The following is a 67,093-nucleotide window of genomic DNA, read 5'->3' on the forward strand; positions in this document are numbered from 1 at the left end:
GTGATTGTTGTGGGGATAATAACAACATATTTTATAAACCCCTCTGAGTGGGTGTTAAGTTGTCCTGAAGGGCGGTATATAAATTGAATATTGTTATTATTAAGTACTATTAATTTCACAGACAACTTGTTTTACAGGCACAAAGAACACAACTTTTATTTTAATAACAACAACCCAATCATATAAACATAACACAGGAACACCCTAAAAAACAGCTCTCTTCATTCACATAACAGACCATCATTTTTTGCTGAGGTAATTCTAAAAGTAGTAACGTTTCTCCCCCTCCAAACCAAAACCACACCGGGCTCTCCTCCCTCTTCATATTCTCGCCTCTGCACACTTCACAAATAGAAAAGCTTGTTGGCTAGCTCCAGGCTTGGCTCTTGGTGGATGCTCTGACCTACCAGGAAAGTCAGTTTGTTGGCATACTGGCAAGGAGCTGGCACTCGGATTAGGCCCTGGCATTGAAAAAGGAGAAGGAGATCAGCCAGGCTCAGCCAGGAATGTCTACTGTAAGCATCTTCCAACATTCTCAAAACATATGAAATGATAAACTGTTTATTCTTCAACCACCAATAATCCAGCACAAATTATTTACTTTTGGATTAATAAAATGTAACCAAGAAATAGCCATTTCTTGCAAAATTGCAGATTTTGCAAGGTAATGGAAATGCAGTTCTTCTGAATTCTTTTATTCAGGTATTTTTAAAATCTTTTATGGGATTACTATGAAAGAGTTGTTACTTTTACAGCAGACAGAATCCCAGAAATCAGCATAAACATAACCTAGGACAAACTGATTAGCAGACAAATCTGAAAATGGGACATTATTTATGTCTGCACTGCCAATGAGCTCTCAGAGTTCTTGAGGCAGCATATGAACAATTTTAAAAATGCAATCGGAACAATAAAACAGAGTAACACAACATCAGAACAAGCAAATCACCAACAAAATCCATAAATCAGAGTTTAGCTAAAAAGAAAAGATAACAATACACAGTGATCAGTGCTGTCTCCCTTCCGGTCCTTTCCACCCTCTCATTTTTTCTAAAGCATCATAATGCTAAGGCCCCCTCAGACAATGTCACAAAGCCATTGCTCGTAATTGTGGGCCTCTAACAGACGAGATGTCACTGGCCGTTTCCAGATGGCTTACCTGAAGCCGCTCCATGCCGTAACATTGTGGATCGTGCCGGGGAAAACGCGAAATATCACGTTTTCTCGTGCGAGTTTTGTGCGACGTCGCACAAAACTCGCGCGAGAAAATGCCCACCTGAAACTACTGCCAACCTGAAACTATTTTTCTGAAATATTTTTATTATGTTCATTCTAATTGTTAGCTGCCTGGGTGGTCCTGATTGGGCAAAGAAGTCGGATACAAATATTGTAAATAAATCATAAATAAAATGTCACACTGGAAATTTAGCTCAAGATTTAGAACACCAGTCCTATATATGGTTGCTTATATGCTTTGATTGGATTAGTGTCATAAACTGTACAGGCCCAATCTAATAGATGAGGAAAACTTAGGCTGATTCCGCACACATTGGATAATGCACTTTCAATGCACTTTATCAATCATTTGAGGTGAATTTTTTGTTCCACACACGAACATATCTGTTCCAAATTACCTATAAAGAGGATTGGAAGTGCATTATCCAACGTATGCAGAATCAGCCTTAGTTATAGTAGGAACAATGAGTAGTTTCCTTTCCTAACATCATGCAGGGCAAAGATGTCCATTAACTTAACAATGACTGGATGCAACTCTTTTACTTACAGGCCAGTTGTAGTACAGGTGGCACATCTTGTATGTGAGACGTTGCATATGCTCCGGCTTTAACCCATTGTCATCGTACACCACGTTATAATGTGTGGGGTTAACAGTACCCTGGCGAGCAAGCTGGCTAATCAAGAAGAAGTCATACCTGAAGTGAAAGGTTATAATTAGTAGCAGGTAAAGGTGTTAGAACACATTGTTATTAGCAACAGTGATAAAGTCTATTAACATAGATATTTATGATAAGTATCAGTTCCATTAATAAGCCTGATTTCACTCTCTTGATGCCTCCCGTTGGTCTGGCATTTACTCCAATATAGGCTTACCATTCGGGCCGAGTGGCCTCTGTGTCAATAATGGTCCCAACTGGAGGATTTTGTAGGCTCCTGTTGGCCTCAGTAAAAAAGCGGAGCAGGCATTTCTTCCTGACAACTATCACAGATAGTTTGGGCCTTTGGGAAAGAGGGAAAAATTAAAACTAGGAAAGCGATTGCAGATTTCATCACATGACCAGCACTATGAGCAAGCGCAATTCTTGGCCCCAACGAGCATGCCTGTTTCATATAATTTGGTGTATGGATGGTGGCTCCAAGAGGGTGACATCACCACAAAGTGCAGTTCTGCAGATGCAACCCTGCCCAATCTCCTACCCATCTTTAGGAAATAGTACTGCTCCTCCTTGTACAAATGGTACTTTCTTTTGGGGAGCCAACTATATTTAGCGTTATCTAATCTACTACATTTTCATCCCAACTATCTTTCATTGAGGTCAAGGCACAGAACATTGTTCTTATGCCCTCCATTTTATCCTCAGAACAACCCTGCAGGTCAGGCAGAGAGAATGTAACAGACCCAAGGTCACCAAATGAGATTTAAGACTGAATAGGGATTTGACATTAATTTGAGCCTCCTGCCCCAATCCTAACCCAACACTCTAACCGTTACACAACACCAGCTCTTTATGTCTGCACCAATATGTTCATTCACCATGGTTAGCTCCAAAACGCAATTTACCTCATGGTTAAAAACCAGTTTACAAAACATGGTTCGAGCCATCCATGGTTCATGAAAACACTGGTGCCAACAAATTGCTAAACGTGTTTAGCTTTGAACATGAGAAGGTAGGGGAATTAACCTGCAACAGTAGAAGGGGAAGAAGCAAGTGAGCCTATGGGGTGTCCTCTATCAGTTAACCATGGTTACAACACTGGGCAGCACTGCATCTACACTGGGAGCAGGTGTCAACTTCCCCACTGGCACCATTCTGATCTGTCTGCCTGGGAAAACAGACAGCAGATCACAGAATCTATTACCTGTGATCACCACTGCATTCATTAAGGATACTAAGCATCTGTGGGACTTCATAGTCCACCACCATCTTTAGGTCGCCATCTCCAACACCGTCGCGGTACACGATTATGCGTGCAGGTAACTGCCCGTTACAATTCTGCCACTTATTTAGGGCGCCTACAAAATTCCAAGAGGGATTATGCAGAGTGAAGTCATTTAAGAGGTCCCAATGGGGGTGATGACTGCAGGAATAATTTTATCACATGTGGATCTTCCGTCCCTGCTGAAAGGTGTTTTTCGCACATAAATGAAAGCAACAAACTGGACTGCTGGCAACCATATGGGAGAGAGCTGCTTAACTGCAATTCGAAACAAGCAAATACCACTTGGGAAAAATTTCCCCATTATACTAAGATCCAGAGGAGTTAGCCGTGTTAGTCTGTAGTAGCAAAATAGTAAAGAGTCCAGTAGCACCTTGAAGACTAACCAACTTTACTGCAGCATAAGCTTTCGAGATCCATAGTTCTCTTCGTCAGATGCATCTTAAAAGTGCTAAAGGCCTCTTTACTATTTTCCCATTATACTAAGTAAAGCTAGGGGCCTACAGTACCTCTCTTTCCCACCCGGAACTCAAGGTTTCAGAATTAACCATGGTGTACACATTCATCACACTATGCCCTCTATTAAAACCCATTCTGCAGTCTTCTATAGCATTCTGAAAGCCACAACTTAATGACAAGAGTATCTGTTTGCATGCAGAATGTCCCAGGTTAAATCTCGGCTCTCTTCCATTAATGGATCTCAATGAATAGGTGTTAGGAAAGATCCTTCTCTGCCTGAGGCTCTTGCAAGCTGCTGCCAATCAAGCACAGACAATACCGAGTTAAAAGAATTAGAACTGACTCAATATGGCAGTTTTTTAATGTTCAACCAAGATGGCCAGATGCAACAGACGAGAGCACCAGTCCTCTACAACTTATGACTCATCTCAAATATATCCTACCAGCTGTGGGTCTGTGTATTTTCCCCATTGTTGCTGCAGTTGCTGATACAACGCAGTGGCAATGGAGCTTCCACAGATCTTTCCTGCAGTGAAAGGGCTACAGATTTACGTTTTTTCAAGAAAGAAACCAAGGCGTTCTGGGAACCTGTTATAATATATTGTCGAAGGCTTTCACGGCCGGAGAACAATGGTTGTTGTGGGTTTTCCGGGCTGTATTGCCATGGTCTTGGCATTGTAGTTCCTGACGTTTCGCCAGCAGCTGTGGCTGGCATCTTCAGAGGTGTAGCACCAAAAGACAGAGATCTCTCAATGTCATGGTCTTTTGGTGTCTCTGTCTTTTGGTGCTACACCTCTGAAGATGCCAGCCACAGCTGCTGGCAAAACGTCAGGAACTACAATGCCAAGACCACAGCTATACAGCCTGGAAAATCCACAACAACCATACTGTTATAATGTTTGAGGCTGTAACGATACATGAATTGCTGATTTAAACAAAAAAAAAAATCCTCCAAGGGCAGGGGATTGCCACCATGGGGGACCAGCACAGGGAAAATGGTGCCAGTGGAGGCAGGGCCAGAGAAAACTGGACTTTGCCACTCACACTGCAGCCACCTTGGCTTTGTAGTGATCTTTCCCAAAACACAGAAGCAAAACAGGTTTGGGAAAGATCACACAAAAAATGGGGAGGTGCACAGCGGCATCATTTTGCCAAAAGCACACAAAATGGGGCAAACTACCTGTGGGTAAGTGATCTCTGTTTCGACTTTAGGCAGATGTTTCAGGCTTTGTTACTTTAACCTGAGCACCCTTGGTTGAAGTGATACTTAAGATTGTTAAAACATTGTTTCACTTACGTCCTTGGGGAAGCTTGTAATGCAAGGCCCTAGCAGAGAAGTCCTGAGAAGCCAAGAAAGGCATTCTAAAGCTGTTACCAGTATCAGATGCATCAAGCAATCACACTTTTGAGGTCTTTTTTAGAAATACTATACTGTAAGGTTCCATTGTGTGGCTCTGGAGTGGCACGGACAGCAAAGGACTGTGGCGTGCCAAAAAACACGGCAGGGCAGACTGCATATATACTGCTGTAGGCTCTAGTGATGCTATCTCATATGGAAGTTAACACATTACATTGCCAAACACACCTTTCATGAACACACAGCCAGTTCACATAAATGCGGGGGGCAGCAGATCGTAAGGGCCCAGCATGGCCCTGTGATCATATGACTCAGAAAACTACGTGCGAGGAACCCTGAACCCCATTCTCCCCTTGCAGCACTTGAAGCTGCACTGAGCATTTTCTAAGGTGAGTCCTCCATGTACATGGATTTCAGGTGGGTAGTCGTGTCGGTCTGCAGTAGATGAACATGGTTTGAGTCCAGTAGCACCTTGAAGACCAACAAGATATGCTTTTGAGAGTTAAAGCTCCCTTTGTCAGAAGACAGCTTGACTCAAAAGCTTATACCCTGGAAAATCTTGGGTCTTCAAGGTCCTACTGGACTCAAACTTTGCTCAACCCCCACGTACGAGCGACTGTGAGTCAAGTCGGAGAATTCCCAGACGAAGTGTCACTTGTATTGTTTAGCTAGGCCCTAAGTGAGAATTAGAAGAGGGGAAATGCCATATCACAAACAAAGATCCTCCCTGCAAATGCCTCCCCCTGCCCCATTCTTCTTTGCAGCTACGTTTCTTCTGGTTTCCAAATCTGGAGGAAAACGGTCTAGGGAAAGAGGATAGCAGGGAGAATCAGCATACACAGGTAGAGTTAAGCATTCCTCCTCCCCTGTAAATCTCCCCTCCATTAGCATCACAGACTTTTGTCCTGCCAAAAAAGGATGGCTGCCATTGGGAGAAAGAGCCCAGAATAAAATCCTCACCATCAAAGCATCTTGCACTAATTTATAATGTTATCTCTACCTTTCATGCCAATTTTCAAACAATCCGCTACGTTCACGCTTGAGTTATGCTTCTGCAGCATGCAGTGAGAGAACCACCTGGGCATTAAAGGAAAAGAAGTTAGTTTCCAGATTACACTGTTTTAAGGCTCGGAGCCTAAACTCTATCGTGCAGGCACTTCTACTTGCAGAAGAGGGGAAGGACAACTTTTGCCACTTCCATCCTCTCACTGCAGTACCCCCCAAATTCCATGGTATTCCTAGAAACCCACCGACCTATGGCACCACAGTATTGGGGGTCAGCGAAAACTGCAGTGAGGGGGAGGTGGAAACGTCACTGATTATACAACACAGTTCTGATCAGGCTTCACAGGATCCAAGCACAAGAGTGCATGCTTAAGATACTCAATGGTCTAAAAAAAAAAAAAAAGGGCCTCCATTGCTGATCTTGCATATGTTCTTATAGTCATCTGAAGACACCACCAAAGAGCAAGGCAAAGCAAGGATGCCGGTGACTGACCTTTTTAATAATCTTTGCCTTGTTCAGTCACAAATAGATAGTTACATTTATGTTCTATTGTTCTTTGATGGAACACAAGGTAATGTTCATTAATTTCCCTGGTGGTCACTGACCAGAACCTAACCAGCTCAGCTTCGGCAAGCTTGCTGCATCGTGTGCCTTACAACCATATCTTGGTGGAAAGCATGGTCAAGTCATGGCTGACTTATGGCGACCCTTCGTGACGTTTTCAAGTCAAGAGATGAACAGGTGCTTTGCCATTGCCTGCCTCTGTGTAGCAACCCTGGACTTCATTCATGCTCTCCCATCTAAGTGCTAATTATTGTTCAGCTTCTGTGATCTAACAAAATCAGGCTCCCCTGGGCCATCTGGGTCAGGGAAACCCTATCTCAGAACATCAACATACCTCTGAATTTATAGATCCAACCCCACTTACACACTGAAAGGAGTGCCTTAAAGTGATAATGTTGAGCTGTGTCTTGTGAATTGGGTATGTTCAAGTGTACAGTCTATATTTTGTTGGTGTTTGTATGGCTTATGGCTTCGGCCGAATAGCAATAAAGAATTGAAAGGAGTGCCAATTGATGGATGAGGCAACCCAAAATGTGGGACCACACCTTTGTGTACAACAGAGGTTACAAGCAAATGCCTTCTGAAAATGGCGGCTTTATGAATGAAGACTCTTACCTAGTAAGCGTGAAATTAGTGCTAGCCACAAATCCAACAACTGAACTTCCTTTATTGACTGCATCTTTGTTGATATCAATCCCGACGACCATGAGGGACTTCAGCTGTGAAGCAAAGTAACAAACTGAGATTGCATACAGACAAGGATCTCTCTGGAGCTGGGGCGGCATGCTTGATGTTGTACGTGTAACGGCCGCCATCAGCAAATACCAAAATAATTCATGTAATGTTCTGTCAATGTTATCTGGTAATATTCTCAACAACATGGTCTGGGGTTTCATGGCAAAATTATTATTTAAGATCTTCTGAATCTCAGCGTGTATATCTTTCCAATTTTTTTACTTTTTTCACATGTCCACCACATGTGAAAGAAAGAACCGTCTGCTTCCTTACACTTCCAGCATGACCCTATATATTTCTTATCCATTTTTTCAGCATCTTTTGGTGTAATGTACCATCTAAAAAACATCTTGTACCAATTTTCTCTGAGTGTTTGGCTTGCCATAAATTGTATGCCCCTGATCCATAAATTTTTCCACTGTTGAAATGTTATTTCTTCTCCAAAATTTTGCATCCATTTTAGCATACAAGTTTTAACTTGTTCTGTTTCTGTATCATATTGAAGTAGACGTTTGTAAATTTGGCCCAGAATATGATTCTTTTTCTGCATGATTATCTTCTCAAAATCAGCAAGATCCCTCAGTTGGCCTCTAATCTTTAAGAGCTTCCTTTCATCTGGAGACCGCCTGGAGATATATCAGCCATTGTATTTTCTTTCCTTCACTGCAAATTTCTTGCCATAATTTTATCTTTCCTTGAGAATTTATCATATCTTGGTAAGTCATAAAGTCATTAACTTTTCTCTGCTTCTTATCACAAAAAGCATCAATTCATGACAGTATTGGTGATATTGGAGGGCTTATCCTCATTCTTACCGAATCCCAGATTTGAATCAAGCTGTCTCTTCTCATGACTTTTGTGTTGTGTTGTATCCTTGCTCTTCTCTTCACCCGAAGGTAATTATGCAACCCTTCAGATAAATCAGCCGCTTCTAATTGTATTAATCTGTCCTTTGGGTTTCAAATCCAATCTATAATCCAAACCAAGATGGCTGCTGATGTTTGGCACTGCCAGTCCTCCTCTTCTTTTTTCATCTTGTAGTACCTTAAATCTTACTGTCGTTTTTTTGCCGTTCCAAATAAATTGGTTTATCCGTCTTTGCCTGCTTTGGAGTGTCTTATCTTTTATACTGATTGGTAACATTTGAAATAGAAAATTAATTTTTGGTAAAATACTCATTTTGATTGCAGAAATTCTTCCTAACCAAGACAGTTTTAACTTTGACCACCTTTCAAGATCTTTTTAAATCCTCTTCCATAGTACTTCATAATTGTCTTTAAATAATGCTTCTTTTTATTTCACTGGATTTGCTGCTATTCCACATCCTGGCACTTCCTCATTTTTTTCCTGGTCCTTGCCTGTGTTAAAAACTTTGGGATTATTTTAGTTTTTTATCTATTAACTTTAAATCCTGAAAAATTCCCAAAACTTGCAATATGTAGTGTCTCATGTGGATTCAAAATTGTCAAAACATCATCTGCATAACATTTCAGTTTAAATTCTTCATTATCCATTTTCAAGCCCTTAATTTCAGAGTCTTATCTTAACCTTGAAGCAAAAATTTCCATCGCTAAAATGAATTTGTGGTGACAACGGGCAGCCTTGTCTGCTGCCCTTTTTGATTTGTAATTCTTCTGTTAATACCCCATCGATTAAAATCTTAGCCTTTTGCTTTGTATAAATTCCTTGTATCCAATTCTCAAATTTTGAGCCACAATTTAAGTTCTGTACTACTTTTTTAAGGAAGTCCAAGAAAGGTTGTCAAATAGTTTTTCAGCATCCAAAAAAATAAATGCAGTCTTATGTCCAGGCATGGAACTTTCCAATGTTTTCCCGGCACCTCCAGCAGCCATTTTGTGAAAACTATCCCCTCCCCTTGGAAGCCATTTTATGCTAGCACCATGTTCTCAGAATCCAAAAGTGCCATCAATCACAAGGAATAGCTGACTGGCTCCCCCCATTCTATCATCCCCCAAAGGGCTCTGCTTTCTAAATTCTAAAACCACACCACTACCCCTTGAATCTTGGACCAAAGAACGGTACACTCCTTCTATCTGGGATGGTCGTCCTCTTCCACCGAGCGCGCCGCTTCGGGAGGGATGCACATGGAGCGGTGAGGGAGGAAGGGGACACCCACCTAGCCAGCCAGATCAGCCAAATCAACCCCGGTGATCAATGGGGTGACAGATGTCACAGCCAGATTGCCCTCACATCCTACCCCTTGAATCCTACTTATTGGTAAGCAGACAACAGAATTCTGCTTCTATGGTTCAATGACAGTTGGTTGGACCCAATGCAGAACTGCTACATCTCTACTCAAATTTGTATTTGTCGTGGATTCTCCCAGGAAACCTAGGAATTGTATTTTTCCAAAGAGAATTTCATTAGAGAAGTCCTTCGTTTTTCTTGCAATAGAAAAAAAAACCTTTAAAATTCATTTTGATACCTCAGCTGTCTATACATTAAGGCAGCTCCCCATACTGCAATAAAAGCTTACTGACAAATTATCATCCAAGAAACAATGGCACAGGGAGCCTCTTAAACCTATTGGTTGATATCTGGAAATCCACCCACACAAGGATAGTGGATCTTCCTTGCTTTACCTGCCTCAAAGCAGGGACTATATGAACAAGGAAAAGAAAGCAAAGCCATCTCCTTTTATACTTTTCCGTAAGAGGAGCTTTGTTGATGGAAGAAGCAGGAAGGACAGTGTGTAGTAACAGTATTGCAATATCCCTCGGGTTCTGGGAGCTCAGAACAATGGCTGTCCTCAGGTCTTCACCCACTGATTCCATCCCTTTCTTTTTTATTGCTGAGGGTACCAACTTCTTTCTGGGTAGGAACCAGCGCCATCAAAAAATCTGAAAGGTTATCTCCTGCTAGATGAATGTGTACATCTAGCACTCTTCCATTTGCAACGTTGTTTTAAAGGCTCTGCCTCACTGTTGCATCTCCTGCTTCACTCCTACTAACTAGCACTTTTGTAAATTAGGGATGGCAAGCTCAACTGCTGCACCTCTCTTTTACCACTCTTTGGAAAGTGATACCAGAGATCAGGCTTTGGGCATTCAAACTAAAAGAAAACTGAATAAATGAATTAAAAGCACGCACATGGTATGTACAGCATTGGGCTGAGTAAGGATATAAAGAAAAGGTGAAAATACGTAATCCTCTAAACCCTAAATTCTACACTTATCCTAACCAGTATTAAATTAGTTTCAAGTGAGTAACCGTGTTGGTCTGCAATAGAAGAACAAGTATTTGAGTTCAGGAGCACCTTAAAGACCAACAAAATGTCCAGGCTATGAGCTTTTGAGATTCAAAGCTCCTTTCATCAAACATAAATAGGAATGGAGATCCCTGAGCTCTTAAATCCCAGTAAGAAGGTGGGAGGAAGGGGGTCGAAAGAAAGGAGTCGGACTACAAAATAACTAGAGCAAGGGAGAAATGCTTGGGAGTCAAAAAATGGTCTGTATAGATTTTGTTTCACAAGCTCAATCGTATCGGCCACATTTCTACAATCACCAGTAACATCACTTGTTTAATAGCTCTGGCTCGGATAATCCCATGCACAGCAGTTGTGTACCCAGAGGTGTCATTGTTGTGTACCTATGGAACAATCCTAAACACTCTGTCCAAGGGCTATCCTGACCTTGGAGTAGAAAACTTCATAACATCACTGGGGTAAATTCCACAATCAGAAATTTTAATTAACGCTTGTAAAATCCTGTGCAAGAGAAAACCTCAAGAGAGCAGGTTAAGGTCACACTCTTCAAAACTACAGTTCCTAGGGATCACTGAGAAGAGAAAATATCAAACCAGCTTAACTGTACAACCCTAAGCATGTCTACTCATAAGTAAGTCCCATGAGATCAATGGCGCCTGCTCCCTAGTAAGCATGCTTAGGATTCCAGTTTCAGTCTTTCTGGTACGTGTAGATATCCCCCCAGTATTTTGTAAGTGGGACAGCTTTGGAAGGGAAGGGGAAAGTCATCAATATTACTTACTGGTATATCAACTGCCCAGAGCTCCCCGCCAAGCTTACAGATGATCTGCATTGCAATTTTTGTAGCCACACTCATCAACATGCCCTGCCTGCTTAGGGTACGAGCAAGAACGCACTGGCTGGGTACAGGATGCTCAAGGATCAAGTACTTCTTAATAGAATCATAGCACTCCTTCTGATTCGATGGAAGTATGCAAAGCACCTAAGAAAAGAGCAAATAACTAAAGTATATCCAGTTGCCGGGGTTTACTCACTGTAGAGCAGGAGTACATATGATGCATGACGGGAGCTCATCCACCATGGATAGGGACCCATTAGGGGCTCAATAAATCTCTTTGCTGCTTGCCCAGGATTGCAAGATCAGCGAGGAGGGGCTGTCAAGCATCTGGAGACCACAATATACATGGCTGGTGGGCTGTGCTTTACGGAGCAGTTTATTAACTATGCAGGTCATCTATAGAATGTATATGCAAGTAAAGATTTCTCACTTCTGGAAGACTTCAATCTAATGTCCCAACATGGGGTTATGAAGTCCCAATGCAAGGGGGCTGAACAAATCTGCTTCTTTCCCAGTTAACAGAAGTCCTAATCACATCTCAGTTTACAATCTCAGTTTCCAGGACAGAAATGAGTTCAAGTTTGTCCAAGCAACCATACTAACACATCACAACAAATCTGAATTAGTCCAAAGACTTCTGAGAGCAGGAAGTCTTTGATCATGTGACACGTGCAGGGGGTGGGGCAGGGTGAGAGCCCTACAATAACCCAGGTTCACGATCATCACAAAGCAGCTCCAGTGTATTTGTTCAGAATGTCTGTATACAGCTTTAAGCTGCTCTTTCTCCACTGAGAACTCTGGAACCTGCAATTTTCTACAGGGGGGTGGGGTTTTCCTGCAACCAACTGCAATTCCCAGAATTCTTTGGGGAAAGCTCTAAAAGTGTAACCATCGTAAAACTAACTGAAATACTTTTCATTCCTGTCTGGGCTACATACTTATGCAAAAAAAAAAAATAGCTTAGACCAGGCTAATGCTGTACAATATTGCATATTAAAAGGGCCGAAATCATGTCATTATAGGTTATACAGCATCCTCTAAGCCACAAAAGAGAGGAGGCAGGTTTCCCCTTGGTTAGGAAGGGGGGAATTTCTGAAACCAAAGACAGAATGTTGTATTTGACACAGCAGTTGGAGCAAACAAAACGGATGTTTTCATTTTTAGCTTTTATTGACATAAGAGATTACCACATGCTGAGTGGCTGTGGATCAGACCCTGGTTCTCCCGGGCTGCCAAAAAAGCAAATTACAGGCTATTCAACCAGAGTGGCTGAGAGATGCCCACAATTCTCCAGTACCGGAAAGTCAGGTGATACTAGTGGACCAGCTGAGTGCCTCTATAAAGACTTGGAGGCCTTCAGTCTGGGAATGTTGTTGCTGAGGGAGGCCACCAGGCACATGATCTGTACCAGCCTGCCTGACCATCCCATACCCCCACCCGCTGCAAGGTAGCCTGATTGACTGAAGTCTGCTTTAGTAGGATTGCCAACTCCAGTTTAGGAAATCCCTGGAGATTTGGGGGAAATGCCAGGAGAGGGCAGGGAGCTCAGCAGAGATATGATCCCATAAAGTCTGCCCTCGAAAGCTGCCAGTGCCTTATAATGGCCAATAAAGAAACGCAGAAAATCAGTTGAGACAGCTCAAAAATTTCCACATGAACTGCCATCCAAAGGAAAGACTGACTTTCAACGTTACCTCCCTACACTCTTGAGTATCAGCTGGGAACATGCCTCCCAACAAAGCATATCTGAAAGGTAATGCTCATGAAGTCTCTGTACGTACCAGCTGCATCTCTGGATTTACGTGCTGGCGCAAGGCTCGCACAAGTGCCACAGGGTTTTCTTGTACTTGCAAGCTAAGGACAAAAAAAGAAACTGCAAAATGTTAGAGAACAAGATATCGACACTGTCAGCGGCAGTTTGTGGCACATCACTGCAGTGAACGCAGTGCACCGCTGGATCCCAGGGAGACTTGGAGGACAACATCAAATGCAAGCATTCTGGCCACACTTAACATTCCTTCGGGGGTTCATATACAGGATTATGTTACAGTGCTGGTAAGATTCAGATTCTGGGGACAAGGGGTAGGAAGGAGAGCTGTCCAACACTGGTATCGAGGGGTTTATTGCCTCCAAATGCAGAGATTCCCTTCAATCATTGTGCCGAGCAGCTAATGATGGATCTCAAATTAATCTAATCCCTATTTAAAGCCATTCATTTGGACACCAGAGCAAAGCGCAAAGCTGGAGATGTTGGCAATCAACACTGATAATATTACTTGCTGAATAAATTCACTATAAAAATGGAAGATGAATTCAGACACACCTGTCAATCACTGAGTTTTCTAGTGCAATCAAGAAACTGAACCCAAGCTACTGGCTCTTCACGATCAGTCCTTTACTGATTTAATTCTCACTCTCTCTATATTGATAGAAACGCAGATATGCCACTAAATGTACATGTGGCAGGCAGCAAACCTGGCCCTTAATGCATATTTCCTGCATGATGTCTGTTCCATTTGCAATTTTATTTATTTTTAGATAGCCACTGAACGCCTCTCAGGTGTATACTTAGTAAACATAAAATCTGTGAAGTGGCAGAAGGTTTTTAAAAACGGCAAAGGCTCTGCAGTGTCTCACACTTTGGGATATTCAACGCGAAAGCCCATGGGGCCTCCCACTCTTCTCAAGCAGTTCACGAGATTATGGGCTAACTCTGAATTTTTGTGGCCGAACACCACAAGCCAGTTCTCCAGAGGTGTCACTCCCATGACCTTGGCATTACGCGTATCTCGGAACCAGTCGCCAGCACTCATGGGCATAACCTGTCAGAACGAAAGAGATTAGAGATGTCACTCAGGCTGTAATTTAATTGTGCGAGATTTATGAGCAATTGGGTAACTGGAACTCTAAATGCCATTTCTATCAACTGTCTTCAAAATTCAGTGTGAGAACTCACACTCAAACCAACAATACAGTGGGTAAGAATTGGCTTTTGTTCCTTTTCAAATTGTGAAAATGCACCCAAAGTGATTAATTCCTCCTCCAGGCATGGAATGAGTTATATTATCGAGAAAAAGAATAAATATTACTGAGCTCTAAACTGATAAATTATCTGCTGAGGCAACGTTTATGTTGTTTGACTACTGCTGTTTATCTACAGTGATATTTTCCTTTTTGCCTTCTTTTGCTAACAATATTTAACCTGATTCATTGCAGAGACCCATGTGATTTTTAATGCTGTCATAATGCTTTATCTGACATGACAATGCCAGAGAGGCATATGAAGAGAACTACCAGATTAAATGGCTGTGTGAACAAGGCCAGAGGGAACAGGAAGAAAATGGCACAGAGAAGTAGAAGAAGTCAAGAGAACAAAAGGATTTAGGAGAGCACCAAAACAACAAGAATACTTGCTGAGGTATATATCTGGTAATTTTGTTTGTTTGTTAGCATCCAATGTGCTAACTTTGTGGCAAATGTCAAAACTGGAGAATATTTGGAATAGCTCTATAGGAAACATTAAAAAGCTAGCCTGGTTGAACATGATTTCTCTTGAATGCTCACATAAAATGATAATCCACTGAGAATATATCTTTCCTAAAAGGAAGACTAGGGTTCTCTGTGTGCCATCAAGAAAATAAGGAGTCTGTCTTAAACTTGCCTACACATTACAGTTAAGTACAGAAATTAGAAGCTGTTTTACATTCAAGTTTGTCTTTCTTTGAGGTAAAGACTGTATTATGTCAGCACGGAACAGGCCGCACCAGTTGTCAATTAAAATTTCAGGCATGATTCAAGATGCTGGTTTTGGCCTTTAAAGTCCAGAATGGTTTAGGACTTCCAGGGCCTGCTTAATCTCAATACAACCCCCACCCCCCATGGCTCCCAAACATATCCAGAGGATGTCTTGCTTCCCAAGCCTTTATGTTTACTCTGGAGCAAGGCTTTATCTGTGGTGGCACCACCACCTCTCTGGAAATGTACTGCCCAAGATGACTAGCTGGGCTCAGTTTATTGTACTGTCTTCTTCATAACCCTCTTAACCAGGGCTTTTTTTCTGGGAAAAGAGGTGGTGGAACTCAGTGGGTTGCCCTCAGAGAAAATGGTCACATGGCTGGTGGCCCCGCCCCCTGATCTCCAGACAAAGGGGAGTTGACGCGGAGGGCAATCTCAACTCCCCTCTGTCTGGAGATCAGGGGGCGGGGCCACCAGCCATGTGACCATTTTCAAGAGGTTCCGGAACTCCATTCCCCCGCGTTCCCCCTGAAAAAAAGCCCTGCTCTTAACACATTACGGGGTTTTCTTGCCTTGGACAGTTTTTTGTGCTTTGGTGGTGGTGTGGTTGTCTGAGACTGGCTGCACTGTTTACTGGAGGTCCTCGCTGTCTGACTGAACTGTTTTTTAAATTTTGTAATCTGCCTTCAGTCTCAGTGAGAATGGCAAGCTATAAAAGAAGTAAATTAGATAAAAATAAACCTCTTACTGCATTCAAAGAGCGTTCTAGCTGATACTGTTCTTGAGTAACATTCAGCTGCTACTTCTACTTGTCTCATTCAGTTTGAATTAGAATTTTTTTTAAAAAACTTTCAGATTCTGATTCCTAGTTTTAAAACTTTGTGAGTTACCAGGTGTGCCCAGTTGGGTGGAATGGCCCTGCACAATTTAAACAAATAAAAATGAAACAGGGCTGCAATGTTCATTACTGTTACTTATTAGGCACCATCAATATGCATGGCACTCTGTTGAGCACACAAAGGCAGTTCTCTCCTTGGAGGAATTTACAGTATAAAATTAGATACAGAAAAGACACCAAAGAGACAGGAGGAAGATGGAAATAAGGATTCTTGGTGGAAGGATACGCTTTCATTTCAGTGACAAGGATGACTTCTTTGAATGGCGACTTTGGGAATGGTGACATTGGGATTGTGACAAAGGCTTTTAAGATCAATTAATTAGACAAGAGATTTTAAAACTTCAATTAATTAAAATCTGCCACTTACAAAGAGTCCTTTCGTTTTTAAAAAGATGCTCCTTCATTAATTGGGTATATTATTTCTTTTTTAAAAACCTGTTAATTATAACTTACAAAAACTGTAAGTGGCAGGCAGGGCTCATTTTGAGGGGGAACACGCTGGAACGCAGTTCCGGCAGTTCCCCAAATAGGTCACATGACAGGTGGCCCCACCCACCTGACTCTCAGCTATTTTGGGCCCGTTTCGGCCTGGATTGGGGCCAAAACGGCCTGGATTGGGCCTCTGACGGGTGCTGGATCACTCTCCTGCTCAGAAGCAGCCCGATCCTGACCATTTTGGGCCCTTTTTGGGCCGTTTTCAGCCCCGTTTTGCCATTTTGGGCCCAATTTTGGCCCTGAATAGCCAGGATTGGGTCCAAAACAGCCACGATAGGTGATGTCAGGGGGTGTGGCATATGCAAATCAATCATGCTAATGACACACTTCCGGTGATGGCAAGGGGCGTGGCATATGCTAATGAGTTCCTCCAGCTCCTTTTCTACCAAATGACCCCTGGTGGCAGGCATTATCTTGACAGAGGCGTTCCCCTTTTAAAGAGAAGGAATGCCTCTTCTAATAAGCAAGTGTCTAGTGCAACATGAGTATGCCTTATTTTAAAATACAGAAAGAATGCTTTCCTCTTAAAAACTATTACTATATGCATATTATTTATGCATATTTGACCAATCTATTTAAACCCCTGTAAATAATCAGCTTCTGGTCACCATACAACAGCTCTAAAAAGAAAACTGTAATTGCATCTGGATCACTATGAAGCCAATCCAGGCACATTTCCGCCATTATTCAGCCTTCAGTCTCTCCCCCACCCCCATTTCTGCTTTGGTGGGAAAAAAGCAAACCCCTGCTCTGGCACATGGCCTGCAACTGACCGCAATGCCTGGGACTTACGCACTGGTAACCGACATGTTCAGGCACACACCCTCAAATGGCAACGTCGGATTCTTACCACATCATGCATTAGGATTTTTTCGGTTGTTACTACGCGGCCAGTGAGAGAAACTTGACACCCCAGCTGCAGTCCCCAGGTCTCCAACTCTAAGCGAGCGTCTTTGTTTCTGCAAGGAAGCATTTGACTCCAACGTTATCTTTTTACTTCTATTTATGCTCCCCCTTTTTACCAAGGAGAACCCTAAGTGGCCTACATCGTTCGCCTCTCCTCCATTTTATGCATTTTTCAGCGTAAGTGAAGTAAGAGCCAATTCTATACTATGTTTCTCCCTAATTTCTGCCATCAGAAATTTTAAAAAGTAACGGAGGGGTTCAGTGGTAGGACTGTGATACGGGAGAACCAGGTTCGAATCCACACACCGCCATGAAAGATCACTAGACTGTGTGCCAGTCACTGTCTTTCCACCTAACCTACCTCACAAAATGACAATGAGACTTAAAAATGGAGGAAGGGAGAACCATTTAGTCAGTCACTTTGGATCCCCACTAGGGAGCGAAGAGGGTTATAAATAAATACAATTTTTTAAAAACTGAAATGTGGTGTTAGTGGTGATCAATACTGCATTGAAGCGGACAGGCCTACCCAGTTGGCCTTATATTTCTAGGCAGCGAGCCAAAGGCAAGGGCTGACTACGAATCTGTTTTGCCTAGTAAGCCCATCCAAAACCAGTGGCTCTCTGCTGCGCTGCCTTCATCAAAAAAAGTCCACCTAACCAGGGTTGCTGGGTCATACATGCGGCTAGATCACTTAAATCCTTTCATCAATTCTGAGACAAATGCAGCTGAAAGCCAAACTATAAGAGATGAATTACACGAGGTCGCTCACGTGAAGGGAGTCACAATGTTAGCCGGGAAGCTGAGTTTTAAAAGGCAGATTGGAAGGCTCGGTCAATTTCCCCTCTCTACAGAGCCAGCAAAGATCACTCCTCAGAGGGTTTGCTTATTTCCTCTTTGCCTCCTAGAAGGGGAGGTGAAACTGAGAGCAAAGCTACAAGTGACTTTCTTCACGTGGAGAACACTAGATTTTTCTCGCAAGATTACCTGGGAAGTGAAGTCCGAGTGGTCCTTCCCCCCTCTCTGTTAGAATTGCTGCCTGAAGAGGCACAAGAGGGCTTCGTTTGGGGGCGGCCAGCTGCTACTTTCTCCCAGGGTGTCCTGCGGGCTGCCTGCTCCCAGGGAGCTGCTCTGGAGAAAGCCACGGCATTGGTGAAGCTCCAGCCACAGTGACAATGGAAGGATCTGCTGCAGATTCTTCCGCTGTCACTGTGGCTGAAGCTTCACCGATGCTGACGCTTCCAGCGAATCACGGAAAGTGGAAAAGTGATCAGGAAGGGATATATATTAGACTTTGCCAAGATACTGCCATAGGTTAAGGCCTTGCTTGTTAAAAGTGCCTTGTATACTGGGCCATTGCCAGTATCTCAGGCGTAGAGGATTGACGATAGAGGACTGACGGACTGACAGTTGTTATCTGGACTTTCTCCTGCAGTGACCGGCCTAAAGGCAAATTATCGACAGCACTTGAGTGTGTGTAGATCAAAAGGAAGCCTTGGCAAGCTGGGTACCCCCTGCGTCCCTTAAAGCTTGTCTTGGCCCTCCAAACTTGCTGGGTACTGTGTGAAACAGGATGCTGGACTAGAAGGGACCACTGCTATGATCTGGCAGGGGTCTTTACATGTAGATAATCCTGCACTAACAGTGACCTCCTAAGAAGCGTTTCATGCTCCTAAGGCCATCAATGTCAGCTGAATTAGAAGGGTGCCACACTGCTTTAGGATGGCACTGTAAAACTCAAAATATGCTGCGAAGAAAATGTACGTTGAACTCATTCACAAACCCTTGCTTTCCCCACCCCACGCTCTGCTGTGTTCACTGATCTAACACATTGTGCGGGAGCCGAGAAACTAACGCTGTTTAGCTGAGTCGACACTGCCATACGAGGACACAAACTCAGCGACTAGTCTGACACAAAAAGAGGAAAGCAGCCATCATTAATTAAATAAGCATTAATTAACAAATCAATCTCCATGGAGTTATTATTAAAACGTGGGTTTCAAAACAGGAAGTAAATAAGCTCTATCCGCTCAGAAAGTTTGTTCCTTCTGACGGCAGCTCGGTGAAACCATCCATGTGCTTCTCAGGCCGTTTAACGGGGGGGGGGGGGGATATTCTTTGTATTCAAAAATAACTCTGCCTAATAACTGGTTACAGTACTTTAACTCCATCTAGGGGCTGAAGACACAGAACAATCCTTCCAAGCCTCTCATGCAGTTATTAGGACACTGCCGACTAATGTGCATTCATTAATCCAGGAAGGACAGGATCTGTGTGTTCTTTTCTCCTTCTCTCCTATTTTGACCACACGAAGATCAGGGCTCCTTTAAAAATTCTGTAAAAGGATTTCATTTAACATCCATAACGGGGAGAAAAAAGGGCATAAGGGCAGGAAATAAAAAGGGGGAGAAAACTCAAGAAGATGCACAGAATAAATATCTCTCTCAATGCAATTTGCGTCCCAGAGCTTCATTGAGGTGAGATACATTATGGAAGACTGTGGAAACGTACATATGCCTTGTAGCAGATACTTTGTTACTTTTGAGGCTTTTCCTTAAAACATTTGTGCAGTTGATTAGCATTTGAAGTTTGCAAAACAGTAGATGTGTTAGTCTGTTGTAGCAAAACAAAAGTCCAGTGGAACAACAATGTAATTGCATTTTGTAAGGGCTTCTGCAGGAGACCATTGCAAGGCATTAAGATACCAGCTTGGGAAACTGTGATGTTGTATTGACGAAGGTGAGCTACAACTCAGCAGGTTCTGAGTTCAAGTTATGCCTCTGCCATCAATCTTGCTTTTCTTTTTGTTCCAGCAGAACACTGGCTTCTTGGTACAATCTCATTTTGAAATAATCCCCCTCCCCACCCAATTTGTACCCGTGAGTGTTCAACTGCTAAATGAAACACTTGAAGCTTCTAATGAAGTGGGCTTTGGTCCAAATTGTTGCACCAATAAATGAGTCTTGAAGGTGTCACAAGAGCATTGCTTTCGCTGCAACAGACTAGAACTGTTACCCCCTCTAGAACTTAACATTCTGGAAAGCTCTGCTCGAAGCCACGTAAACACAGCAAAAACGCAAGTCAGATAAAAAGATCTCGAAGAAACAAGTTTTATGCAAAATTACCTCTGAATGTCGTCAGCAAGTCTAGACAGCCTCTGTTGTCTGCTTTCCGGGGTCAAGTGAGTTTCCTGAGCTAAATCTTTCATCAAACGGAAATCTGAAGTTGCGCGGCTGCTCAAACCTAAAGAATGATTTGAGGGTTATTTAATGAGCTGGAAAATTAATTTCTGTGGGGTGTGGGGAAAAAACTGATAAAGAACATTGAAGATAGTTTGACTGACGGGGATGTGGAAGAGACAGAGACCACAACACTTCCCGTCCTCCAGCAGTGATTGCCGCCATGTGATACCATCTTCAGCACTACCCAGCAATAATGTGTAATTGAAATGACTTAGATCCGATCTACATATTTGGCATAATTGCATGCTGTCATGTCAGAAGAGGACAGAGTACTGCATGCTTATATGCATTGCTCTCTAATTCTGTAATCCTAGTCCTACTGCATTGTTCACAGTTTCTCTTATATGGATTGCGTGCATTGTTTTATATCCTGCAATCTGCCTTGAATCGCAGCAAAAAAGGCAGACTATAGACAAACTAAATAAAATCAAGTAAATAAATATGCCCATTTGAACTACCTGTATTATAATCCTATAAAACAGTGCGGATGGGAGACATTTCCCCACTTCTGCTGCTCCACGTGGAGGTATTATGTGCACATACGGCACCGGGAAGGAGAAAACTCTCCTCCCCCGCACTGTTTTTGCACAGGGGAAAATGCTTGGGAGAAAGGCAGGAGCGTTCCCTCCCCCGGGAACAGCTTTCCAAGCTCATTTGCATGCTTTTTTAAAAAGCCAGTCCCTGATGTGATGTGTGTCTGCAGAGCACGGGCTGTCTCCATGCAGAACTTGTAAAAGAAGTAACGTGTAGAGTGACTGTGAGACACTGCATTTTGGGACATTGCTCTAAGGGAAAACAAATACCCAGCCGCTCAACAGGATCCCAGAAAGTGATGGATGTGGCATGCATCTGTGTAGAGCACAAAGGGATGCACTCCCCCCTTTGTAATTCCTGAGACCTCCTTTCACACAAGCCACCAGTCACAACACTACAAAAGCAAGTTACCTGGCAGTGGAAGGAAAGGACTAAGGGCCAAAATACACGATACACGTGACACGAGTTGGGTCAGACATGCGACTGAGAAAATTCACCTTCAAAATGTTCAGTTTCTCTGCTCGGCTTGCGAGTGCTGCAAAAGAGGAGGGGGAGACGCTTCAGGCTTCCCTCTCTGCCAGTGAGGAAGGGGTCTTCTTTGACACATCCTCAGGGTTCCAGAAAACTGAATACTTTGAAGGTGAGTTTCCCCAGTCATAAGTGCGACTAAAAGTTGGGTTGGACATCCATGACTTGACTCGTGTTACATATATCATGTACTTTGGCCGTAAGAGCAGAAGTGCATGTGATTGCAGCCACAGGGAAGCGGCCAAAAACACCCTCCTGCCTGGAAAGGTTGGGAGCAGTCAAGCCGTTGAAAACAAACAGGTTGCTGTGTTTAAATTCATAACCATAATGCAGTGCATCAGTTTTAACAGGCCAGATCTCTGAAGGTAACAGCTGTTTACCTGTCAGGTAACAGAGCTCAGGAACCAGGAGGACCACACGGGGCTCAATAGTGCTGCTGCCATGCTTATTCTTCAACTGGCTAACGAGCATTGGTTGCTCTAGGTCACTCAAGACTACATCATATTGCTGGCCAAGGGAAAGACAAAGGAAAAATAAGCAAGCTACATTCGTAAAAACGTTCCTAGTATTTGTACAAACATAGTTGAGAGTAACACACGTGAAACCCCGTAGAAGTTAAGGGGAGGCAGCACATCCAATGATTTCATAGGCATTATCCCCATGTAAGGCGGGCTGGTGTGGTTCTCCCCATACTGCAAATGGGACAGTAAGGTGTGGATTGCCTACACCACCCTGTGAGTTTGCAGGAGAGACAAGGTTTCAACTGGCAACGTCATCCATAAAAGCTCACTTCCTTAGTCACTACATTACACCCTCTCCTTGGGGGACAGTACATTACATGCTCTCGCTTCTATGGAAAGCAGGAGGCCTCTGGAGATAGTGAAAGGAGGGTGGGTGTTTCTAGGCTATAGGGGCTACAGCACAACTGCTATTGCCCCTGCACTTTTGCAAAGAAGCAACGAGGAAAAGGAGGCAAGTGGGAGAGCAGGAGCAAGTGGTTCGGGAAGAATTGCACATGCAGGTTGCCAACTTCAACTTGGGGAATTCCTGGAGTTTTGGGGGTGCTGATTGGGGAGACCAGAGCCTGGGGACATTAGGAAGCTCAGTGCGAACGTGATGTCACTCTAGGACTTCCGTTTCTCTTAACTTTATAGGACACCACCCTCTGAAACTGCCATTCCTTCAGAGGAACTGGTCTCTGTAGTTCGGAGATTAGCTGAGAATCCGAGAGAACTCCATGTCCCACCTTGAGGTTGGTAACTGAATGCTAGTGGCCACTGCTGCTACCCCCCCCTTCATGCTGCTTGATGCTGCAGCCATGAGGAAAGCCTGTTTTTGCACATCCACCCCATGCGGAAGCAGCTTGTGCAGGGCAGTGACTAGGCCCGCTGAAACTCATCATTGTCAAATGGAAGCTTGGAGTGCACTCAAAAATACTCCTTGGACTCTTCTGGGGGTGTCCATCTTCTTTATAGAGCAATCCCTGAAAAGCTTCTAAGGAAATCCAGAATTCTTCTGAATACAGCAGGAAAACTATGGAGAGCCAGTCACATTCTTAAGCCCATATCCATTCAGCATTCCTATTCCTTCGGACACTTCATCGCTTTCCCAATTTTGAGCTGAACAGTAAAGAACAGAGTGTTTTCCCAGCACCGCTAAGTCTTCTTTACCTGCTTGTAGTAATCTTCATAAGAGATCTGAGTGCCGTCACGTTTCTGGAACGTATGCTTTGGATTCACGGACCACTCAATGTCATCAACTCGGTAGGTTTTGTTGTTGTATCTGGGGGGAGGGGGAAAATGAAAAAGCTGGATACACTCTTGAATTAATTACAGGCCCAGGCAGACAGAGTGGACTTGTCTCTCGTCATTCAATTATGTCAGAACTAGCAGTAGGGCTCATTTTGAGGGGGAATGCACAGGAACGCAGTTCCGGCAGTTCCCCAAAGAGGTCACATGTCAGGTGGCCCCACCCACCTGACTCTTGGCCATTTTAGGCCCATTTCGGCCTGGATTGGGGCCGAAATGGCCCAGATCAGGCCTCTGATGGGTGGTGGAGCACTCTCCCGCTCATCAGTGGCCCGATTCTGGCCATTTTGGGCCCCCTTTCAGCCATTTTCAGCCCCTTTTTGCCATTTTGGGCCCAATTTCAGCCCTGAATGGCCAGGATTGGGTCCAAAACAGCCAGGATAAGTGATGTCAGGGGGTGTGGCATATGCAAATCAGTTACACTAATGACACACTTCTGGTGATGGCAAGAGGCGTAACATATGCTAATGAGTTATGCTAATGAGTTATGCTACTGAGTTCCTCCAGCTTTTTCTCTATGAAATGACCCGACTAGCAGACTAATAAAAAACCTGCATATCAATCAATCAATCAACATGGGTGCCACACAAACCCATGCAAGATGGCGGATCTCCTCCCAAGATATAAATATTTCAGATAAAAAATTTATATAAGAACATGCGACAGCATCAACAAGTCTTGCCTCACCAGCACACGCATTCACAAGGCCACCACAATCCCTCCCTCTCATTACCTGGTCAGAACAATGAGCCCCAAGAGTTCCTTTTCGCACGTCTCTGCAAAACGTGCCGCGTCCACACTGTTATATATACTGGTCATGAACTCCAGCACATTCTCATTGCGTAGGATTTTATGGCTCACATCCGCACAGAGCATCACTCTGTTCTCAAAGTGCCCAACGGATACAGCAAAGCCTGGCCAAATGGTCAGCCTGAAACAAAGAAGGTATTTTATTTTTTAAAAAGGTCTGGTTTAGCAAAAGAATTTCATGTCTCAGCTGCATTCAGACCATCAAGTGGGAGAAAATCCTCTTTTCTGATCCAGATGATGAATGATTGACAGGCCCTGGATTAGGAAGAGAAGTTTCCTCTTCCTCCCCCCGTCCCAACTGAAAAATCATAACCAGTAAAGGTGGGCCCAGATCAGGAGCCCCCAACATAGTTTGAGTCTAGATTTGCTGGGCAAAAGGTAGAGGGACATGTGGCCCAGCTCCACCTTTTCAAGCAGATGTTCCCCATTATGGAAGGTGATGGAAGTTCATGAAAGCCTCCTGCACCAGCCATTCTGTGGTTGGCTCCACTTCCCTCTGGCAGCCATTTTGTGTCCACAGTCTCAAAAAGGTTGGGGACCTCTGGTCAAGCTGGTGGTTTTGTTTTTACAAAGCACAAGTGTTCATCATGGATACATCTAGAGAAAGAGCTATGGCTTAACAGCACAGTGCATGCTTTTCTAGCAGAAAGTTCCAGCTTGAAACTCTGGCATCTCCAAGCGGGACTGGCCTGGGAAGTGAAAATGGGCTGGGGACACGCTAAGTGGTTCTACAAGCCAGTGCTGCATGGATAAAACAGGGTTAACATACCTGTAACTTATGTTCATCGAGTTCTTCTGTGCTGACACACATGGGGACTGCGCAGGCGCAGGCCAGCCGCCGGAGAATTTTCTAGAGCTTCCATGGCTCCGAAGGGGCCGTTTGTCGCGCGCCTCAGCGACCGTTTTCCCGCCCAAACGGTCACGTGATCCTCCAGCGACCAACGGCCCCTTCCCTCAGTTCTCCCTTGCCGCCGCTTGACCAACACACTTCAGCCGTAACACCTTAAAAACACCAATATCCGTTACAGCCATCACAGTAGTGTGCATTGGAGTTCACAGCGGGGTAGGAGGGAGGGTTGTGTGTCAGCACAGAAGAACTCGATGAACATAAGTTACAGGTATGTTAACCCTGTTTTCATCTTCGTTCTTCTGTGCCTCCACACATGGGAGTGTACCAAGCTTCACACAATAAGGAAGGCGGGGGTGAAGTCCAACACAATTTTATTAAGCAAACAAGATCAACAATAAATAGATATGCATATATACATCTATGTAAAAATACTGTGTAAGGACACATAAATATTCAATATTTACATATATACACACCCCCAGGTACATATATACACACTTTCACTCAAGGGTACCCAACAGGTACGCCAAGAAAGTCATTCCAAAACTCCCTCAGGAAAAAAGGGAGTGTAAGACAGCCTTGGCCACAGATACATCCTGCTCCGCATCGACATCAACGGCGTAATGCCTGACAAAGGTGTCTGCAGAGGACCATGTGGCTGCTTTACAAATGTTAACCAGGGGCACCCCCCTGAGGAGTGCCGAAGAGGATGCTTGGGACCGCGTGGAGTGGGCTCTGACATGAAGCGGGCAAGCCACCCCTGCTAGGGAATAGGCCTTGCTAATGGCCGTCACAATCCACCTAGACAGGGTCTGTGAGGAAGCCCTGTTACCCTTGTCCTTGGCCCCAAAACATACAAACAGGTGAGGACTGGAGCGGAATCCCTTCGTCCTATCCAGGTAATAGGCTAGGGCCCTCTTCAAGTCTAGGGAATGGAGGGCCTTTTCCCCCTTAGAGGAGGGTTGAGGAAAGAATGCAGGCAGTGAGATATCCTGCGAGAGGTGGAAGGCGGACACCACCTTAGGCAGGAACCCAAGGCAGGGACGCAGGACCACCTTGTTGGGGTGAAACACAAGAAAGGGAGGGTCAGACCGCAGTGCAGACAGCTCACTGACCCTTCTGGCCGATGTGACGGCCACCAAGAATGCTACCTTATAGGATAGCATATCCAAGGGGCATGTAGCCATCGGTTCAAATGGAGGCAACATGAGACGTGAGAGCACCAAGGACAGCGACCACTGAGGCACTAGCGCTGACACAGGTGGGTAAAGATTGTACATGCCCTTAAGGAACTGGCGGGATTGTGGGTGAGAAAACACCGTAGCACCCTCAACTCGGGTGTGAGCAGCTGATATCGCTGCCAGGTGGACCTTGAGGGAGGAAGCCTTCAAGCCCAGGCCACGCAAGTGGCACAAATACTCGAACACCACCCCCAAGGGACTGTTGTCAGGCACCACTCCTCTGGCAAGTGCCCAGAGCTCAAACCTGCGCCACTTGGCCGCATAAGCGCGCCTAGTGGATGGCCGACGAGCATTCAGGAGGACCCTCTGTACCTCGTCAGTAAAGCCTATCGGGGAGGAACGATCCGCCAAGCCGTTAGATGCAGCTTCCTTGGATCGTGGTGGACCAGGCTCCCGTTTAGGAGAAGGTCTTGCCGAGAGGGCAGACTCACATACGTCCGTTGGGACATCCGCAGGAGCTTCGGGAACCAAACCTGCCGTGGCCAGAAGGGGGCCACTAGGATGCAGTCCGTCCCGTCCTCCTCTATCTTGCACAGGACCCTGGGAATCAAGGGGAACGGAGGAAACATGTAGTGCAAGCCCTGCGTCCACGTAAACTGGAAGGCATCCCCAATAGAGAGGGGGTCGCTCCCTGCCCTGGAACAGAACGTGTGGGCCTTGGTGGTCGCCGCAGTGGCGAACACATCTATCACTGGATGACCCCACATCTGGAAGATCGGCCCAACGCACTCTACGTTCAGTTCCCACTCGTGTTCCAGTAAAGGGACCCTGCTGAGGGCATCTGCCCGGGCATTGTCCGACCCAGCCACGTGTATAGCACGGAGCGACACGCCGTTCTTGATAGCCCACTGCCAAGTGAGTGTGGCTTCCCGGCACAGGGCCATGGACACTGTGCCCCCCTGCTGATTCACGTAGTACATGGCAGTCGTGTTGTCCGTCTGCACCAAGACATGACGATTTCTCAGCAGTGCTGTAAGAGACACAAGTGCGAAACGAATGGCCCTTAGTTCAAGCACATTGATATGGAGGGTCTTTTCCCTGTCAGACCAGACATCTTGCACCGACACATCACCACAGTAAGCCCCCCATCCCAACAGAGAGGCATCAGTGGTAACCGTGATGTCATGGTGTTGATACCCGAAAGGGGTCCCTCTAAACAAGTTGTCGTCAGACAGCCACCAGTCCAAGGAGGAGAGGATGACCCTCGGGATAGAGAATTTGAGGGACGGAGGGTGCAGTAGAGCATCATACCTCCGCACAAACCAGTTCTGTAGAGGGCGCATACGCAGCCTAGCGAAAGGCACCACAGAGGTGGCCGCTGCCATATGCCCTAGTAAGCACTGGATAGTGCGCACAGACTGGAACCGGTTCCTTTTAAACACGGACACTAGACCCCTTAGGGACCGAGCCCTCTCCAAGGGGAGGAGGGCCTTACCCTCCACAGAGTCTAACAGTGCACCAATGTAGGACACCTTGCAATTGGGCACCAGTTTGGATTTCTCCAAGTTCACCAGGAGCCCCAGGCGTTGGCAAGTGCTAAGTACCAAGCCAATGTCCTGCACCAGCCTAGACTCTGATTCAGCCACGATGAGCCAGTCATCGAGGTACGGAAAGATGGTACAGCCTTCTTCCCGTAGGAAGGAAACCACAGGGGCCACACATTTAGTGAACACTCGTGGGGCAGTGGACAGGCCAAAGGGGAGCACCTTATACCGGAAAACCCGTTGCCGGTAAACAAAGCTCAGGTACTTCCTGTGCTCCTTCCGTATGCCCACGTGAAAGTATGCGTCTTTTAAGTCAAGAACCGCAAACCAATCCCCTTGTTTCAGCAAGGCGATCACAGCCGCCAACGTTACCATTTTGAATTTGGTCACCTTGAGGAAGGCATTAAGGCCCCTCAGATCCAAGATGGGACGTAAGCCCCCATCCTTCTTAGGGACCAGGAAGAACCTAGAGAAGAATCCCTTTACAGAGTCCTCATAGGGCAATTCTTCCACAGCACCTTTGGCCAAGAGCGACACGATCTCCGCATCCAGCTCGGCCATAGTGTTATTGACAGCTGTCAGGGGTGAACTGCATCTAGGCAGCTCAACGAACTCCAGCCCGTATCCCAGTTCAACAATAGTTAAGACCCATGAGTCAGATGTTATTGACTCCCACTCAGAGAGGAGTGGACTAAGTCTGTCCGAAAAGTTCGGGGATACGGCTGGCGTGACCCGTCAGTACTGCCTCCCGGTGCCCTGCTGATCCTTCTGCTGGGCCGGTTGTTGTGCCGGACGAGGCTTGAAGGGCCGACGCCTCCTCTGCTGTTGTGCGGGAGGGTAAGGCCGCTGTTGGTAGGCAGGATACTGCTGGTAGCCTGGCCGCTGTTGATGGTATCTGCCCTGGTAATGGTAAGGACCAGATCGGGGAGCGTACCGTGACCTGGAGGAGGGCTTGTCCGCTGGAGCCAGACCCAAAGACCGCGCCGTCTGCCGGTCCTCTTTCTTTTTCTTCAGGGTCTCGTCGGTCGCTTTGGAAAAGAGCGAGTCCCCCTCAAATGGCATGCTCTCCACTCTGGAACGCACCTCTTGGGACAGGGCCGTAGACCGCAACCAGGAGTGGCGCCTGAGGACCACCGCCGAAGCCATTCCTCTAGCAGCAGTGTCAGCAGCGTGGCTCCCAGCGTTCATCTGCTGCTTAGACAGCCGGACAGCCTCTGTTTGCAGCAGGGACACCACAGCCTTCTGCTCAGGAGGGAGGTCTCGTGTATAGGATGCCAACTTCTCCCAGAGGTACAGCTGGTACCCTGCCATGATGGTCTGATAGTTGGCAATCCTCAGACCTAGGGAAGAAACAATGTATTGGCGCCTGCCCATGGCATCCAGTTTCTTGCCCTCCTTATCGGCAGGTACCGAGGAGTGACCCGATCGCCTGGGGTTGAACTCCTCTGTGACCAAGGAGGAAGGTGGAGGGTGTTTCACCAGCGCCGGCCAGGTACCCTGCTTGATCTTGTAGAGCTGCTCAATCCTCTTGGATGTTGGAGGTTGATCGCAGGGCACCTGCCACACCTTCTCCACGATTTCCTCAAGACCCTCGAGCATGGGGAAGCCAACATATGCCGGGTTGTCTCCGTAAATGCGCTTGAGGAGCTTGTCCTTGGTCTGGGGAACCGCCGAGGAGATGTCCATCTCGAGAGCCTTGGCCATCCTCGCCATCTGGTCGGCGTAGATGCGGAGGTCCTCGAATGGCGAGTCCGCAGATGGTACAAGCTCTTCAGCCGGCGATGGTTCGGACCAGGACTCCGACTGGTAGCCGCCAAAGCTCTCCACATCCTCCTCATCGGAACCGAGCTGGGATTCCGGAACCTGGTGCGGAGGGGGAGCCCACGTCGACCTCGATGTCGAAGGCCTCGGTTCCGACACGGAGAAACCTGCAGGTGCCCCTTCCCACTGGCAATGGTATGGCGAGGGGAGGTAGGAGGCCTGTCGATGTCGGGACGCAGTGGACCGGACCGATCGGACACTGTCCCCAGACCGACGTCGCTCACGACCGGCAGCTGGTGGAGACGGACGGGCAGGCGACGGACGGCTCCGACGAGGAGACGGGCTCGGTTCCAGCCTCGGCGACCGAAGAGCAGGCGATGTTCGGATCCGACGGCGCGGGCTCGGCTCCGGTCCCGAAGAGAATTCTGCGGGCACCGTCTCGAAGGCCATCGGATCCGGCACCGGCACGGAGATGTCCTCTGGCTCCGGGGAATCCAGATGAGGGGAAGGCGTGTGAGGAAGCACGATGACCTCTTCCTGGGGAGCGGGATGCGGCGACCGGTGATGTTTGGTCTTCTTCTTCTTCTTCGCCGGTTCCGAAGAAGACCTCGGAACCGACGCGCTCCTCGCCTTCGAAGGGGACCTCGGCCTCGATCTCTTAGGTTTTACCGGAATCGACCCGGTCGTCGGTTCCGATCGGGGACTCGGTAGACGGATCCTCGGTTCCGATGTCGGTCTCGGATCCGACCTGGTGGAAGATGCGCTACGGGGCGGCCGCACCGGTCCCTGCGCTGGAGAGGCCGCTCTCGACGCCGAGGCACTCGGGGGACGCGGTTTCGACCCCGACCTCGCGGAGGCCACTGAGCCAGCTCCGGAATGCCGTTCGGCAGAGGGGCTAGGGCCGGCCTTGGAGGAGGGCAACGGGGCGCCTCCGGACATGACCTTCTGCCACAGGGAGGAGTTAAGACGGGCCTTGCGCTCCTGTCGGGCCTTGCTGGTGAAGCCCTGGCAAATCTTACAGGCCGTTACATTATGGGTCTCCCCCAAACAGAACAGGCACAGTTCATGGCCATCGGTCTTGGCCATTTTAGTGTGGCATTGGAGGCAATGCTTGAAGAGAGCCTTTGAGGCCATCTTCAGGGGCACGCAAAAGGAAGGTCAACAAACAGTCCGAGTCAAATTACCGAGTCCACAACAAAGTCCAAACGAGATCCGAAGAATAGTCGAGGTCACGAAGTCCGAAGTCAAAAGCCAAGCAATCAGTCAGAATAAAGCACGAAGCACAAAAAAGCACAGAGCAACGAAGCTCACGTTCTCTCCAAGCGGCGGCAAGAAGAGAACTGAGGGAAGGGGCCGTTGGTCGCTGGAGGATCACGTGACCGTTTGGGCGGGAAAACGGTCGCTGAGGCGCGCGACAAACGGCCCCTTCGGAGCCATGGAAGCTCTAGAAAATTCTCCGGCGGCTGGCCTGCGCCTGCGCAGTCCCCATGTGTGGAGGCACAGAAGAACGAAGATGAACAATAGGTATTAGCTCACCCAGGTTTCATCTTGAAAATTGGCAGCGTAGTGGGAAAATCAACTGGTAAGCTGACACCAATTACCTATTGCTGATTAAGGGTCTGAGCCCAATCTGAGGGCCAAGCTACAAGTGACAAATGACACTTGAACGGCAAGTGGATTGAGTGGAGCGCAAGTGAACAGGGAGAAATACACTTGCCGTTCAAGTGTCATTCGTCACTTGTAGCTTCGCCCTCAGACTCTGTCAGATTGGCTAGATTTTCCTTATTCCAAGCCAACAACGACCCTCTAGGGTAGTGGCCCACCTGGAAATTTCCCCGCAAGTTAAATGGCCGCTCCTGTCTCCAAGTTACAGGATCTTGGCAAAGACCTTTCTTCCCATGAGTAATTGAAGAGCTGCTGTGCTCCCACAGGTGCCTGTTCAATGAAGCAGGGCTTGGACGGTGCTTTATATTTTAGGGGAAAGTAATAGGGTAGGAGAACCTGGCCCTTGTCATTTTTTTTCTTTTTGACAAATCACAGTGACACACTCCCATCAGAGAGCCCAGAAATAATCAGAGTTGCCAATGATTAATGGATCAAGTTGTAATCCTTACTCAGGGACAGTTCACACATGACAAAGCCCTTTCATTCACCACATACCTCGTCAACCAGATGTGCACTGAGAGTTACATGCTGAAACTCAGGGTGGGTGGGGGAGGGGAAGAGGAGACGTTTAAGCCTTCCCCATCGCACTGTTTTTTCCAAAGTGAAATGGCCCTGTCGAACCTCTATTTGACGACTGGGTAAACTTTACCAGTACTGATAGCTATCCGTTGTTCACTCAACTCAACAAACTTTCATGTAGCCTTTACTAAACGTAAGATTTACCCAACTGGCAAAGAGTGGCTCCTCAGGGACATTTCAGGTCAGGAAAGTGGTGTGGGAGTGAAGGATTAAAACTCCTATCCCTTCAAATTGGGCCCCTCAGCTGCCTGGGAATTAAACTACAAGCATGGAACTCCCACCACATGTCTGGCTGACAGGACATCTGGGGAACACAAGAACTTTGGTAATGCCTGAACTGGCCCTGGGCCTTGCAGCGAGCCCAGCAGGACCGAGAGCACACTTGGGAAAAATTGTCTTACAGTGCCCTGCAAAATCCTAAATATAAATCTCATCATATGTTTGTTTAAGGCAGGGCTACTCACTCAGTGGTTTACGAGCCACCTGTGGCTCTTTGATATGCCACCCGTGGCTGTTCTGAGTATCATTAGCCAATGTGAAAGCTGCCCCATGTTTCAGGAAAGCAGGCCAGGTTCTTGCCCACTGGGGCTTGCAGTTGGCTGGCAGTTGCCACCTTGAAACAAGTGCTGCTTAAGAAAGGGGTAAGCTGTGAGCCTCCAAGAGGGGCAGGCCTCACGCCAGGGTTGGAAGTAAACATGGCTCCTCTTTTGGTTGACAGCAATTGCGAATGCAGCTCTCCACTATTACAGGGAGTACCACTTCGAGTGATGGAGTAACTTGAAAGTTAGAAAATGGATGTCAATGGAATTAGAAAATAAATGCCTATTTGCTCTCAAGACAGAAAATAACTCCCAACGTATCAGTCCACCAATTTGTTCCCTAACTCAAAAAACCTATGCCCAAGGGTTACCCTATCGGCTGGGGAAAATCAGTGCAGTCCAGTGAATCATACAGATGCGGCCAACAGGAGCAAGAACTGGCAAAAAGGAGGGAAGTTGAAAAGCCATGACCCCTCACCCCACCAACCAGCATCTCCAATGGAGGGAAATGAAGGTCAATCCCCCTTTGCTTTGTCAGTCACCCCAGAACTTCAGCACTCATTGGTCTCAGTGCCTAATAAGGCATTCTTCAGCCTTACCATAGTTGGGTAGTGATACTGCATGGACATGCTGCTTATATGCTCTAAAGGAAAATAACTAGTGGGTAGAATCTCCAAGGGTGGGGACAGACCTCCAGTGGCTCCCTTCCTTCACTTACACACCGATTACTTGCCTTGGCTGGTGCCGGGGAAGCATTCCTCACCCCTCCCTTGTTTCCCTACAGCATTGTGGCATTTCCATGCTCCTCCTAGGGTTTCCCCATCTTTACTATCTTTACTTTCTCAGCCCTGCTTTGCTCCAGTGTTTTGGGAAAGGTTGCAGCAAAACCAAGGCGGCACCCACGTGAACGGGAAAGTATCAAGATCTTTTTTCAGTCCCATCTACATCAGTACTGTTTTTCCTGATCCAGTCCTCCCCACCACCACTGGAGGGCTTTTTTTTTTTTTTTTTGCTTTTTCTTAAAATCAGCAGCTGACATTTATAGCATTGTAACCATCAGTCTTTCAGGTTCTCTGAATTCCTTGCTTTGATTTTTTCATTGTGGAGATACGCCTACCCCTTATATCTCTGTGAGCAGAACCACAAGTGACAAAAGGCACAGATTGGACACTTGTCAGCTTCCCTCAAGTTTTGATGGGAAATGTAGGCATCCTGGTCTTGCAGCTTGGCTCTCTGACTGCTGTCCAATGGACTTTTCAACTGTCACTTGTCCAACATTCCGCCAAGCTGCCTACATTTCCCATCAAAACTTGAGGGAAGCTGACAAGTGTCCAACCTGTGCCTTTTGTCACTTGTGGTTCTGCTCTGTAACTAATGCTTAAACTTACTGCAGAAAATAAATACTGCCCTAACATCTGTTAGCAAGACACACAATTCTATAACGAATATGCAGAGGAACCAACTTACTTGTGCTGCGGTATCTCTATCGGATCCGAAGGACTGTAGAAGTTTCGGCCCATTTGGTGCATAGACAACTTTTTCAAAATCCTAAATATTAACATACATTTTATTAAATACACCAAGCAACGGGAATGGGGGTGTCGTTTTCAAAAGTAAATTTACACAGAATACATTTCCCAAAGCTAACGAGGCATTCAAACTAAAAATCAAACCTTGGCAGAAGCTGTTCAGAGCTTTGGAACTGGCAAAAGAATGCAGTTATACTGTTAAAGGGGTCTGTGCACAAAGCAGCAACCAGAAGTAACTTGTCACCTAGTAAGTAGCGTCATTGGAGGGTGGGGGTCATCTTGCAGTGCACATGGCACAAACTGGGTCGAAAAAAGCGGGCTCTAATCTGTGAAAACTTATTCTGGAATACAATTTCGTTAGTACTTAAGGTGCCTCTAGGTGCCTGTTTACGTCTTCTACCCAAATCCCCTGGTGATACAGCAGAGGTACTGAGCCGCTGCTTGACAGCTGTTGTCAACTGGCCGAAAGCAAACAAATTGAAACTGAACCCAGACAAGACGGAGGTGATGCTGATTGGAAAAGCAGAGATCTTGAAGGACCCTGTGCATTTGACCTTTGATGGGGTTCACTTGGCCCTGGCTGACTCAGTTGAGAGACTAGGGGTTATACTAGACCCAATACTACTGCTAGAGAAGTAAATGCAGCTGCAAACAAGGCCTTCTCACAACTCAGTCTAGCCTGAAAGATGGCCCCTGACCTTGACACAGCCGATCTGGCCACCTGGATTCACGACACAGTAACATCAAAACTAGACTATAATGCACTCTATAGACGCAAAGTTAACTCGAAGACTTCAGTTGATGCAGAACGCTGCAGCTCATTTACTCTCAAGAGCTAGATGGAGCATGCACATAGCTCCCATTCTGCAGTCACTTTATTGGCTTCCCATCAGTTACCAGGCTTAATTCAAGGTCATGACTATCACATTCAAAGCCATGGCCTTGGCCCCTCATATCTGTGCGACTGCCTCTCCTCCTATGTTCTGCTACAGCAGCTTCGCTCATCTGAACAGGGTGTTCCGCAGATACCACCCTGCAGTTGGGCAAAATCAACAGCTGCCAATACACATGCATTCTCTGTGGTGGCCCCCACCTTATGGAATGGCCTGACTGAGATGGTTAAGCAAGCTCCTACTCTCCTGGCTTTCCACAAGCTATGCAAAACTGAATTATTCAGGAAGGCTTTCTACCCAGATGACAAGACTATGTCATAAGAAATAGCTCAGAGATATGCCTTGGCAGGGACAAGGACTGAATGCTTCACTACTGGGTGCTGTCTGCTGATGTAGATAGGCACCTACTAGCAAGTTTCCACACTGCTAAACATGCCATAGAAATTAGTTATGCTTTGTTTCAGATAGATTTCATCTCGGTGCTCAGCTTTATGTTTGTTTAAAAAAATTTCTGATATCATTCCCTATTGTATCTGTTTCCTTGAATGTCCTGTTTTTCACTATTATACTTGGCTCCGTGAATGTCACAGCTGTCAATTATATTGTTTTGTCACTTGCACTGTTGTAATCTGCCTTGGCTCTCAATGAGAAAGTTGGACTATAAACAAACAAACAAATAAGCAAACAGACAGATAAATAAATAAATAAAATTACAAATGCAAGTTGAATAAAATCCCAGACCAGACTAATGACTTGTTACTGAAGGTTACAGTCATTAAAAAAAGCACAGAAAGTAGCCGCATTTCCCAAGCAATGATGAAACTGCATTCAGAATTTGTGAAATACAATAGATTGTTTAAGGCCTTTTCCCCATGCAATTGTTTGAGCAACAAAAATATATTTGGAGCATATTATTTATCCTTTTGCTGTGACTGATTTTGAGGATAAACTATTTTATGTGGTTTATACAGTGGCTTTCCTTAAAAGTCAAGCGGGGCCCACTAAAAAGACTCACTTTTTAAAGATGACGTTTAAAAACTGGATGCACACAGGAGAGCTTGGAAGCAGCTGATGGACCAGTGTAATAGTGATCTTGATGGTTTCTCCTCTTCGGGTTTCACAAGACAATTCTGTGACCTAAAAAAAACCCAACAAGTAATTTGCTATTTTATTTCTTCATTTATGCAATGCCCTTCAGCCATCAGTTGGGAGGGAAAGTAGCATGATTGAGAGCAGAACCACAAGTGACAAAAGGCACAGGTTGGACACTAGTCAGCTTCCCTCAAGTTTTGATGGGAAATGTAGGCATCCTGGTCTCGCAGCTTCGCTCTCTGACTGCTGTCCAGTGGACTTTTCAACTGTCACTTGTCCAACATTCCGCCAAGCTGCCTACATTTCCCATCAAAACTTGAGGGAAGCAGACAAGTGTCCAACCTGTGCCTTTTGTCACTTGTGGTTCTGCTCATAGTCTGATCCTGTCAGGTCTCAGAAGGTAAGCAGGGTCAGCCCTGGTCAGAACTCGGAAGTATCTTTGAAAAACACAACCAATAGACAACCCAACAATTAAAAAAACTCCAACAATAAATGATCATTCAGCTCCCCTATGAAACCTAAACTATAAAACTAGTAAGAAGAGTAATTGAAAGCAATACAATTGAACGCCACAGTAGCTAAAATTAATGTCTGAATCTGCCGATGAGCAGGAGCCACCAGAGAGAAATACCTGGTCTGTGGTAGCCACCCACCTGAAAGCAGATCACAAGGGGCTCAGGAAATGACCTCAATTGTTGGGCAGGCTCAGAGGGGAGCAGGTAATCCTCTAAGGAAGCAATCTGGCCTCCTCATTTGGGTTATTGGTCCCCAACCTTGTCAACCCAGCATGCACTTTTTGAGAAATTGGCTGCCATGGGAGCAGGGCTAATCACAAAATATCAGGAGGTTCTGAGGAAAGCTTGGAGTTTTGAAGGTTAACTTAGGCCAAAGACTGTAAATCAAACAGAGAAGGGTCATATACAGGGTTGTATTAACCCATGGCTGGGCCCCTAGGCTTTCAGGTATTTCGGGTCCCCTCCAGCACTTCAATCTTTCACCCTACTACAGCTGACAGCCTGACCCTGGTACGGTAGGTTCTAGGCCACAGTACATAGCCCTATATCCATTTTGAGGGTCTCCTGAAGAATTCTATTCATAATTTTAAAAATATTTTTATTGTGTGAGTAGAACTCTTCAGGAAAGCACATTTTGGGGGTTTAATTGTTCAATACTGTAATACTTTGAAGTGAATACAATTTTTATTATTTATTAAAATATATAATTTATGGATAATTGTTTTAATATAAGAGACAATTTGTTTCACTTCAATAAGGAAGTAGTTAATTATCTTATTAATAGAGGTTATATAAGAGAATCAATTAATTGTAATTTATGTGGGGGTGCGCCTCAGCAAAAAAAATTTAAAGGGGCCTTCTGCAAGCGGCGCGGAAAGGGCCCTTGCTGGACTTCAGCTGGCAAATGGGGGCAATCTCCTCCCCATTGCCAACTGAAGTTTAAAGGGACCTTTCCGCATCGCTGCGAGCAGCATTGAAAGGGTCCTTGCCACGTAAGGGGATCCCTTACCCCTTGCCAGCTGAAGTTTAAAGGGCCCTTGCCATGCTTCAGCTGGCAGAGGGGGAGTCCTCCTCCACCGGTCAGCTGGAGACTGCAGGGGTGCCCCAAAGCTTCCCAAATCGCTGCGGGAAGCTTTGATTCGGCATTTCCGAATTGGGGCCAGCATGCTGGGCCCAATTCGGAAATCCCGAATCATTACAAATCGGGTCCAATTCCGGTATTTATCCCAAATCAGAAACCCAAATCGCACGCCTCTACTCACAACAATCACCTTGTGAGATGGGTGGGGCTGAGAGAACTCTAACTGACCCAAGGTCACCCCCAGCTGGCTTCAAGCGGAGGAGTGGGGAATCAAACCCGATTCTCCAGAGCAGATTCCTGCCAATCTTAACCACTACACCAAACTGGAAACTAGGATCTCGTAACTAGGATTACTTTAATAGCACACAGGTTTCTGAACTTGGGAATGAGTACTGCATTTATTCCTCATTTTATTTTATTTTATTTTGCTCTAAAGTTGGGAATTATTTTTGCAGCCAATGATCCTGATTTTTTTTTAATATTAAAAATTTGGTGTTATTGTTTTATTTATTTATGTTATTTAAAGACTGCCTTTTCATGGAGACATAAGGTGGATTACAGAGTGCTCTCTAACTGCGGACCAACATGGCTACCCACTTGGAATACTCTTCCCCGACAGGTTTAGTTTACTTTTTTGTTTTTGACAAAGTAAATCCCAACTCACGAAAGCTGATGTTAAAATAAACCTCATTTCAGGTGCTCCTGGATTAATTTTGCTTCACAAAGATTTCCTGATTCTGGAAAGCACTCTCTTTTAATGTTTATTTAAAAAGGACAGTAATCCACCTACAAACTGAAGAACCTGAGGCACTGGGCCTGAAAACCCACAACTCCAGAAAACGTTTGCCCTTTTGACACATCATCTTTCATCCGAAGCCTCCTGGTTGCTTAAACCAGGTTTGTGCCAGAAACAAAGGAAACAACGAGATCTTAAAAGTCAACAAGAGAGGATTGGTTTTGCAAGGGCAGAGAAGCTAGAAGTATAGTCACAAACTGTAAACATGGCCTTTACTTCTGCAAAATACGCCTCTCTGTAGACTTACGTACAGCCTGGCACTTGATAAAGATTGTTCAGAATCTGCAGCTAGCGCAGGATGCTGTGGCTAGTCCAAAAGTCCACAGCAAAAGTGGGAGTTGAACCTACATCTCCTCAAATGGTCAGCTGGTACCCAAAGGTGAGCTGTGACTCTCTTGCAAGCAGGATGTGAAGCGAGGAGGAAGAGGCGGAACAGGGTGAGCCAGGACAGGTGGCTCGTTGACAAATGTGGGTTTTCCACTGCACAGACTGCATAATGGCCATGAAATACAAACCCAGTAGAGGTGTACTAGAACCCGTTTGGTGTAGCTGTTAAGAGCGGCAGGACTCTAATCTGGAGAGCCAGGTTTGATTCCCCACTCCTCCACTTGAAGCCAGCTGGGTGACCTTGGGTCAGCCACAGCTCTCTCAGCCCCACCCACCTCACAGGGTGATAGTTGTGAGGATAATAACACACTCTGTAAACTGCTCTGAGTGTGGCATTAAATTGTCCTGAAGGGCACTATATAAATTTGTTGTTGTTGTTGTTGTTATTGATAAAGAAGCAGGATTTCAGGAAATGGCTGTGGCGCTGGAGGTAACAAGGACACATTTACATTTAATTATTTAACCCCACGGGAGAAGAAACCAGCTGGGTGGTGTTCCTGGCAGAGACCAGAGTACTGCTCTAGTTAATCACTGAATGGTCGGGAGTTTGAAGAGGAAGGGAAGGGGGGGTAACAACTAGGAATACATGTGGAAGGAGCCCCTCCTTCTCCTCCCTGCCCCCAATATTCCTCCATCTATCTTTGAAATTTCAAGAGCAAAAAATAAAGTGTACTTTTGAAAATTCTGAGTAACACACAGACTTACATGGTTTTCTAATCTATGTGCAAGGAACAGCGTCGCTCCATCAAATGCTTTGGCTTTTAGTTGAAATTCGGTGTGGCTGTATAATAAAGCAAGCCGCAAGCGCTTGGATTCCAGCTGTGGGCTAAATTCAACGCGATACTGGTAGAGCTGCCAGTCCCTAGGCAACCATAAACCAAACAGGTTGGCTATGATTTTGACAGGAATGCCGCTGGATCCTGAAATAGATAATATTATTTAAAATGAAGTCGGCTCTGATCTTAGTACTTCTCAAATGAGTAGTGCAGAGGTACAGTGGTCCTATTGTGCCAATGTTGTTGCTAGTGCCACACTAAACATAGAATTGTTCTATAGAGGCTGAATTGCATTTTCTCCATCTGCTAGTGTTACATATGCATCAGCAGCGAGAGAGAAAGAAACTGGGGCCTTCTGCATACAAAACATTTGCTCTACCACTGTGCCTTTCCCAGGGCTTTTTTTCTGGGAAAAGAGGTGGTGGAACTCAGTGGGTTGCCAGCACAGGGGGCAATTCTTGGTGGGAGGTGGTGCCACTGGTACCACATGTGCATGCGCAAAGTGCATGCATGCTCCCAGGGCCAATGACGTCACTTTAGGTCAGCTGGAAAAAGGGGGGGAGTTTTCAAGTTTAAATCACCCTCAGCAAAAATGTCACATGGCTGGTGGCCCCGCCCCCTGATCTTCAGACAGAGGGGAGTTTAGATTGCCCTCCACGCCGCTCCAGCCATGTGACCATTTTCAAGAGGTTCCGAAACTCTGTTCCACCGTGTTCCAGCTGAAATAAAAGCCCCAGCCTTTCCTAAAATCTTGCCATTTCTGTCTTGTTGCTCTGAATTTAGCATGGAGCTTAGCTAAGAAGGCTGAATGTGGCTGGCTCCAGCTCTCTCTCCACTTTTTAGCTTGTTGGCAGTTGCCTTTTCCTCCTTTCTTTCTCCCCAATCCAGAAAAGGATGAGTTCTTTGAGAACCTGAATCACAGCAGTAAAATCAAAAGTACAAAGTAGACTCATGTCAATTAACAGAACGAACTGTGATCCGGGAGGATGCTAATTCAAAATCTTCTCTCAGCCACAAAGTTATTAAGTAGTCTAAGGCAAACCACCTTCTCTCAGCCCGACTGTCTGCAATACTGGGGGTAATAATGCTGGCCTGACTCACAGGAGTGTTGTAAGAACTGCAAGATAGTAATGTTTGCCGCATGGGTGGGCTTGCATGCTGTTCGCAAAGCAGGTTTCCTATTTCCCCTTCTGCGCATCTCCCAGGTTTCCCATGTCTTTTTTGCATTCTTTCTGAAACCTGTTTTTACGTGATCTTTTTGGGAAGTCCTGGTGCCATTCCCCTCCCTCCACACCTGAAATCTGTAAATGACATATCAATATACCAGTACAGTGATATATTACTAGTTTTTTTCAAAAAATGTATCCACCTTCAACAGTGCAGAAGGAAGAACGGCCACTGCAAGGGACTGTGGCAGGGAAAAAGCAGGAAATCCACTGTGTGAAAGCTCTATTGCTGCTGTGCTGAACTGGCAGCCACAGTAGCAACAGGAAAGCCACTGAAAAATGTTCCAGTGTGGCAGACCCCCAAAGTATATGAAGTTTGTGAATACTTCAGGTGCTCAGTGTTATTGTATATTATTTCCTGAAATAAATGTCTTTATTTGTTCAATAAATTCACTGGTGAACCTTTCACCAGCCTCATATGACATTTTGTTTCAGGTTAGCATTGCAAGGTGAAGAGAGATGTGAAATCTGTACGCTGTGCTCTCTCTCCCCCAGCAAACCACTGACTAAAGTTGCCCATAAACAACGACGTATCTCTTTCTGCATAAAGCAGCCACCTACTGGCTAGTGCCTGTGTCAACCCCACAAGGCATCACAACTTCCTTCCTGTGCCTTTTTGAATGATTTGATGTTCAAACAAAATTTTGCTGATGGAGGGAGGGGTACTGTTTCTCTGGTGGCAACATCCTCGCTCCCTCCTCACCCCCTTGCATAACATGGGGTAGAACACAGCAGCAGACGGCTGGTGCTGGCATAGCAGCAGGAGGCAGTCAAACTGCTAGAGCAGAGGAAGGTTTTTAATCTGGAGGCCACCAAGGTAGTTATACCTGTTTTGGCATTTTTCACATGTGCCATTGTCTGTCGTGTATTCACTCCCATGTCTTGGAAATTGCGGCGAATTCTGCCCCCTCGGTCCATCACTTTGTAACCAGAATCTCCAACAGAAAAGCCATCTCAAAAAGAAAAGGCAGAACTTTAAAATCTTTGCAGTGCCCAAGATAATCAGAGAGCAGCCAATCAAACATAAGAACGCCAGTGGGAAGAAGCCAGGAAGGATCCACTGCTTGAACATACAAAGCTGCCGTAATACCGAGTTCACACGAATGGTCCATCTACCCTGACTGAAAGCAACTCTCTAAGGTCTCAGACAGAAGAAGACATTCCCCAACACCTGCTCCTCTTCAACTGGAGATGTCAGGGGCCAAACCTGAGATCTTTTGCTTCTCTACCACTGAGCTGCCACCTTTCCTAAAAGCTGTTATGGCACAACGTATAGCCTTCTCTGTAGTGGCCCTTTTCTTTCACAACTCAGGGGCCACCACTAAGAAGGCTCTGCTCTGTGGTATTAACACATTTTACTTTTGAGAAGACAGGACTTGGAGAAAGACCTTCCTAGAGGACCTGAAGATAGTGGTTCAATGTGGTAGAAGGTGCTACCTTAAGTCTGCTGGGCCCAGGCCGTGTTAAGGCTTTAATTGCCCACATCTCAATGTGGCATGTTCTGGAGACCACAGTATTCTAACAGTAGTTACTGCACACATTCTTACATTTAGGAGAGTTTTTCCCAGCTCCCGCTTGGCTCTGAGCAGCATTTTCTTCTGAGTGCACCACAACGGGGCCTCCATTCCCCAAGACTTCCTGCAAGACAAAGATGACCAAAAAGACCACGAGCTTAAAAACGGCACCCCTTCTCCTCTTTATTTTCTTACACCAAGATCACATCCATGTGGAAAAAACAAATGTTTACTGAAGTATACTATTCTGCAATCTCAAATACAGAGACAACAAAGCTGCTGTACGGGCCATTCTGAATCTTTTTTGGGTTTTTTTGCCTGCTATTGAAGTAGGTCTCCTTTTGCATGCTTTCATACAAAGAATGATATTGCCTTGGTAAAAATAGACATCGGGAGAAATTAAGAGAGAATCGGAACTGGCAGGGTTGGCATTGTTGAGCAGCTGCCAAGGCAAACAGTGTGTGCGCACCCCTGTACAGAATCTGGAAATAAACGCAACAGTGGACGCTTCGAAGCACATCAGTTCCACTTTGGAAAATAACACAGTGAATTCAGTACTCACAAAATGAGAGAAAAATCTGGATGAGATGTTGGAAGCATTTCTATTCCTGTCTTGCCCAGCTAACACAGACTGAGTATTAAAAGCCAGAGCAGGGCTGGTTCCAGGTTTGGGGGGTGGGGTGGGAAGAAAGTGCTTACGGGTTCCCTTCTGACTGCCAACCTCCCAAGTGACCACTTGCCACACATCTGCTCATCCACTGGTGTGGTTCTCTACCACTGTTTAGCAGTGTGTCCTTTCCCTGCCGCCATGTGAGCTCCCAGCCATATGAAATCACCTGCATGCGCTGGGTGGCAGGGCAGGCACATGAGCCAGGGGTGCAGTGGCAATGTCCCCTGTTTGAAGACCTGGACCTTGGCAGCCACTTTAGTTTGGGGTTTCCCGATAGCAGCCCCGGGTCAGAGTGTTTGGGTACTCCAGTCTGCTACGACGTTCATGAGGTGAATCGTCTCTAAGCCTAACCTAACTCATGGGATTGTTATGAAAATAAAACAGAGGCAGGGAGAAGTATATATGCCACCCCGAACTCCTTGAAGTGCAGGATAATAATATATTAAAAAGGGTTCAATTTCTGCAAACTGCATAGGACCAAGCACACTGTTACAGCCAAATAAATATTTGATAACAACTGAAAAAGTTCCGTTCTTCTTGAGAAAATCCAATATATTCTGGCGGCTGAGGTAGAAAAATTCCAATTCTTATTTATTTTTTATTATAGTCCACTTTTCTCACCAGGACTTAAGGTGGATTACAATAGTACTATTCAGTCAATTAAGTAAGCCAATTAAAAAACAGAAAATAGAGTCCTTAATTCCATGGTAATTAAAATATGATATAAAGATCAACTGAACAGCCGCTGACTTTTAGTAGCACCCAAAACCTGCCACCTGAGGTAGGCTTCTGCGAACTCGAAAGAGAAAACAGAAGTACTGCAAAAAAGCACAAACATACTGGTTCAGAAGAGCCAGGTGTCCCTTCCTCTCCCGAGAAGGCCTTCCCTCTGGCTCTCACACGAGCTCGTCCGAGGTTCCTCTTTTCTCCCACCTGCATCGCTGCAGCAGAAAACAACAGAGACAAAACAGGTGCTTGGCTATAAATTCAACATATTCTAAACACAGATCTTAATTTGAGGAAGTGCTCGTGAGGGTCAGATCACACACTCCATTTCTTTTTAGGCGCTTACCTTAAAAAATGCAAACGCAGCAGAATGGGAGCATCATAATCACCAGGGGCCAGAACTGAGATGAAGCTTCCTATTGAGTGGACGTTCAATATCCAAGTTAGTGGCAGCAAAACTGGGGAGAGTTCACTGCTCCATAGCAGAGCTGGTAGAGAAGAGCCCAGGTTCAAACTCCAGTTAAAAAGGATCTCAAAATATTTATACATTATGCATGAGATTTGGCAGGAACGGGATTGGAGAAATCTTGCAAGAGGTGGCTGAGAACTAGTGTCATGGGAGCAGGGCTTTTTTTCAGTGGGAACGCGGTGGAAGGAATTCCAGCACCTCTTGAAATTGGTCACATGGCTGGTGGCCCCGCCCCTGATCTCCAGACAGAGGGGAGTTTAGATTGCTCTCCGCACCAACGAAGCCACCAACCATGTGACCATTTTCGCCGAGGGCAATTTAAACTTTAAAAAACTCCCGTTGTTCCAACTGACCCAAAGTGACGTCATTGTGCGGTCTTGAGTTCCACCACCTCTTTTCCCAGAAAAAAAACCCTGCATGGGAGGAACGTGAGATGCTACTAGGATGGGGGGAATCAAGCTCCCAAAAGGGGCAGAGCGGTAAGCAGTGCAATCCTAAGCAGAGTTACTCCAGTCCAAGATCATTGAACTTAATGGTCTTAGACTGGTTAAACTCTGCTTAGGATTGCAGTGGAAGAGTATTCGCCAATCGCCACTCACAAGAGCCTCTTCCACGCATGGAGCACCAAAGAAGGGAAGGAAAAGAGCCAGCGCTGCAAAAGGAAAGAAGCAGCTTTGCAGTAAGAGACCCCTAAAGCATCTTTTTATTTTTCTGTATGATTCCTCACTTGCTTGCACACTGAGCCAGGGTATACTATCCTGCTTGTAACCCACCTATCTCATGCAGGTACTTGACCACCAAAGCCACACTCAATAGTAGTAGAAGATCAAGATATGAGTCCAGGGGCATCTTAAAGAACAATGAGATTTTCAAGTCTTTGAAGTGCTACTGGACTCGAATCCTGCTCTTCTGCTGCATTCCAAGGAGGCTATCCTGATGAAACTATCCACTCAGAAGTAATTATACTCTCCCTTTCTCTACTTCCAGTGGTCAATACTACTGACTTTCCCAGCATAGAGTTATGGTGCTCTGTTCTGCCAGGTGCAGTTCATCCATCCTGCCACCATGGGGAGCTAGACATTGAAGATCTAGTAACAGCTAATTCTAGTGGGTTTCAACGCAACTCTAGAAGGAATTACTGAGGGCTGCCGGCTTTTAAAACTCCTTACACTGGAGCAACTCTGCATAGGATTGCAATCTTAGTCTGGGACTACAAAAAAAAAGGGGATCTTTATGGAAGCAGTTTAAAGATGAACATTTATTCTGGCATAAACTATAGCTCTGGGAAATAAGGTGCAAGAGAACAGGAGAGGCGATGCAAAGAAGGTGTATTATTAGAATTAAAAAGTACCAGCTCTTCCTCTGCTCCCTCAATGTTTCTGTGCCTCTAACAGCAGCAAGCCTAGGAAGATCATGAAAGAGAGGGCAGGAAGGGTTACATCAAATATTTAAATCAAAAAGAGTCCAGTAGCACCTTTAAGACTAACCAATTTTATTGTAGCATAAGCTTTCGAGAATCAAGTTCTCTTCATCAGATGCATGATCCGAACTGATCTGACGAAGAGAACTTGATTCTCGAAAGCTTATGCTACAATAAAATTGGTTAGTCTTAAAGGTGCTACTGGACTCTTTTTGATTTTGCTACTACAGACTAACACGGCTAACTCCTCTGGATCAAATATTTAGTTTTCGTGGCCCTTTCTTACATGCTCAGGGTAATGGCGGTCGCCATTTTGGGGTCAGGAAGCAATGTTCTCCAAGCCAGTTTGGCCAGGGATCCTGGAAGCTTTTTGACATCTTCTGGGCATGAAGCAGGAGTCACTGGGGGTGTCAGGGAGGAGGTAGTTGTGCAGGTGGTTGGACTAGATGACCCTGGAGGTACCTTCCAATTCTATGATTCTATGAATTTCAACAAGTGCAGCACCTCCCACATGGAAATGCAGTGAACGGGAAAGCTGCATCAGTTAAATTTTTAACTATCTGCTGAAGAGATTATCCTACTGTCCAGCCAAGATTCTATTATAAAATCCCAGGATTCACGTGTATATAAAGTTCCATCAAGTTGCACCCGATTCACAGAAACCCTATAGGGTTTTCAAAGAAAGATGAACAGAGATGTTTTGCCATTGCCTGCTTTTGCATAGCAACCCTTACTGGTCTCCCATCCAATTACTAACCAGGGCTGACCCTGCTTAGCTTCCGAGATCTGATGAGATATGGCTAGCCTGGGCCATCCAGGTCAGGGCCCAAGATCCATAGCAAGGTATAATAGATTTTTGAGAATGTTCTGGGTGCAGCAGCTCCATCAACGGACTGCACAAGAAAGCACTGCAGGCCAAGCATCCTCCATGAGGCTGAAGAGGGCTTGGGGTGATGCTTTCAGAATGAGCTGCACAGCTGCCAGTATGAGCAGCAGTGCACAGTCCAGGATCCCAGAAGCTGCCAGCTTTTAAAACGTGCCCTGCTCCTGTATCTCCTGCATTCTGGTTGCAGTCCTGTTTGCAATCAGAATGCAAATGTTTTTTCATAAAAAGAGACAGAGAAAGTTTTGCCTGCTGGATTTCTGTCAGGCAGATATTAAAATTACAGGTGAAGGGGAAATTAAATGAAAAAAACTCCTAAGAGATAGCTCATAGAGATGTCTTGGTAGGATCAGGGACTACAGACTATTGATTATATTGTATTTCAGTTGCACTGTGGAATCTGCCTTGGTTCACAATGAGAAAGGTGGACTCTGAATGAATGAAAGAATGAATAAAATAGGCCTTGCTTTCAAGTAAGGGTCCTAACTTTGATAGGGAAAAGGGTAGACTTATAAATATTTTAAATAAATGAATGAATAGCTGTCAGTTTTACTTATTTAGATATCTGTATTTCCCTTTTCTCACCAATGGTGACCAAAAACATCTTACAACACCATTCTCCCCATCTTCATTGTACCCTTAGAACAACAACCCCGGGAGGTAGGCTAGGCAGAGACAGAGTGACTGGCCCAAGGCCACCCAGTGAGCTTCTATGGAAGAGCAGGGATTTGAATTTGGGTTGCCCAGATCCCAGTCTAGAGATCCCCTACCAACATATTTCTTGGCGCCCACTGGTTTCTTTCCCAAAATCACTCTTGCACTAAACAAAGAGCCAATCCTGGTTTTGCCTCATCTGATCTCTAAAGCAGATAGTGCTTTAGAGGGCCTAGGAACATCAACATTATGTCTGCAGCCTGCCCCAATCAAAGAAGGGTTCTTGGCTTAGAACTGCCCGACATTCTGCAACTGCTCCTTCATGACAGCCATTTTGTGGTGATGCTCACTACTCTTCCTCAAAATCCGTCAAGTGCCCATTGGCTCATCAAAGTTGGGCACCACTGCCCTAATCCAGCACTCTAACCACTACACCATGCTGCTGCCAAATCATGCGCTGACACTGCTTAGGGCAACCAAAAATCTGAGGATAGTTTCAGGTGGGTAGCTGTGTTGGTCTGCAATAGAAGAGCAAGATCTAGATCCAATAGCACCTTAAAGACCAACTAGACTTCCAAGGTATAAGTTTTTGAGGGTCAGAGCTTCCTTCGTCAGATACAAAGAGTGGAAAAGAGCAGGAGTCTTTATAACCCAGGGGGAGGATGGGAGGATTATTGTTAACTAGCAACAAAGCCCAGGCTCTAGAAAGGGACACTGCCTCCTCCTCCTCTGCCCATGATCATGGCTGGGTGAAGGTGGGGGTGGGTGGGCATTGCCACCTGCTCTGTTCCTGATCCCAATCGGATGAAAGTGGGGGTGGGCACTGCCTCCTGCTCTGCTCCTGATACTGGCTGGGTGAAGGCGGGGGGCAGGTATTGCCACCTGCTCTGCTCCCGATCCCGGCTGGATGAAGGCGGGGACGGGCATTGCCTCCTGCTCTGCTCCTGATCCCAGCCTGGGTTTCCTGCCGTGACAGCACCCTCTGGAGGTGTAAGAGGTGAGTTGTCTGGAACACGCTTACCCTTTTATATAGGATAGGATAGGATTAGAGGGTCAGAAAATTACATGTACTATAGCTAGCTTCCTCATACTCCTCCTACTCTCCCCGAATTATAAAGACTCCTACCTTTTCCCACTCTTTGTATCTGATAAAGGGAGCGTTGATTCTCAAAAATTCATAGCTTGGAAATCTAGCTGGTCTTTAAGGTGCTACTGGACAAAAATCTGAGACTAGTTTTTTCTGGATGCAGGAGGTTGAAGTCGCAATTTCTGCTCCTATCAGCCACAAAACTCACATTAATGGGGTTGCCATTAGATCCCTGCACTGGGAGGGGGAAACTGTGCTCCCGAGGCCAGCTTTAAAGAGGGTAGCTCTGGCTAATAAAATCTTTTTGATTGTTAAATGATGGAACTGGAAATTAGCCACTGGAAACCACCACCAGCCACTGGACAGAATTCGGTCTATAGGCTGCCGGCGTCCTCTCTCTGAATCAAGAAACTGTTAGGCAGGGCCCAGAACACAGAATTAGCTGCAAGATATAAATCAAGAGATTTTCCTTTGGGTAAACTTTCCTGAAACCTGCAGCCAGGAGCAGGATTATGTTATCTTTACTCTTACCAAACCCCTGATCTTGTTTCTTTCCCTAAGAAATCTATAGGGAGGTGATGAAATCAACAGGCTTGAACATGCCTTCCCTCTGCAACAATCCTTGTGGGGGCTTTTTCCTGTTTAAGCCATGCTATTTCACTTTCCAGTAGCTGTGAGTTCCCTAGGGTCATCAGAAAGATGCATCAACTGCACAGGTGTGATCTATACATCAATGAATATTAAGTAAGGGCAAATTCACAGTGTCAGTTTGCTGGCAAACGTAAATCTCTCACTTGGTAGAAAGAATGTATGTCTGTTTTCTCATTTACAGTCTTCGCCCATATTGACAATATTCACATGGGCATCTATAGTGAGAGAAGTGCAAAAGCTCTTTTTTAGGGACACTTCATACATTCATGTGGCGTTTAGCATGCATTTGCCATGTGTGTATGAGCCGCAGAGAATGCATGAAAACATAACGCTTGCTTTATACTTGGTCACACTGTTGGTCTAGCAAAGTCAATCTTGTCTCCTCTAACCAGCTGTCGCTGTCCGGGATCTCAGAAAGAGGTCTTTCTCGTCACCTAATACCGGATCCTTTTTTTTTTTTAAATTGGAGGCACCAGAGATTGAACCTGGAACCTTCCGCATTCAAAGTGGCCGCTGTTACCATTGAGCCACAGCCAATCTTGGCTTCCCATAGCCAAGCTACAAGTGATGCCTGACACAGGTTGGACACTTGACAGCTTCCCTCAAGTTTTGATGGGAAATGTAGGCATCCTGGTCTTGCAGCTGTAATGGAGACCCAAGCTGTAAAACCAGGATGCCTACATTTCCCATCAAAACTTGAGGTAAACTGACAAGTGTTCAACCTGTGTAAGGTGCCACTTGTAGCTTGGCTCTCAGTCTGTGTTCCTGCATGCAACATGGCACCACAAATGTGCACTTGCCAAATTCACACATGTGGAAAGGATTGTGCGGTACAGCGAATAAAGTGTTCAGAACAGAATTCCCAGTGGCACTTTAAAAGACTAGCAGCATGGCGCTATTGATCTTTTTAATGTTTTTGCTATAATACATTAACGCTGCTATCCTTTTAAGAAAGGCGATTATATTCCACCTTTCTTTCAAGGCAGCTTACGAAATGATTTTTAAAATTTTCCAAATTCAAACCAAAACGAAATCTCTCCCTCACTCCCCCTAACAAAATGCCTGCCCTTCCTCCACACCCCCTCAAAAGCCCTCCTGGCAAGTAAGAAAACCCTGCAGCGTCTCCTTGTGAATATGATAGGTCTCCCCTCACCTCCTCAGGGAGGCCACTCCACAGAGCAGGAGCCATAAAGGAAAAGGCCCCTCTGGAATAAAAAAGGGACTTCGGGTGAAGTAAAAGAAATAAAGAGGTGCCACCATTTGCCCCTCAGGAGTGGCAGAAATGAGACAGTTAAGAATTATGTATGACAGAATTATATCAATACTTCAGACCACCACAGTCTCACCAAACTCCCCAAACATCCAGGGAAAGTGACTCCAAGCATGTACAGCGCTTTTATTTGCCACTCAGGGCCAAGCTACACATGACGAATGACACTTGAACAGCAAGTGTATTTCTCCCTGTTCACTTGCCCTCCACTCAATCCACTTGCCGTTCAAGTGTCCTTCGTCATGTGTAGCTTGGCCCTCAGAAGCAGCAATCTGTCCTTACACAGATATAATTGAAATGGGAAGGTTCAAGGGCAAATGGCATCACTGCATTTCCCTATGCCCATTCACACCAAGGTCCACTCCATTTCCACCATGTTGAGGCCATGTCGTCAGATCTAATTTCCAGGATTATTAGAACAGAAAGGGCAGACGCGTACAGAGGATTAAAGCATATTGCAGGATTTTTTTTTTGTGGCCAGCAGTATGATCATTTTTACCTACACAGAATTCTTCTTGACAAAAAGCAGATTCTGATGAAGAGCCCCCTGTAATTCTGAAGACTACCTAATGTTGCACCTACAAAATAATTTTCTCATCTTGCTCATTTTATATGTCAAGTATAGGTGAAAGATTCCTAATATACCAGTTAATGTGGTTTATTTCTGCCAACTGAACCGAAACCTATTCCTCTGCCCCCCTCTTTACAAAATTCCATATAAAGATAACACCTCTCCACAAAGCACTTCCTTTATAATCAGTAATAATTTTTAAATGACTATCAATTCTATTTTCAATCACAAATACAGATCTCCACTTCTAATTTTTAGCTTTGCAGAAATCTGGACGGAACAGCAAGCAATAGCGCCGTGAAAGAAAAGGAGAGAACTGGAAGAGGAATCGAGAACGAGGTAGAAATGGGAAGAGGGGTAAGAGAACAGAGAGAAGGAGGAGACCGCAGAGAAGGGACACAAGGTAGTAAGAAGGGAGGATCAGTGAAATCTTAAAACAGTGCGATCCTAAACAGTTACTCTGGTCTAAACCCACTGATTTCAATGTGTTTAAACTGGAGTAATTCTTTTTAAGGCTGAACTGAAAGAAAGGGGATTATGCAAAAACATGCATCTGGGCAACGGTAACGAAAATAAAAATCCCGACCGCTGAAACCTAAAGATTGGAAAGCCTGCAACTGTCGCTGCATGCATGAGCTCCAGAAAGTACTAAAAGTAACGTCTGAAACCGTACCTTCCGATAAGCTTCTGCGCCCAGCTTCTCCAACACAGGTTAGCAGACACCACCAGCCTCGTGCAGCAAAATGGACCTACTAGACACGTGCCATAACCGCACCCCAAATACAATAACGTGTACTAGTCTCAACTGCAGCGCTGCCCTCTAGTGCTTTGAGTGAGGAAGTACAGGGACATGCAAGATGAGTTGGGAGTGTTTGCAAGGTTTTGGGGACGGACGAGCCCGAAACGAGGGAGCTGCGGAGAGATCGCCTGGCTTCTCGGGTGGATCCACGGGGCACTCCCACGCGTAGAGAATGCTGCACCTGTAGACATCGCCCCGTTCAACAATTGCAAGGAATACTTGCAGCATAGCACACACCCACACACCCACTTAACTTTGCTGTAAAATAAAAAGTAGATAGCAACATAGGGTTGCCATCTCCAGATCTCAGAAGATTCCTAGAGATCTGGGAGTGGAGCCTGGGGAGGGCAGGGTTTAAGGAGGAGAGAGACTTCAACGGGGTATAATGCGGTAGAGTCCACCTTCCAAAGCAGCCCTCTTTTCCAGGGGAACTGACCTCTGTTGTCTGGAGATCAGTAAATCCGAAAGATCTCCGGACTCTACCTGGAGGTTGACGACCTTGGGCCAGAGTCAAATCCAAAAACAGACGGAGATCTCGGGTCCCTTAAAAGGATGACAGCGCAGGAAAACATGCCTGTTCTTCTATTAACAATGCTATAGATCCGTCGGTACACCAAGAGTCAATATAAGCCAAAATGTGACAGTATAACCTAGTAGTAGCTTTCTAGTCCTCTAATCGACAACTAGTTCTTCAGCTAAACTCTGTATATAGTTAGCTCCCAGAGTCAAAACCAAAAACAGAAGCCACATAATGCCATTATGAAAACCAATATCTTTAGTGTCTGAAAGATGGTTTGATGAATTTATCTGTTGTAATATTTTCAACTGGATATTACCCATTTTGTTTCTTCTCTGAATACCAAAGGTGGAACTTGATATGATCTAGGCATGCTCCCATACCTACTGAAATCAACAAAAAGGCATTCTGAATCCTACACAAGAGAGAGACCCAAGACCATGGCCAAAAAATCCCCCCCCCCGCACCCCTTTTCTTGCTTTTTAATATTCAGCGTGATGAAGAGTGCTGGAGAACTCGGAAGCTTGCACATTGGTATCATTTTGATTGGTCTTAATTTTACAATGCAATCCTAAGAACACTTTCTTGGAAGTAAGCCCCACTTGAGTAAACCAGAAGTAGGATTTTGAGCATATCTGATTAGGATTGCACGGTCAGATTCAAAAATGATGACAGACACTTCTTTGCAGAAGGATTTTGCTGAGCTTTGCTAGTGGATTAATAGATTTTTTTCATTTGACTTTCCATTCTTTAAACATAAAATATGATATCAAATCGGTTTTGAAGATAGTCGCTTAACTGCTTGTTCATCTACAGTTAAGAGTTAGCATAAGGGGGAGATGGTCACCCCCAAGAAAGTTACCTACTTTAAAATCGCAGATCCTAGTTACCAGATACCAGGCAGTAATCTACTGTACTGGCACCTTTATGAGTAAAACAAGTAAGCGCTCCTTCAGGATCCACCAATTTATTTCTGTTTACTATCACAAGGTTGTGGGAGAGCAGCAGATTTCTTAATTGTTTACCCGCTGAATTTGTCCCTTTGTCCTTTCTGAGTCTGTTTAAAAGAAGGTATGGAAAGTCATCCTTGTCTGGGTCAAACATCTCTGAAATTATATTAGATCCATTTGCACCAATTCAGGCATTAAAGTCCCCTGTTATTATTAAATAATGTTTTGGCAGCCCTACTCTTGCTTCTAAGATGAATTCATTCAGATTATCCCAGTTTCTTACTAATTCTTCTTTCCTTAGGACAGGGGATAAATATGCTGTTATCAGGGCTCATTTTTAGGGGGAACGCGTAGGAACGCAGTTCCAGCAGTTCCCCAAAGAGATCATGACAGGTGGCCCAGCTCACCTGACTCAGCCATTTTGGGCCCGTTTCGGCCTGGATTGGGGCCGAAACAGCCTGAATTGGGGCCGAAACGGCCCAGATGGGTGGTGGATCACTCTCCCGCTCTCCCGCTCAGCAGCAGCATTTTGGGTCCCTTTTCAGCCATTTTCAGCCCCTTTTTGCCATTTTGGGCCCAATTTCAGCCCTGAATGGCCAAGATTGGGTCCAAAACAGCCAGGATAGATGATGTCAGGGGGCGTGGAATACGCAAATCAGTTATGCTAATGACACACTTCTGGTGCTGTCAAGGGGCATGGCATAGGCTAATGAGTTATGCTAATGAGGTATGCTAATTAGTTCCTCCCGCTCTTTTTCTACGAAATGACCCATGGCTGTTATCAATAATAAGGAGATTGTCAAGAGGACCAAAAAGATCACAATTGCTAGAGAGGCAGAGGCCACTGTTCTCACCTCCTTTGTATGGAAAGAGTTTGCAATTAGATGTGCTAATCCTCCACAAAAGCACCCCTTTTTGTTATATTGTTCAGCACTAACTGAGAAGGTAACATACCCTTGTACAAAGATTCCTTCTGGGACCCGTGTTTCCTGAATAAGCAGGATGTGAAGAACATACAAAAGAACATTCAGTTTCTGAAAGAACCTGGGCAACTCTGTGGCCAGAATATATAAAGCAAGTAAAAAAGAAGCATGGAGGAAGGAGCATTTCTCCAATCTGAGGAGCACTTCTGCTTGAGGAACAGCCTTCTAAATTGGAGGAAGACTCCTTTGCTTGAAGGAAGTCTTCAAACTTTTCTCAGTGAACTGGTAGGAGACAGGTCAGCCTATCAATGCTACAATATTGTACAACCTAGCTCCACTATTCTCTTTTGGCTGAAACCACAACATCAGCTCTTTCTCTGTTTTCTCTGGCATAGCAAATATTTACTACAGTGAATTTACTCGATCGTTCTTGATCACCCCAGCAGACAGCAGATGGATTAACCAAATGCTGTAACTATGAGCTGAATGTGGTCTGAAATGTACTCAGACTAGATTCTGGAATAATAGCAGCAAAGAATTCTCCTTTCAAAGCAACGGGCAACACAGAGAGTACATGCTCCCTGAGGCAAAAAAAAATAGTTTGTCTGCTACAAACTATCAAATTGTCATTTGCAAGCAGATTAACACAGCTATTTTTGTGCGTCAAGGTAGATAGATATTTGTCCAGAAAAGAGTCATTGCTATACAGGGGTCATTTCATAGAAAAAGAGCTGGAGGAACTCATTAGCATAACTCACTATCATATGCCACACCTCTTGCCCTCACCGGAAGTGTGTCATTCATATAACTGATTTGCATATGCCACACCCCCTGGCATCACCTATTCTGGCTGCTTTGGACCCAATCCTGGCCATTCAGGGCCAAAATTGGGCCCAAAATGGCAAAAAAGAGGCTGGAAATGGCTGAAAAGGGCCCCAAAATGGTCAGGAGCAGGCCGCTGATGAGCGGGAGAGTGATCTACCACCAGTCAGCGGCCTGATCCAGGCCGTTTTGGCCCCAATCCAGGCCGAAACAGGCCCAAAATGGCCAAGTCAGGTGGGCGGGGCCACCTGACATGTGACCTCTTTGCGGAACTGCCAGAACTGCATTCCTGTGCGTTCCCCCTCAAAATGAGCCCTGTTGCTATACTTAGAGAGAAAGTCTAGTAAGTTAAGAAACAGCCACTGTGCAGTGGACAGGTATGCACTTGGATGGGAAAAAAGAAATCGCTTCTCAATAATTCAAATTCAAAGCATTTAAAACAGCCCAAATGCTGTGCATTTTTACTTAGGAGTAAATTCTTTGACATTCAGAATTCAGTACAATGCTAAACAGAATCAAAAAGAGTCCAGTAGCACCTTTAAGACTAACCAATTTTATTGTAGCATAAGCTTTCGAGAATCAAGTTCTCTTCGTCAGATGCATGATCCGAACTGGTCACATCTGCATCTGACAAAGAGAACTGTGGTCCCCGAAAGCCCACACCAGGCGTCACTGGGCTCCCCCAGACCACGCCTCTGTAAAGGGAATCTGTTACCTGTGATAATGTGATAACCATTCATAGTCTCTATTCAGTCCCAGCTTGACAGAGTCAAATTCATATGCAGCTGGCAGGGAGAGCTGTGGTTATCGAAGGCTTATACTACATAGGAATTGGATACTTTCACTGCTACAAACTAATACGGCAAACTGACTGCACACCAAAAGGAGATGTTTACATTTCCAAGCAAAGGAATGTTTTGATTGCCTCCACGCTAATTGCATTCTGTCCCCTTGTGATATATGTCCCCTTCTTTCTCCCCTCTCTCCCCTCCTCTTCTGTATTTGACCAGTTTGTATCATGCATCTGATGAAGAGAACTTGATTCTCGAAAGCTTATGCTACAATAAAATTGGTTAGTCTTAAAGGTGCTACTGGACTCTTTTTGATTTTGCTACTACAGACTAACACGGCTAACTCCTCTGGATCTAATGCTAAACAGAGTTACTCCAGCCTAAGCCCATTGAAAGCAATGGGCTTAGACTGGAATAACTGCTTAGGATTTTACTGTTTGTCCAAAGTAAATATGCTTAGAATTGCAATAGTAAAACTCAACCAACTGGCACAGGCTTGGGGGTAAGGTCATAAATCACAAGTAACTGGACTGAACCAGATTCTCACAAGAATAGAAAATATGCACACAGTAATCCAAGTGTGGAGCCAGTAAATGTGTTGCCTTGCCGAATAATGTTTTTTGAAATACAGTTTTAAATTATGACCTGAGACCATCCATGTGAGAAAGGGAATTCTGTGTAAAAAAGAAGAATATTTTCAGGTTGGTGTTTGTAAATACTGTCATTTGATAGGGTTTACTCTCTCTCTCTTTCCATCCCCTTTTTTCTTCTCTTCCCTCTTTTTCTTTTATTTCTCTTTCCCCTTACTGAGGAATTACGGAAACAATGTTCACTGTTTGTATACGGATGTTTAAACTTTAAAATAAATATTTTTAATAGACCTTGCTTCAAATACCACCTACCTGTCCAACCTAGCTCTACCAGCTTAAGGTTCTCCCTGGCTTAAGGCAGATTTCTCAATATCACAATTATCCTAAATTATTCCTGTACTAGCAACAAAGTCCGTTGTGGGGAAAAATACAACAGGCTCTAGAAAGGGGAGGGTGGGCAGGCAGACATTCGCTCCTCCTCCGTCACTGATTCCAGCTGGTGAAGGAGGGGGGTGGGCATTGTCATCTGCTCCACACCTGATCTGCCTGATCTCGGCCATGAGAAGGGGTGGTGGGCTTTGCTACCTGCTCCATGCCTGATACATGCCGGGTAAAGGGGGAGGGCATGGCCTTCTGTTCTGCGCCTGCTCCGAGCCTGATCCCAGCTGGGTGAAGTGGGGTGGGCATTGTCACTGCTCCTCGCTGGGTGAAGGGAGGAACAGGTATTGCCTCCTGCTCCACACCTGATCCTGACAGGTGATCAGCTTTACTACCTGCTCTGCTCCTGATCCCAGCTGAGTGAAGACAAGGTGGGCATTGCCGCATGCTCAGTGGTTTATTCTGGTAGGTTGAAGATGGCGACTATTGTCACCTGCTCTGCTCATTATCCCAGCTGGGTCAAGGGAGGAAGGGCATTGCCTCCTGCTTTGCGCCTGATCCCAGCCAGATGAAAGTGCAAGGAAGGCATTGCCACCTGCTCCACTACTGGTCCCAAATGGGTGATGGCAGGGGGTGGGCATTGCCACCTTCTCCGCCACTAATACCAGCTATGTTAAGGCAGGGGAGGAAATTGTCACCTGCTCCACTCCTGATATCAGCTGGGTTAAGGGAGGGGGGCATTGTCACCTGCTCCACTCCTGATCCCAGTCAAGTGAAGGAGGGCAGGCATTGCCATCTGATCTGCTCCTGATCCCAGCTGGGTGAAGGGGGGGTGGACATTGCCACCTGCTCTGGTCCTAATACCTGCTGGGTTAAGGCAGTGGGTGGGCAAAGCCACCTGTTCTGCTCCTGATCCCAGCTGGGTGAAGAGGGGGTGGACATTGCCAACTGCTCTGTTCCTAATACCAGCTGGGTTAAAATTGATGGCGGCATTACCACCTGCTCTGCTCCTAATAACAGCTGTGTTAAGGTGGGAGGGGAAATTCCACCTGCTGCACTCCTAATATCAGCTGGGGTAAGGCGGTTGGTGGGCATTGCTACCTGCTGCACTCCTAATACCAGCTAGGTTAAGGCGGGGAGTAGGCATTGCCATCTGTTCTGCTCCTTATACCAGCTGGGTTAAGATGGGGGTGGGCATTGTCACCTGCTCTACTCCTAATATCAGCTGGTTTAAGTTGGGTGGTGGGCATTGCCACCTGCCTCACCCCTAATACCAGCTGGGTGAAGGCAGGAGGTGGGCATTTCCACCTGCTCCCATCCTGCTCCCGGCCTAGGCTTCCCACCACAGCACGTTTTCTGGAGGGACATGGTGCCTTGCCTAGGCTTCCCTCCATGGCAGCACCCTCTGGTGGTGCACCAGGGTATAAAGTGAGTTGTCTGAAATACGCTTACTCAATTATTTAGTAAGATATGACTTCATTCGTCCAGTTCCTTAATTCTCACAGTGTAATCCTAACCAGTGTTACACCAATCTAAACCCATTTATTTCAATTATCTTAGACTGGAGTAAAGCTGTTTAGGATTGCACTTTCAGCAATCTGCAGATCTCAAATGCCTTGCCCTTTCTCTGTTTATTTATGGACCTGCCTTCTCAAACACCTGCAAGATGTGGCATGCCTTCTTAACTGGGCGTAAGGTCCGGCAAACAAGAGTTTAGGATGCCGTAATATTTTGCAATGGTTTGTCATGGGTCCCCTATGCGTAAATAATAACAAACCCTTGTCATTCTACTATGAACTCTCAATATTGTAGCCAAAGTTTTTGAAAGAGTAGACTGACACTGGATCAGAAACCACCAGCTTCGTGCAGCAAAATGGACCTACTAGACACGTGCCATAACCGCACCCATAACCGCACCTTCTAAGGCAGAAGGATCTAATTCTGCTTAGGATTGACTGTACAGCAAGAATGGTTAACTTCTTCAGCTGGCATCTGGATCCTTCTTGTCTTTTAAGCTGCTCAAATGGAGAACTTGCCTGGCTATGCTACCATGATTCAGGCTCTGGAAGAAGCCACTGGCTTGGCCTATGAAACCAAAGGCTATCTGGAGCACCATGGGTAATCGTGGTGGGTCAGGCTAGGTTTAGAAAGTTGCCAATTTTACTCGTCTTTGAAGAGAGTATTACACTTTTCCTAAAGGATAAGGTTTGTAGTCCGGGGAGTTTCCTAGAAACTACTGTGCTGCTGAGCTGTGCCTTTAACCAGCAGAAACTGTAGACCTAGTTCTGCCTGATTCAGAGATTTGGTCTTGGTCATCCATGCTTAGTAATTTCACTATTAATTATTGAGATATACTCTGTATGGGACTGTCTTTAAAGACATGTTGGAAGCTGTACCTAGTGCAGATATCACCTATTTTCCTATAATGTTTTATTCCACTGTTCCTCCAAGAAGCCCACAGCAGCAAATGTAGCTCTGTTCTCACAACAACCTTGTGCATTAGGTTAACCCAAGAAGAGGGAGACTGGCCCAAGGTCATCCAGGGAGTTTCATGGCTAATTAAGGATTTGAACCAAAATCTCCCAGTTCCTAGTTTGTGTGTTGTCCTCCTCCTAACCCCATTCCATGCATGTCTTTTGAAGGGCCCATAAAACCTGGTTATTTCAAAGACCTTTTGTGTAAAGAACTGATGGTGGAACAGTCAATATTTGAAATCCTGATGTTGGCTTTTGAAATGGTCAACTGTTAACAAAGACTGTTGTATAGCTGAGGTGATTTTTTTCCCCCTTTAGTAGCTGATATGTGTTACTACTTTTTAAATTAAGGTATTTGTTTTTCCTCTGTGTTAACTTACCTGAACTTTGGAAAAGTGGGATGAAAACATTTTAAATAAATTCAGGGTCTGGGGCTGCCGCCTGTGTCTCCTTCCATATACCAGTTCCTACTTTCATAAATATGTGACAACGGTGTTGCTTCATGTCCCATAGGTAAGATCTATGAGGGCACAGAGTTATGCATCCCATGTTGATGTGCTCAGGCTTAGTAACATGCTTCCATCAATCAGACATCCTGTCTGTCTGGTGTTTTAGTGGTTGGTCAAAATCTGGATCTTTCAGAAACACTGTCCAGCTGGCTGAAGATATCTTGATTTTTATGCAGATAATTTTAACAGGGAGATTTTTTTGGCTGATTATTTGATCTTAATGGTTTTTAATTCTTTCCCTCTCATCGTTTTCCTTAGTTTTGTATACTTTGAGACGAGACTTTATCACACAGTCAACAGACCTTTTTCATTAACAGTCATTAAAACAAATTATAGTATTTGTACATGTTTGATTAATAGAATTTTTCAGCATCAAAGACCTAGTCTTTTTTTTTAATTTTTATTGGTGAGCATAATTTCAAACAATATTTCAATTAAACCCTATCTGATTAAATCTAACCTAACCCCCACCCTTTCCCCCCTCCTTCTTGACTTCCAACAGCTTTCCAACCCTCTACCCCCATTATTACTTAACATATCCTATATTAGACAATCAAGCATCCCTACATAGCAATCCTTACTCTAAGCCCTAATTACTCTATAATCTATACATACTATATTAGTTTTACTGATATTTCTTCCCAAAATTAATAACATACTTATCAAATTAATTTTACTAATACTTCTTCCCATAATTAACAGCATACTTCTCATATCTTATAGTTAACCATAATTCAAACTTAATGATAGTTAAGTTAATATTCTAACTTAATAACATTTATTACCCTAAATAATTTCCTCTTCCCTTACTATATGTATGTTATATTACTTTTTCTAGTATATCAATCCCACTTCTAAGTATCAGTTATAAATTCTACCCCTCCTATAGCCTAGTCTTAATAGCTACATTAAAAATAGCCATTCTTTCAGTAATATATAAATTTTCCCAACAAGAAAAAGGGTAAATAGCTCTGCTTGAATGGCCTGGTACTGTAGCCAAGAGCAGAATAAACAATCTCTAACTCTTTAATATATTAACTGTATTTTTGTATACTGTATACCACAGGAAGTGCTACTTTGGACAGCAGAGAAGCAGTACAGAGTTATAAAAGTACCTATTGCACTTGTTGCATACAAGGAAGTCAGTCATGTCTATTCATTTCTTTAAACCCCCACCCTGGAAATGTCACTGCTTTCCACCTCACAAGGCACTGGCTTCAATTCTGAGGTAACCCTGAGGGAAAAATATTTTCTCAGCTTCAGGTATGGCTATCCGAGTTGAGGAATGAGAGCCAAACCAGTTTGCAGCACAGTTTCGCCTTCTTTGATGCTTCCAAAGCCTCGAGGTGAAATATTTCTAGGAAACACCCATCACAATAAATGTAATGCCAGAGCTATTGTATTAATGTGAAAATACTTGTGTCAGAGTAACTGGGAGAGCAGGGAAATAGGGTAACTGATTCTGTTGCTAGAACTTAGCCTACGTCCTGGCAGGATACATGCCAAAGGGCTTTTGGCCCTTAGTTTACTCCATGGCTCACAGCCTGTGGCCCAGTTTGATGTAGTGGTTAAGAGCAATGGAACTCTAATCTGCAGAACCGGGTTTGATTCCCCAGTCCTCTGCTTGAAGCCACCTGGGTGACCTTGTGTCAGTCACAGCTTCTAGGAGCTCTCTCAGCCCCACCTACCTCACAGGATTATTGTTGTGAGGATAATAATAACATTGTAAACCACTCTGAGTGGGTGTTAATTGTCCTGAAGGGCCGTATATAAATCGAATGTTGTTGTTATTGAATTAGCTGATCAAGTAGATCCAGTGGATCCAATACCAGATCAGGAATTGCCTTTGTATCATATATTCTTTTGGGAAGAAACGTGCAGCTGCTCCGTCAGTGCACATAAAGTCCTTGACAGAGCAAATAGGGCCATTTCACATTGGGAAAACAACACAAGGGAAAAGGCAAAAGCTACCTCTTTACACACAGTGAGGTTCCAATCCAAATAGCACACACCTGACTGAAAGTCCTCATGGTGACCCACCCAGACAAGACCCAATGACATTGTAACATGTAGTTAGCCCCTTGTGGGTTTCTCCTGTTCAACTGTGCTCTATATTATAATGGCCAAATAGTCCAAATGGAAAGAGAATGATTTCTATTGCTTTCAGTGAGCAGGTCAAAAGATCAATTGTCCTGCCTTCTCAAAACATTGTCTCTGGTAATAGCAGCTTTTGACAGGTGATGATTACAGTTAAACTTCTCATGCTGATTACTCATTTACTAGGGAATTGTGCATAAAACGATTTGTCCTTTAATTGGGACTTCACAATCAACTTAAGGATACTGCATACTTAGAGCCAGCCTCAATGTTATGGTGGTCAGGGGTTCAACTTGTGGCCACTAGTGCCATTTTAGAGAAGTTTTTGTCCATCTAAAAAATGCAGTGAGGACCTAATCATGATCTGGCCCATGGTGCAGAGGGGCCAGGAGTTTGTCCCCCCCCACACACCTTTTCAAGTACTAGAACAACCATGAGGGGCTGTTTTGGCACTTGAAAAAGCATGGGGAGGGGGAAAGATAATCTGTCTCCCTCATGTCAGTTTTATTAAACTGACAAAATTTTCTCTCAAATGGCTTTGGTGGCCAGAGGTCCAACCCATGGCTGCCATAGCATCTAGTGTGGCTTTTAGAGGTACATGTGAAAGAAAAGGTCTGACAAGTGGCAGGGGAAACACAAGTAAGACTAGACGGTAGGGTAAGGTATGAGTCAATTAAGTGCTCTACTTTACCTAGGTGAAACTAACAGTAGTTGAGTGAGGGGAAGCTGGCCTGTTTTGCCTTATGCTTTAATAGGGCAAAGGACCTCCTCCACCAGTGGCTGGTACTTTTCTGGGGGAACAGGTTTGTGGGTCTGAGAGCCCAGGAAACTGTAGGAACAGGGCAGATATATACATGGATACATAACAACAGTCTATTTATATACCGCCTTTCAGGACAACTTAATGCCCACTTAGAGCGATTTACAAAGTATGTTGTTATTATCCCCACAACAAAACACCCTGTGAGGTGAGTGAGGCTGAGAGAGCTCCAGAGAGCCGTGACTGACCCAAGGTCACCCAGCTGGCTTCAAGTGGAGGAGTGGAGGATCAAACCCGGCTCTCCAGATTAGAGTCCCACGCTCTTAACCACTACACCAAACTGGCTCTTAATAACCTTTGGTTATTATTTTCATCTTAAGAAGCTCGTTGTTTTCTACCTTGGGCCAGATCACTGTCTTTCAGACTAATCTACCTTACGGGACTATTGTTGTGAGGATAAAGTGGAGGACGGAAGAACAATGTTGTTGTTAAGTCACTTTGGGCCCCCACAGTGAAGAGAAGCAGAGTATAAATACGTAATAAACTTCTAAAGAATAAAGAGCAGCTGATTTTTTTAAAAACCAGAAATTTGGGGCTATGGTACACAGCGGTTAAACTTTTCCCCTGGCACCATTTGCCCAGCCTCAATCACCTCCCCCAGAAGTGTTTGCTCTGTGGAAAGCCATTATGCCATTAAAAGGCATAGGTAGGCTTAACCCCGTAGGAGCATAACCAAGTCAAACCAAGCTGGTGTACATAGAATCCTCATAAACCAGTATAGATTGATCTGAGACGTGAGTCAGCTTGGTTTCCTGAATGAATGCTAGTCTGACGTAGCTTTTTCAATAAGGATGGGGTGTGTAGGGTTTCAAAGCAACACTAGAGTAAGCTGTATAAGGCATAGCTAGAACTAAGGCTTAGGATCCCATACCTGTCTGAAAGGTATACAAACAGTAGGGTTCACACAGGTTTAACAGCCAAACCAGGTGATGAAGAGAGATCCATGAATGGGTCTCCTGCTAATTTTTAAACTTAAAACTGCAACCATGCAGGGTTGCCCGCTCCTGCTCAGGAAATTCCTGGAGATTTGGGCATATTGCTTTCTGGCGGGGGAGGGAGTCCAACAGGAATGAGATACTGTAGAGCAGGGGTCCCCAACCTTTTTGAGCCTGTGGGCACCTTTGGAATTCTGACACACAGTATGGTGGGCACTGCCACAAAATGGCTGCTGCGGGAGGTGGAGCCAGCCACAAAATGGCTGACACAGCTTACCTTCAGTCATACAGTGAAGATCTTTATGGTCTGCAAGCAGCTTTTGCGAAGACAAAGTAATACTTTTTTAAAATCTGCACAGCCAATCAAATCTCCAATGACCAATGGGGCTTAATTCATTGCCCATGCCCATGCCCCTTCAGCCAACTAGTTTGGCCCTGAAACAGTTTAATTACCCAAGTGAAGTTAGACTGACATTCCTGCAATGCAAGTTTATAAAGATTCAGTCACAATTGATAAGAATTGCCTTTGGGTTCAGCAGAGAAGCTTTACAAGAGCCTGTTCTTCTTCTTTTAGGCCACACATGATGACTAATATAGAAGTATGTTTGCATAGGCGGGGAAGTAAAAGATGGGGGGAGGGGGCTATAATTTTTTAACTTTACTGGGAAGGTGTTTGGGATTTAAGACTGGACAGCTTAGAAACCCACATGCTGTTTGATCATGGACCCCAAAGATGCAAGCAATCATGGTGTGAAAGCAGATTTTGTCAAGCCAAAGCAAATTGGCACTCCAATTTTATTAATTTTACTGATTGAATGTACAAACATATCCAAAGCCATTTTTTAAAAAAGTAAAAAGTACCTTAAAACAACAATTTTATTTATTTATTTTATTTGTTATTTATATTCCGTCTTTCTCACTGAGACTCAAGGATTACATAGTGTGTGAGATTAGTACAATTAGCGGCAAGGACAAGGGCAGGCATTTCCATACAGTGTCAATAACATTTCAATAAACAATGTCATAGGGTAAATGAATACACTTTCAAGAACAGTTCCATAAACAATGTCGTGGGGGTAAAGGAATATAAGTTCACAAAGATATAGTATTAGCAAGGATCCAGTATGGGGTTGAGAAATTGCTGAAACAGAACATAATTCTAGAACTTTCATTGAACAACATAAAGCACAGGTAGAATATAGGAGTACATATTTAAAGCAACAGATAATAGATAAGGCAACATAATGGTGAAATCTATAGTTTCTAACTCATTAGCGAAATATCTGGGATCCCTTTCGTACAATACCACCCTTTTAGCTGAGAAAAAAGGCCTTTTTGAATAACAAAGAGCAGAACCACAAGTGACAAAAGGCACAGATTGGACACTTGTCAGCTTCCCTCAAGTTTTGATGGGAAATGTAGGCATCCTGGTCTTGCAGCTTGGCTCTCTGGCTGCTGTCCAATGGACTTTTCAACTGTCACTTGTCCAACATTCCGCCAAGCTGCCTTCATTTCCCATCAAAACTTGAGGGAAGCTGACAAGTGTCCAATCTGTGCCTTTTGTCACTTGTGGTTCTGCTCTCAGTTTTGAATAACTCAGCCAAGACCACGGCAATACAGCCCGGAAAACCCACAACAACCATCGTTCTCCGGCCGTGAAAGCCTTCGACAATACAACTCAGTTTTGCATTGTTTGCAGAAAGACAGGAGGGTGGGGGCTCTCCTGACCTCCTCAGGCAGGCCGTTCCATAGGGTAGGGGCCACCACAGAGAAAGCCCATGTACGGTCTGCTGTTGATTTCACCCATGTACAGGCTGGCACCTGCAAGAGACCCTGTTCAGACTCTTTTTGATTTTGCTACCACAGACTAATACGGCTAACTCCTCTGCATCTATGTTCAGATGCGTGAAGCTGCCATGGAGGGACATAGGGAGAGAGGCGGTCCCGTGGGTATGCTGGACCAAGGCCATGAAGGTCTGTGTATGTAATAACCATTCCCTTGAACTGAGCACGGTAACTGATAGGTAGCCTATGGAGTGACTGTAGGATGGGAGTGATGTTCAAGCTCCTGCTGAAGGCAACTGAATACCAACATGAAAAGTCTGTCAGAGTGGGGGAAAGGCATGACAAGTGATCAGACTGATTGGACATCCAGGGGAACTGAGTTCGACCACATAATTAGGGCAACCACAGAGAATGTCCTGCTTTACCTCAGATGTATGGCGGAAAACTTCAGATATATTGGGATCTACTGTAGTGCAAGCTGTAGTTCTTGTGATACAAAATCACAGTGTGTTCAAAAAATGAGATGTGTACCCAGCCTACAACTGTTGGGTTTAATTTATCAGCCATGTTCTAATCCCACATGAAAGATAACAGGCGTGAATGCTTGTCGTGGCCAAAAGCTTTATCAGGAAACCTTCATTTTTCTGATTTTTCTGGAAGCTTGTGGAGGATAGACCTGCAGCTATGTTACAGGAGAAATTGGCATCATCCAGCTAATGGTGGTTAGAGGATATGACAATGAACTGAAGGACAGTGAAAGACCTACAATGGATACATTGTAAGACAGCTGATAGAGAATTAAGTCTTCAGTTGCTTTTATATGGCAGATTACAATCAGATCAGCAACATTTCTTCAACAGATATGGCTAAATATGTCAGAAGAATGTTGAGGATTATTATCACTCGATCGACTGACTGCTCTGAGAGCCTCGGTAACATGATAACCCACAGTAGGTGACACTTCAGAGAAATCAGCGAGGGAAGAATGGCAGCAGGTACGTCAGCGATTAAGACTTATCTGGATCTTACACCCCAGGTTTTAATAAAGTTGTTCCAAGACATTCTGTCATTGAAGCTTTGGTTAGTCATTGGAGCAGGTTTGGGGGCCTGTGAGTGATTACAGGAGGGGACATCGATTTTGTAAATCCCAGCCCCTTCTCAAAACCTTCCCCTCGAGCATTCTGTGAGCCTTTAGGTTTGAACAAGGTGATTTCCCTACCATCAGAGCATCACCAGGGGAATCCAGGAACAATGTGGTATTTGGGGGAAATTCTGTGTTAACCATAAGCGATTTACCCACATACTGGTGTCCCCAGCTTCACCCACCAATGCCCTGACATCACTTCCAGTGTAGGGAGTGATGTCAGTGCATTGCCAGCAGGCCCGGTGCCAGGTTTTCTGGCGCCTGAGGCCGGGGGCAGCTTCAGCACTGTTGTTGCCTGCACGTGGGTGCACCTGGACTGCGTGATGACATCACGTGGCAGGCAGCTGGGATGGCGTGTGTGTGTCCTCCCAGCCGTCCCACTCAGTTGCTTTGCACGCCACCCCGGCTGCCTGCTGCGCCTGGCCTGCAGCTGCTGCGCCTGGCCGGGAGCACGGGGCAGCTGAATGGGAGGGCTGGGAGGCTGCAGCAGCTGCGGGCCAGGCACAGCAGGTGGCCGGGGTGGTGCGTGGGTGGCTTCCCAACCCTCCAGTGCTGCTGCCGCCAGTTCTGCAGCATGTGCCCCCGCCCCCGGCGCCCCCTCCGGTACCTCAACGCTTGAGGTGGCTGCCGGACCTGCCTCTATGGACGCGCCGGCCCTGATTGGCAGTGACATGATGATGTTGCTGGCGAGCCCTCCACAACCCAAAAGTCCCTTCGCCCTCCGCTGGTTGCTGGGAGGACTTGGAAATCCTGTGAGCAAGAGCCTCACCTACTTTCTAAATTCACATGATGGGTACCAAGAAAAGTGTTGATAGGTATCATGGTGCCCATAGACTCCAAACTGGGGATCCCTGATGTACTTGCTTCATAGTGAGTATGTAAAGACTTACCTTGTCTGTAGCTGGCCTGGTTCCA

At 45.3% G+C, this 67,093-nt stretch overlaps 1 protein-coding gene across 1 annotated transcript; it reads right to left on the bottom strand.

Annotated features, from left to right (window-relative positions):
• Positions 1-344: 344 nt before the first annotated feature.
• On the bottom strand, positions 345-43,852 carry PIWIL4 (piwi like RNA-mediated gene silencing 4). Its single transcript, XM_054974463.1, has 20 exons — positions 43,754-43,852; positions 42,277-42,367; positions 41,557-41,682; positions 39,433-39,647; positions 35,872-35,993; positions 33,902-33,982; positions 24,239-24,436; positions 23,368-23,479; positions 22,078-22,204; positions 20,519-20,636; positions 17,338-17,446; positions 13,997-14,181; positions 13,141-13,213; positions 11,303-11,503; positions 7,176-7,279; positions 5,991-6,067; positions 3,097-3,250; positions 2,110-2,235; positions 1,784-1,931; positions 345-461 (listed from the first exon to the last, which is right to left on the bottom strand). The coding sequence occupies exons 1-20, from the start codon at positions 43,850-43,852 to the stop codon at positions 345-347; spliced, it is 2,583 nt and encodes an 860-aa protein (XP_054830438.1).
• Positions 43,853-67,093: the final 23,241 nt, after the last annotated feature.

Source organism: Eublepharis macularius, chromosome 3, assembly GCF_028583425.1.
Source record: "Eublepharis macularius isolate TG4126 chromosome 3, MPM_Emac_v1.0, whole genome shotgun sequence".
Lineage (NCBI taxonomy): Eukaryota > Metazoa > Chordata > Lepidosauria > Squamata > Eublepharidae > Eublepharis > Eublepharis macularius.

Excerpts from the sequence above, each read along its gene's own strand:
- PIWIL4 (XM_054974463.1), bottom strand. The coding sequence starts at position 43,852 with ATGCAGGTGGGAGAAAAGAGGAACCTCGGACGAGCTCGTGTGAGAGCC. Across the intron at positions 14,182-17,337 it reads AAATCCTAATGCATGATGTG|GTTATGCCCATGAGTGCTGG; the intron begins GTAAGAATCCGA and ends TCGTTCTGACAG. Across the intron at positions 13,214-13,996 it reads CGCGTTGAATATCCCAAAGT|CTTGCAAGTACAAGAAAACC; the intron begins GTGAGACACTGC and ends TTTTGTCCTTAG.